Source organism: Mastacembelus armatus, chromosome 2, assembly GCF_900324485.2.
Source record: "Mastacembelus armatus chromosome 2, fMasArm1.2, whole genome shotgun sequence".
In the NCBI taxonomy this organism is placed as follows: Eukaryota; Metazoa; Chordata; class Actinopteri; order Synbranchiformes; family Mastacembelidae; genus Mastacembelus; species Mastacembelus armatus.
The window spans coordinates 8,703,218-8,758,525 of NC_046634.1; the positions used below are offsets into that span (position 1 = coordinate 8,703,218).

Here is a 55,308-nt window from a genome sequence, read left to right on the forward strand (position 1 = left end):
ACACACTTAGACATGGACACAAACCAAACAGTGCACAAATGCACTACTGTGACATGCATATCCTCTCTGCTCCTCTGCTTTTTAAGCTGCTTCTGCGTGAGTGTTTGTGTCTATCTGAGAGTGTGTATGGGCAGAATTACAGAGCTTTAGAAACATCCCATCCAAATTTTCCAATCCAGCACAAATCCAGCCTCGTGTCAGATGGACAGTTGTACAGAGCTTAATCTGACATTATTAGGGTTGGATGGCGGTAGCAGCAAAACATTGAAGGGAGCTGCCAGGGAAAAGCAAAGGGTGGGGTTATGTTGTTTGGATTAGGGACAGTGCAGATAATGAAGAATTTGTTGCACCTCGTTGTCAATTTCTTTTTTTTTTTAGCACAGATGCTCGCCATGCAAAATCCAGTTTTGTTCCCATGTTGAACAAAAAAATAAAGGCTTTGTAATGAGATTCCCAATAAGGTTGTAATTGTCATACCTATATGGCACCAAATGGTAACCAAGCCTTTACCTACCCTCCCAACTGTAAAATGGCCCATGGGATAAACTACAAATAGAGCATTAAATTTGCTCCACATTGGACCATAAGAGGCAAAAGAAGAGTGTGTGGGGTAAAATGGAGCAGCACGTCAGAGGAAATCTGCTTTATATTCGAACGACACGGTTGGCTCACCTTCAAAACCCCAAACCAAGAGTGGTGGCAGCTCTGGAAAAAGCTACTTTACATAACATTCTTGTATAATTGAGTAAAATCTAATCTTTGTTGGTGCTAAATGTGTTCTGTCCTCAGTCCTTTGACAAATGACATGTAATCACTCAAAAATGGTCTGATGGAGCAGCATTAATGTCTTAGTGGCCATAATAACCTGTCAAAATCATAGATAGCCCTCAACTGAATCAAATGATGGCATTTGTGAAGATCAATGTAGGAGGCTGAAACCTAAATGATGTTTGATGGAAGTGGTGAGGCGTTCTCATATAGTTCCTTTAAACACTTCTTTAGGTTAAAGGTTAATGTGCTTACCGGTTAAGTTGTGGGGAAGCTCCTGATCAGGAGAGAGGAGGTGCAGCCTGGGAGTTTAGGACCAAGATGGCAGATTTTGGGCACACTAAGGGCTGTGGCAGCTCCCATGGCCCTATAAGGTGACTAATCCCTCCCCCTCCTGCCCATGGCCTCCAGCAAGGTGATGGGCCCAGGCTGGTCTAGCAAACACAGACCCCCCCATCCATTACCACCCCCCTATCAGGGTGCCAGGGTTCTAATGGAAGCAGAAGGGCATGAAGGAGAAAGTGAGGGAGATCACTGTGACAGTCAGTCCCACTGGCTGTTGACAGACACAGGACAGTGGCAACTACCCGATAACAGAATTCAACTTTTGCATGTTAGTTTATTAAATTAGTGAGAGATTTATCAATCAAAAGTCTTCAGGGGAATCTGGAAAAAATCTTTTGCATCTTTTTTATAGTTCAACTTGAAGTAGAAAATGAGAAAAGAAAATGTACAAGTAGAAAGGAATAAAAATGGCAGACAAACATCAGCGTGTCATGGAAAAGTGATAGGACTGTGTGAATAAAGTAGTGACGGGTCATTGTGGCTCTGAGCTATTTCTGCTACACTTCCCTCCACGGTCGATGCTGCTTTTCCAAGAGAAACTGAAACTATTGATAGCTAGCTAACTTAGTGGGCATCAGTCCAAAACTAATTTATGGAAGTAGACACTGCTCATCATTCTCTATAGGAATGATAAATGATAGAGGTGATAAGAAAGCAGACAAACAAATCAGCTAACAGACGAGATAAGATAATCATACACGTTTACCTTTTGTTGAAAATGTCAATCTAATCTTTTATCTTCAGGTAATTTCTTCTGCGGCATGGAAGCATAAATCTGTGAAATGATGGCATTTATTTGGCTGCTGCCTCTTTGCATTGACCCTCTCAGTTTGAATATCTTGCAAATTTACAAAAAGATCAATAGAAAGTAAAAGTAAACAAAATTTCATAGCAATATTTGACACATCTGTGTTTCCTGTCATAGAGCCATAGTTAAAAACATTATAGGAGCTTTATTGTTGGTGAATGTCGAAAATGTGTCTGTATATTTTAAATTTTGGTCTGATTTCCTAAAGACTGTCTTTAAATGACAGCTGCAGTTGGAAGATAGCTTTATTTGAGAAATGTCAAAATATGAAAGTATAATCTTAAAGGTCATAAACACACAGACAGGGAGATGCACCTAAACATAAATAACCATAATCTACAAAGAATCTCAGAGGCCCTTTTGAATCTTTTTCCATTCAATAATGTGTAACCAGCCTTTTGTAAGTCGAGAGTATATACCCGATAGCCATAACTGGAGCACTCTAGTGTCTTGGGGACAATAAACCTCCTGTAAGTGTTCACCATGCTATAAAAGCCTTTGCCTATAACTCTAAAGCTGCTCCACACAAAGCAACTCCATGCTCCTAATGGAAAATATGGCCTGACCCTCTCTGCAGATGTGGTCAATGCAGCCAGTAATGGGTATTCATTGCCCCCTGGCAAAAACCAATGATGAATAGACTTTTGTTTGGTGAGGAACTTTGTGTTGGATTCCTCTGGGCTCAAACGCTGTGTTCTTCATTTGTTAGTGGACAAAAAAAGAAGACATTATCCATGTAGATACACGACACAATATATTTTAATAACTTTGTTTTCCAGGAGATTATGAGTCGGAAAACTGGTTTCTACAGAAAATGTCTCTAAAAACATCTTGAAGGCTTGTTAGTCTGACTTCATCTTTACTCAGATGCTTGGACGAGCCAAAACTCAGCCTGACAGAAAAGTACATTTCAAAAAGACTTAATGAAAATTGAGGCAAACAAAATTAGAGGAGAGCATCAATAATTTAAGGCACTCATCTTTAATATCTTACAATCTTCAGTTGCAGTCTAACTTGTCAACCAGACGTGTTCTTAGATGTGCTGTCAAACAACAAACAACCCTTATGCTCTATTGTCACCCTCTGCATCTTCTGTTATTAAAGCCATATTGCTGCTGTTCACACTGGATCAAATGATGTGTAATGTAAGAGACACTTGTAGTCCCATTTCACTCACTGACAACTAGCCCAAAACAAGCAGCAGCTTTGTAGTTGTTTGACGTACTGCGTTGGTTTAGTGGCAGACAAACAAAGGCTCAGTGTCATGGCTCTCGCAGACGCTCCAGTATTGCACCATAGTCAGTTTTCATGTTCAGCAAACACAGGAGCTTAGAGACACTTTGGATTTGCAGGTTGCTCTGAATGAACGGTTGCATTTTACAGTAAATTCTCAACTTGTTCATCACTAAGGTTGTTTTTTATTAAATTGTGTTGTTTCTTACGTTCTCGGTGTGTTTTGCCGCCGTGGAGACCCAGAGGTTTGCGTCAGTCTGTGGGTATGTTGGTGCTGATAGACCAGAACAGTAAGTGTTGAGTCATAACTGATACTGTATGAGGGAAATCTGTTTTTATTTTTTAACACAATGCACCAACACAGGCTTCACTGCAACAATCGGCTCCTCCCATCCGATGAGATATGACATGTTAAGATTGGGGCTGTGAAATCGGATGAAAATGATGAGCAGGGCAACCATGTGCAGAACTATAGCGATATTAGTAAAGGGATTAGAGGTACAAGATTATTTACCTCACAGAGGCCTGACTCTGGCACGTGTAGATGAATGAATGTGATGATACATGAATGGATAGATGAACAAATGCATGGATGGTGCATTGCAGAGGAAGAGCAAACCATTTTCTTAGCCCGTCCAAAGAGTGCAGTGATAGAAATCGGACCTGACCATGCCAGAGGCTGGAGATGAAACATACTCACACACACATGGAGGAAAATCACTAAACCTCAGAAGGACAGTTTTTGATGCAAGCAAAGTTAGAGGGCCCATAACCCACAAACACTCTGACCTCAGGGGCCTCAAGAAGCAGTAGAGTTGACTGGAACAGCAGATATTTACAGGCTGAGGATGTAGTGGTTTACAGTTTACACATTTAAATATGGTTGGAGTTTAGATCAACAGTTTAGACTGTAAGCAGTTTACATTTGGATTTTAATGACCATGCAGACACTTACTGTGTGTATGTTCTTTCTCTCTTTAAAACTCTGTGTCTCTAGTCCACACACACTGTCCTGGCTGCCTCCTAGCTGCAGCTGCCAGTGTGGCACAACCAGTTGCTTTGACAAAGGACACAAGTTCCCCTGGGTGTCAGTAGCACTGAAGCCTTGATGCCCTGAATATATTGGAAGTGTCACTGGATGCATGATGGCATTGTGTGCAGAGGGCTGGTGTGGTCTTGTTCTGAAGTTATGATGCATTCAAGCTCATGTTTTAGCTCTTTTTAGGGCTTCACACATGTCGCTCCTCAGGTAGGACTGTAGTGGCACGTTGAGGCAGAGTGGAGGATTTTTGGGCAACCTTTGATCACAGACGTAGCAGTCCTGTGCCGTGCATGTTGTCTGAACATATGCAGTGAAGTTGCATATCAGATATTTACAGATATGTCTTATTAGCAGGCATCAAACCAGCCATCGTTGACGATTGTTTTTTTCCTTTCATTCATCCAGATGGTTGAAGTCTAGTCTGTCCTGCAGGATGGATGTGGGCACACTGGATTTTCTGCTTACTAAATCTGACATTCCTCGTGGCTGCAGCACCATATGTGGAGCTGCTCATTTACTCCATGCATGGCTGCTTTTCATCATTAGCATAGAATAAAAAACAAAAAATTAAAGGCCTTGTAATTTTTAGCTTTTCTCTTCTCCCTCAAGTAAAGATGCTGCAGTTTTTATGTGGGTGGGTTGTGATCTGCCCTGCACCAAAGTGTGAAATGCAAGAAAAAGAACAAATTGTCTAATTTAATTAGATAAGTAGGGAAATATGAGCCGATTGGAGAATCCAAAGGCACGGGGACAGTCTCTGGGTTACAACACAATAAAATAAAAGATTAACATTTAATAAATGTCAAACCTCAGCAGGGAGCTCATTGCATTGTGATTTTTTTTTCCCCCTCATAATTATCGTGACGTGTGATATGCATTCACATCTCAGGGATTCTGTGAGGTAGCACAAACCATTCAGCTGTGATAAATCAGAATGAACCTCGCAGCTCAGTGCTTTTTTAAAAGACACATTTCATTTTCCTAAATGGGTTTTGAATTGGTTTGTTCTTTATATAAACATTAGGCACAAATGTGAACCCTGTCGCAATAGATTGCCGTCTGATTTAGTGCGTCTTGACAAATATTGAAGTTTACATCATGCATGTCAAAGAAAGGAATTTTGTTTAGCAGCGGTGTTTCATCCTCATCTTTCCTGTTTCAATCACTACATGATCCCTTAGATGATAAACAGCTAATTTATCCCATGAGCTGCTGTCGTGAAATGATTTGTGTGTGAGGTTTTTGTCTCCAGCTTCAGCCAGTTGACAATTGATGCTTCACAGCCTTTGTTTATATTTGACAAACCATACTGGAAATGTAGACAGTGGTTTGGCCATTTTTTTTTTTTTTTGCAAAGCGAGCTTCATTTTACTGAGCGTCTGCTGGTTCTGAGTGCCCTGCTGCAGGAAGACACGTTCTCAAGTTGGTTGACTCATAATCTTGGCATTGCCAAAGGACAAAAAACCTTCTTCAGCCTACTAGCTCCCCTTGGTGGAGAGAGTCAGAGCAGAGAAGTGTTGCTGTGTGAACTTATTTCTGGTGTATGTCTTCATGAGGATGTGGAAATAGATGAGCATGACTTTAACCAGGTGTGAAATGATTAGATACAGCCGTTAAAGTTAATCAACTAATTTATTATCACAATCATTATTGTTATAATGCTCCCACCTCTTATGACAGTAAATCAACAAAACAATCAAATCCTTTGTTACAAATGTATTAATAACCAAATTAATTACAGAGTGTGATAATTAAATACTGAAAAATATTAGCTGGAAATCAAAATTAAAAGCCTAAATTAGTCAGTGAAGTTCTCAGTGATTGTTAGCCTGCATTGTAGGATATTCAATAAATATATTTAGGCCTAAGAAAGTGAACACTGGAACTTCAGTAGATATTTTATGTTTTTGTAATCAAATGCTAATTGTGTGTAATTTAATGGACAGATAAAACAGTGATAACATTTAGTCTCTATGAGTTATGGGCTGTAAATAAGACACATTTTATCTACCTGAACAAACTCAATCAGTTTTATTTCTAGATGTGTACGTTCTGCAGCAGAGCAACCTTTGTTTCCCAGTTTGTAAGTTTCCCAGCCAGGCTGAAAACTTTAAACCATTTTTGTATTTTTGTAAACTTCACTGCTTCTTCAGAGATTGCTTTCTGTTTTCATAGTGAATGATTCAGCTTTGTTTGGGGGGGTCCTCAGGCGTTCCCAGACTAGATGGGATGTTTATACCCTCCAGAATGTGCTTGATCTCCTTCTGCTTTCCCCATTTGCTGTAGATAATTGCCACAGGTGGACGCACTGGAGGCACCAAACAGATGCTGAAACCACCTGAGCTGGTTGTTATGAACTGAGTTTAGCAGTGGTTATGTGGCATAATCCCCCTGGATAGATTGTTTTATTTCTCAGATCCATGACCCCAAAGCTTTTAAAACCAAGCTATAAACTTTCTCAGCTGTTTGGCATTATCAGAGCTTTTTTTTTGGTAGCATAGTACTTTACGTGTACAGTATACTTGGACTTGGAAGGCTTTGGTGGTCCCTAGTGGCAGCAGGAAGGAACAGCTATTTTTGTTTTTATTTTATTTTTACTCAGAGAGTAAATGTATACGTGTTTTCATAAATTGGATGAATTTAATGTGTCGTTTTTTTCAGAATAATCTTTTACACAAACCTTTTGACATTCGCTGCCATGTGATTCCAAACAGTCCTTGAATCTGTGTTTAATGTTAAACACAACAGAAATGTCAAATGGGTGACTTTGCTGTGTTTAAAATTGGTCAAATAAATCAAAGCCAAGATCAGTGATGGATGTAGACTGTACACAGGGTTCAAAGTAGGAATTTATTAAACGGGTATTTTATTTTGACACCACGCGGCACCTGGGACAAGTGCCAGTTTGCACTATAGAAAAGGCTTTGAGGAAGGTCAGGAGCCTTTGTTTTATTGAGTGGATTGTAGGAGCAAGGTCAGTCTATCATGTTTGACCTGGCAGGTTGAAATAGCCAAGATCTCTTTGTTATGTAGTGGCAGCGTGTGGAAAAGTACTTAGCATGATCATGATCATGTATAAGTGGATTTCAGGAACAACATCTGAGATCTATGTCCAGAAGCTCCCAGGCCTCAGGTGGAGGACCTGAGCTTGACGGAGAAAACTGACCAGCTGCAGGGGAGAGTGTTTTTTTTTGTTTGTTTTTTTAAATAATAGTAGATCAACCTTGTCAGTATTTGTGAATCAGCACTAAAAACAAAGCACAGCTGAGGTTGGAACATCATTAATGTTTCAACCTGATGATGCTGCTGAAAGAAAAATCTCAGGATTCATCTGTTCAGCTGTTGCTCCAGGATCTGGGGTCTTAATTTATTAAAGCTCAGTAATTATCGTTTCACAGTGATAATGTGTTAAACACTCTTCATCCTCCTCCTCATCCTCCTTTCCCTGTGTAGTCGCAGGTTTCATAACATCAGTCAGGTGCTGAGAGAAGCGCCGTGTGTGTGTGTGTGTGTGTGTGTGTGTGTGTGTGTGTGTGTGTGTGTGTGTGTGTGTGTGTGTGTTTCATTGGAGGAGTTACCACCGAAGCTCCTGCACAGACATTTTCTGATCCTGCGGGTTTCCCATAATCTGTCAGATTAAAGCAGCCTGCAGACCTCTGGGGAGGAGACAGACCTTTGCGCTCCTGCATTTCAAGCCTCCTTGTCTCCCTGATTGTTTAAACATCGTCCTGTTGTCTTCGTCTTTCTATTTGTTTACGTCTTGAAATCACGCAGATGTTCTTTGTCTTCATCGTTGCTGAAATGACAGGCGGGCTGCCTGAACGCTGAAACCCCAGCGACCTTCCACCTGTCGCGGAGGGAGGAGGATTTCTCTGCATCTCCAGCCGACATTTGACGCAAAGCGGAGCGGAGGGCAGGTGGCGGAGAGGGGCGAACTACCTGTTTGCGTCCCCGGGCTGCGGGATCTGCTGCGCGTCCGCTGCCCAGGAGAAAGGACTGATGACGTTTCATTTTCATTCAGCAAAGGTTTCGATCTGATCCCCCAGCTGACCCACCGCCTGACCTACTTTGTGCAAGTTGTAAATAAAACCAGCGCGGTGCAAGGTTTCAAAAGTGCGCCTGCATTACAGGCGGATGAAGATGAAGTGTGATGTGCCAACAGTGGCGACCCTGTGGGGAAACCTCCAGTAAGACGCAGGAGAGTTAAGACGAAGACCAGAAGGTGCTGAAGAGCCAGAGGTGTGTGCGTGAGTGTGCGCGGAGCCAGAGAAGGTTATGACCGCGTCTCTCCACCTGGACCCCGGGCTGATGCTGCTGCTGCTGCTGCTGCTGGTCTGCCTGCAAGCACCGGGGCTGGTCAGAGCAAGTGAGCCTGTTTGCGTTTTCTGTCCTAATAATCCTGCATGAAAAAGTCTTTCCTTAGAAAATGTCATCATGCTTCTTCGCATCCCTATAATCTCTACCAGGGTATGTGTTGGAACATGTGGTTCTCACTCTTTCTGTCGAAGTGGAGCTAATTATATTATATTCGCTTTCTCAGCATCAAATGCAGAAAATCTGTTTCCTGAAGCGAATTTGACAAACAGAAAATAACCTGATCGAAGAGACATGCAGGAATACCAATATATCAATAAACCAGATTATCAACCAGCAAATCTGTTGGATCTGCTCCGTCTTTCCAAACACCTCATTCTAAACAAACTAAGAAATATAAAACATTTAAAGATAAGAAGCCTGAGAAAGTGGACTGATCATTTTAATGCAATAGAACAGATTGATCACATCATAATAACCATACAAATGCAGTGAAAAAGCCTCGTTGGGACTTGAATCACTCTGGTTCATCCAGGTGTGTTTAAGGCGAGCACATCTGTACTGCACGTCCATCTGTGTTTTTGATTTACAAGAATTGTTCCTCAGGTTTAGAATAGATATAAAAGCACATCACAGCTTTCACAAACTGCTTGGTCTGTTTTTTCTTTGTTTTGTTGTGAGCAAAGGGCTGAGGGGGTGCAGGGTTGCAGTACAGTATTTCTGCCTTATTTTTCAACTAGACAAACAGCTGTTGTAAAACTGTCAGAGCCTTAATTGAATGTCTATCAGGGGATTAGAATTTCAAAGCAATCTTCCTCTCACTCTCTGGCCTGTTTAATTAGCTGTAGTGGGAATGCACCCAGAGCTTAAATCACCCAAAGCACCGGTCAGATACCTGCCCTCTGTACCTTCACATGAGCTTCTATGTAAAGCAGCTTTTTTGCACACGGAGCCCGATCAACATGCTTTTACTCAGCTGAATATACCGGAGGTGGCAAGTCTGCGTATTGATTTAGCCAGTGATGTGTGCCCATTCATCTCCACATGGCCTTTACCTTCTGTGCTCGTGACATGAACCTCTCAGCTTTACAGGTGCTCATCATCCCCGTGACGTGCTGCCTCTTTGTCCTTTGCACTGGGTTAAATAAGATTTTCACTACAATATGTTGCCACAGTAACTGCCTGACTAACACATTTAAAAAGAGTTACCCACCCTCCTTTTGCAGACCCACATTAAACTAGCTGTTGTTTTAAGGCTTATGTTGATGAGCTTGGCGTCATTGGAAAGGAAACACTTTCTATAGTTCATTGTGACTATTGTGGAAACACCGTTTCTACAGGGTAGGTATGGCGTTAGGACAGAGGAGATGAAGATGGAGTCGCATGTGATTTTAAAGAATTGGCTCATCTATTATGCAACAGGTGGCATTATAACATTATTCATGTTCAGGTTTGAGTTCCTATAAACTTCGTTTTGGAACCAGTTATTACGTGGAATTTGTCTTTTTCTAGCGAGACCTCGAGGTCATGTACAACGAGCTGTACTTCCCAACACGACTGCAGAAAACTGAAGCTCCTATGATTTGATGTGTGCTAATTAAATTTCTATAGTGTTAGAGAATGATTTGGCAGCTTGCGTTTTATGGTGCGCTGTGTAGAATCTTTATATGTTCAGCTGCAAGAAGGTTTAATGAGAAATTCACAGCATAAAGCCCACTGCCCTTCCTACATCGACTATGGATGCCCTGGTTAGACACAGTGTGTTTTCCCATAGTGGAACCAAAGTGTGTATTTGTAAGACTTGCAAAAACCCTAATTATAACCAAAGGAGGTTGCAGTGTAGTGCAATCAGGCAATCCTGAGTTATAGCCTGAGTTACCTATAGACTGCAATTACATGATTATATCCAACGTTTGCATGTGACAAATGTTGATTTGTTTCTGCCATAGCAATTTACTCAATTATGAATAAAACAAGCTCTTAGATGGAGGGAGCTCTGAGCCATTACCCAGCTGGTCTCAGAAGCTAAATATTTAATTGTTTAAAAAAAGCTAAATGCACTTTAAAGTTGTCTGTCTGTATATGTATTTCATATGCCTGACATTCTCCTCATCTATATTTGAAAACTAGACAGTGATTACAGACATGGGCCACGTTTAAAATAAAGTGATCCCATTTGTAATCATTTTCCCGAGTCAGTGTATTCGTCCCACGCTGCAGCGTAGACTCTATACCATCCATTCATTTTAATCAGTTTAAATACTCCTAATGAGCCAATATAACCCTAAAATGAAGTCCTCTCTTTGCCATAACGTGATTACAGCTAATAGCTTTTTACTGAAAGCGGTCTTCTGCCTCAGATTATATCACATCTACGCTGACTCAATAGGATGATTGCAGAGAGGGTCGTTTTCTTCATTTTACTGAGCTGACAGGGGTCATCACTGTGTGGGATTGAAATGTATTGTGCATGAGAAACATCAGGCACAAATATGTGAAATACATCCAAGAGTTATGAGAAACAGTGATGCGTCTGTAACAGGCAGCACCACGGCACAAACACAAGAAGAGATAAAAACCACTGCAAAGAAACACAAAATTAATGAAAGATTTGAAACGATAAACCAAATATCAACAAAACGAACCACCAGCAGATGTAGAAGAGTGTGTTGTTGTGTGTCTCTTTGTGTCTCTTTGTGCCAGGGTTGAAGCCTTTTTCCATGTCTGTGCCCAGGGGCAAACTGTCATAATCCATCGATGATCAGACCGTTTCTTACTTAATCAGCATGCACAGGTTGTAGCACAGCAGCATGTGAGTGTGCGTGTGCGCACGTGTGCATGTGCAGCATCACTCATCCCTCACAGAGAGCGGCAGAGAGCCATTAGCCAGATTAGGCTGTCTGAGTCTATCAGCAAACTGTTACCGCGCTGTGATTTACAGTCGGCCGTCTGACTCGAGCTGTACATCAGACTACTCCAGGAGAAACCACGTAAACAGCGGCTGTCACGAGGCGTATTGTTGTGACGCTGGCGGGGGCGGGCACCATCACTGTAGTGATGCTGGGGCTGCAGAGAAACACGGGGTTGAATTTCACATGAAATGTGCACTTTGTGGAAGGTTTTATCTGTCTCTTGATACAAGAGAAGAACAGAGCTGTGTGTGTGTGTGTGTGTGTGTGTGTGTGTGTGTGTGTGTGTGTGTGTGTGTGTGTATACTCCTGACAGCTGGGTATGGACAAACATAGGACTTGGCAGTTGCTCTCCTCTACTTAGAATGATAACTTGAGCTTTGTGCTAAAACCAGGATTAGGATGAAAGTTTCAGTTTAATATTCAGTCCTGAATGTTCTGCCTCTGGAGCCAGATCAGTCCATCTGTTCCCAGCGCAGGTTCTTTGTGTAGAAAACAAATGGTGAGCAGTGGTGTAACAGGGAAGCCCAGGGAAGAGATTTAATGTTGGTGTTACTGTGTTTCATTTTGTTTAGTGAGGAGTGCTACTCTTTTTGCTGCGTACGTCAACAATATTAACGCTGCATTATCAAGATGAACCTGTAAAATAAGAGAGTGGACAGAAATATCAGAAATTAGCTTTGATCAGTTATTGATCTGAAAAGTGACTAAATGCATCTTTAAATATTAAAAAAAATGTTTGACTTGCAGAAACGCATCTAAAACATGAAGGACAAACAAGGACATATAGGTGTGTGTGTGTGTGTGTGTGTGTGTGTGTGTGCGTGTGTGCATAACATCCAGCTGAACTAGTACATTTCATCATTTAATCAATATCCACATTCTACTCCCCTGTTTTCTCTCCACCTCTTGCAATTTTTGCCACTCTCTCCATCATTGATCTTCTTCCCTCCTTCTCTGACCATCCGTCTCTTTGCCCTTAGTTCGTCTTTTTTTTCTCAGAGGAAGAGATTGAAAATCCACTCGCCATCTCTTGATATCTGCCTGAGATAATTGCTTTCTCTTTTCATTTTCTTCGTCTTTTTTCCCTCTGACTCCTTCATCCCTCGTGCTGTCATAATCCTGTCATTTTTCATCCTCCTCTCTCTCTCCACTGTCTTTCTCTCTCCTCTCCATGTCTTTTCCTCTGTCTTCCCGACTCCATCCCCTCTCCTGCTGTGCATAATGTAATTGCAGACGTCTATTTGCTGTGTGCCGCTCCATGGCAGCCCTGGCAGATGAAACCGGTTGGGATTTAGCAGCCGTAACGTGATGGGAGGTTGGGGAGCGCTTTGGCAAAGACATGGGAACATGGTTTTCAATGGGCTTTTTTTCTCTCTCTGTTGAGTTTGTGTGTGTCCCGAGAGAGAGCTGGGATAGGCTCCAGCAGATCCCCGTGACCCTGATTCAGGAAAAAGCGGGTATAGAAAATGGATGGAAGGATGGAGTTTGTGTGTGTAGGTGGAGAATGGGATTCCTTTTTGTTTTTCAAATACAGATGTTCTCTTTGCTTACATCCTTAAAGGAAAAGTCCTCATTATACACACAGCTAAGAGGGTTCTGATGAGTTTTAATGAGTTTATATGAAGCCTGGTGATTTCGTGAGTAGGATTTGAACAACACTTGCTGGATCATCTTTTGTTGTTGGTCGAGGTTGTGATTTGTTCAAATGAGGGGGACAGTGTTTTTCGTGCAGGGCCAAAGTCAGTCTGAATGCAGACTTATTCACAGAACCTTGACCGCTGGACCCTCAGTCCAATCTGTGTTTATTTGCCTCAGACTGTGCAGATGTTAGCTGTAGTTAGCTACCAGTACTGTCTCTACTGTGCATTAATGAAGTAGATTTCTTAGTTCAACCAGAAAATGTCTTTGCCTCAATGTGGCTGCCCAGATCCTTGTTGCCCCCTTTGAAGATGATGATGATGAAGATGATGCAGTTCTAAGCATCAGGTTTTCAGTCAGCTTGTCAGAAAGGAAGACCATCTCTCTGCAGCTCAGACCTTCAGTAATTACACTGGGAGGAATTTATAACAGAACAGTCACAGTGGCCAATTTTTACACCCACAGTATTAGGAAATGGACCAGAATGCATTGCAGCCACAAGGCAGGTTGGGTTGACACACAAATGCTGCTTTTTCTGCACTGAAAATAAAAAGAGCTCCCATCTTCTTGAGCTCGCTGTGTGCCTTCCTTCACGCCACCCACACATGCTTAATGCAACTGCTTTATAATCTTTCTCTGTGCGCTGTCAAAGGGCATTGTGGGAAATGTAGGAAGTCACAAGCAAAGCAGAGTGATGGAGCTTTATGCACTCTATCACAAGTTGATGATCCTTCTGCATAACAGTGTTAAAATATGTGAGTTTTTCCTTTAATGACTGAAGCAGTTTTGGCAGCCAGGCCAGTGTTTCCTGCAGCGAGTGGGGGAAGACTGGCCTGAATAATAAGCTGTGGTTAGCTTGTTAGTTTGAGATAGAGCTCGACAGTCATGGCCATACTCCACAGAGTCTGACTGGATGCCTTCAGGTTGCAATTTGACTAAATTATTTCTTTAGTCTGTCGCTGAATATGTGGAGAGCTGGTGTCAGAAATGAGCTGTTGTCTTTGTTTTTACAGCAAATGAATCTTGAAGCTGTTATTTTGTTGATGTTGCTGTTGATCCAGACACAGTGACACTGGATTTACAAGCATGTCATGTTCAATAAGTAGAACAAAAACATTGCTGCTTCAGGAAAATGTTCCCCAGAGGTTTGAAGATCTGGTTGTGTCTCATTAATCTGATCAGAAATTGTTTTTGTCCTCTTTTTAAAAATGTGTACAATGTTTGCAAAATCATTCTAGTATTTATTTTCTCTCACGAAGAGACTGTAACATGTAGTTTGATTTTAATGACACAAGACTAAAATCTGTTTATTTCATTTCTCTGGATTTTTCTGTTTTGTCTCCCATCGTTCTTTGTAACTTTAATCCTTTCCTGTATTTATTGTCGTTCTGTCTCATTTACTTTCTTTCTTGCCTTCTTCTTCTATTTTTGTCCTTTTTGAGTGTAATCACCTTTAAAGGCCCAGCCAGACACAGCAGCACGTAGGCAGAGAGTTAGTGACGGCTTGTACCATCTAATGACACGTCACTACACTTTTCTATTGTTTTATTTCCTTCTGTTTTTCATCTTTGTTACTTCTTCATCTGGTCTTTTCATTTTTTATAGTTCATGTTTGTTGTCTTCCTGCTTTGATGAAATAATGTTTCCTCTTTCCTTCTGTCTTGTATTTTTAAACACATTGTTTTATTCTTTCACCACTTTCTTTCTTTGCTTCCTTCCTTCTTTCTCTTTCCACTGATCATTTTGTGTAATGAAGAATCTCACAGCCTCATGACACACTTCTGATTTTCTACCATTTTTAACCTGCCCCCAGAGAATCCCGAATTGCACATGATCATACTTTTAGGTTTTAGCCATTTAGCTGACAGAAGAGATGGGACACTCCTCCTCCTCCACACGGTCTCGCTCAAGGACAATTGGATGGAAACACAGGGGGTCACGATGGAGCATCAGAGCGTTTGTTGTGTTTGTGCAGAAAATCCAGCAACACATTTGTGTTTGTGTGTTTGACAGCTGTGCCAGCAGCCCCGGTCAACATATCGGTGACCCAGCTGAGGGCCCACTCGGCCATGGTGACCTGGAACATCCCTCAGGGAGACACCGTCATTGGATACTCCATCTCACAGCAGGTACAGTACAGGAGCCATGTGTTATCACTGTATCCGTGAGAGTGTGAGCTCAAGGATCAGTTTTTCTTAATTTGTTTAATCCTCAAAACTTCAAATATAATTTTTTAGCCTTCCCATTAGACTCAGTCGGTTGTTCTCGTGTCAAATCAAACCCCGTCTCCCCTGTGCTCTCATTTGGTTGGCGGCCAATTGATTTAGCAGGGATGCAAATTGAGGGGATATAAATTAGTAATTGAATGGCCAGAAAACCTGGATTTCTGCCATGCTTGGGGTTAAAAAACAGCCATTTCAAAATTGAATGATGTATCTTATTGTTGTTGCTGTCTCATGAGGAGCAGAATCTTGGCTTTTTTTTTTTTTTCTTTTAAATGCTGCGTCAGGCAGACAGTCAGCATTTTGCTTAAAGAGCCGTCGTCTCTGTAGAACATTTTGGCTGTGCCAGAGGAGCCAGGCTCATAAACATTTAAGCTGTTGAAAAGCTTATGAATGTCAAGGCTGGTTTGACGTAGGTACTTCAAGTAATAATGAAAACCTAATCTCCTGATTACTAAACTTTCCAGCCAAAAGCAGCCCTGGAGATTTAGTTTTATAATGTCTGTCCGTGTCACTTCTGGCAACCGGAGGCGTAGCAGAGTGAAGTTATCATTGCTGGGAAATGTTAGACATGTAACATTAATGCTGCTCATGCATCAACATCTTTTGTTCGTCTCTCTCATCTCGTGAAACACAGGCTGCAAACTCCGCTCGGCTAATCAGCTTCACCACCCACGGTTTGGCAAAAGGAGAGTCAGACATTAGCAGCGCGCTGAGTGGGAGTCATCTCCATTAGTAGAAATTTTTGGCTGCAAGTCTTTTTTTTTTTTTTTTCCCCATCCATCAACCTGATTTCTGTGAAACCTGAAGTATTAACAGGTGAAGCATTAAGAGTTGAGGTGATGGGAGCAGGTAGCTGCAGCGTGTATTCATGCACAAGGTTTTATCTACTGAGCTTCTTTTTTTTTTTTTCCTGTTCTGTTAGTCATCGATTTACAAAATGGCTAAAAATATTACAAGAAATGTGCTTATATAAACAGCTGCTACACTCTTTTGTCAATCAAGCAAATCTTAGGGATTTTTCTTGCAAGCCACGTGTTCTTCTGAATCTAACTACACACTGGCTGCTTTAGGAGATTATGGCGTCTGCAGTGTCTTTCAGTAACAAGCTGAGCCTCCTGTTTGTGAAGGAGAAGCAGGACGAGATAAAGAGTCGCTTCACTGCTCTCAAGTTGTTCCAAATCCCAGCTGCTGAGATTCACACTTTACGTAACAGCGCACACACACACACACACACACACACACACACACACACAGTCCTAATTAAAGCCTGTATGTCTAAGACTCCCAATAATCCATTTTCTGATTCATAAATCCCACTCTCTCTCAAGTTAATTGATGATAAATGCGTGTGTTGTGAGTGGGCATTGATCAAACTAATCCATGCTGCAGATAGTGTCTGCTTTTGGTTTTGATGTTTATGATGCGTGAAGTGTATTCACTCAGGTTAACTAACTTGTGACCAACAGAAGTGAATTTTTATTTATTTTCTTTGCTGCTAGCTTCTTTCTTGAGCTAAAATGAGCTATAGAACCAAAGTGTCCTTTGACCTTTCAACTCCAGGGTCAGTCAGCTCTTTGGGGCTTTAAAGCTTCTTTTTGCTTCTCAGGAAATACAGACAATATAGTGGCCTTACTGCCAGGCTGATGCTTTTAAGTCTGTGTTTAGCCTGAGAGAGTTATTGCAGGCACTATGTAATAACTGACACAAAGCCAGTTACTTCAGCAGCATTTTGAAGTTTGGTGGATATGGAGTTTTTGTTCCAAAATCGTAGCTGAGTCACAGATATTGATTTACAATCCTTTTAAGCCCCATAAAGATATTGCATATTATGGTCTGTAGTGCTATGGCGCAATAAAGTGTGCCAGCCTGCGTGGCCTGTGAGGCCTTTATTTATTGACCTCCTCAGCTTTTAGTGCTTTACAGCTACATTTCCTCAGTGAAGAAACTTGTCTCATTCAAAACTGGACTTTAATGCTCATTGTTGGCTGGATGGTCGACTCTAATCCAATGGGGGGGGGGACTGTTTATGGGGATTAATGGAGCTCCTTACCAAGCAGCAACAGCCTTCTCACATGTAAGTGTAATCAAAGCAAAACACATGGGTTTGATGATATGTGGTCATTTTCAAATAATGAGCTGTAACCTTTGCCATGATGATCCTTCATTTGAGAACTTGTTTTGCTCTGGTACCTTGTGGTACAATATCCAAACTGGTCCATGGTTTAAAATCATTGTAAATAGTCCTGAACATTGTCTGTACAATGACTGTAAAATGCTGTTAGGATAAACTGTTTACCTGTGACACTACTTTTTGCACTAGCGGAGAATCTGTGCCTGTATGTTTCCTCCAAATGATGATTTCTGGCATTACCTTGCCTGCAGACCTAATTTGCCCCTGCAGGACAGTAAGTGTTTGAGCTGAATTTATGAGGTGAAGCTGCTTGTTATTGCAGGAATTTTATTTGTAGCTTCTCACTTGAAACACTTTGAAACTGTGAGCTGATTATTAAATTCTCTAAATGAAGTTGTGTTCTTTGTCTTTGCGTGTGCATGTTGTTTCCAGAGGCAGGACGGCCTGATGCAGCGCTCCATCCGAGAGGTGAACACGTCCAGTCGCTGGTGTGTGCTGTGGGACCTGGATGAGGACACACACTACAGTGTCCAGGTGAGACCGTAGCACTGAGAGAGCCCTGTGGATGTAGTTGTGCCTGTGATGGATGTTTGTCCTGATAAAAAATGTCTCATGTATTGTCTGAGTAAAGAACAGGCCATTCATATTCATTTTGTTCTCTGGTGATGATGCAGGATCCTGGCCAACCATTTGCTCACTTAAATGCACCCTCACCAGTTTCTTCTCATTATGTGATGTCATTATGTGGCACCATTTTTGCTCGCAGTATTTTTTTTTATTTTTTTATATGAGGATGTTTCTCTGATTTGGATGCAGGTGCAGTCTGTTGGGCTCCACGGGGACAGCCAACCCAGCCGTGCTGTGCACTTCAGGACTTTGGAGAGGAGTGACCATTATCCAGCTGGAGTCCTGGACCACCGTAAAGAAGCTTTTCTATTGGTTATCTCAGCTGAAGCAGAACAGATAGTGTGACACTATAGGTCACAGTTTGTCAAAACAGAAAGGCACTCAAAGTAATGGCATGTGGAAAAATCTGAATTTATACACGAGTTAAACCATGTTTACCATGAATAATGTTTGCCTTGACAGATGAGCCAGCGATGGAAGGTCTGGGTATGACCCCTCACTTACAGACAGGAGAGCTGCTTATCATCACCACTGTGCTGCTGCTGTGGGCAGGTCAGCCTGGATGTGTGTGTGTGTGTGTGTGTGTGTCTGCTATCGGCTGGTGTGAATAAGTGTGTGTGTTACGCTGTTGCTGTCCTGACTGTCCTGCTCTCTACCCCAGCCGTCATCGCCCTCTTCTGCCGACAATACGACATCATCAAAGACAATGACTCCAATGGCACCAAAGAAAAAGCCAAGAGGCCGCTGGTTCGGGCAACTTCCTCCTACTACAACGCGTCAGCCGGCAGCTCGCCCATCTACCACAACGGAGCCGTACGCAGCAGCAGGGTGACTCATTTCTCCTCCAACCACTGAACTTCATTTAGAAAATTTGTTCATTTTGTCGCAGCACTTCTCTATAATGCATGATCATTCTTGGCTGCCAGAAATATTTTGTTTCCCCTGGAAAAGCTTTTGTAGTTGCACCAGAGATCTCCTAGCAACCAGAGCTGCTGCCATCACAGCTAAATATAAAACAGAGAGGTAGCTGCAAACCCTGGATGGCTTGTTGCTGTGCATCTGTTCAGTCATCCTCAGTAAAAGTGAGCAGTGTCACAAGTGAAGGTTTTTGTAGGTTGCAGAGCTACAGTGCAGCAGACTGACATTCGAAGTAATAATTATGATTCAGCTCTGGTGAGGTGGCTTCAGGTTTTTAAAAATAAAACCAACTTCTGGATAAAATTTAATGCAGGAACTTCTAAAAGTGAGTGTATCCTCACCGTAACATTTATTTGTAATTTCTGACATTTTCAGCCAAGCAGACCAGACCTAAGTGTGAAATGTCACTGATCGGTAGATAAAGAGTCTGACCCTCCATCCCACTGTTTTCTGTTTTATTTTTTCAGCTTCACAGAGCCTCCTCCTCCATCAGCATCATCAGAGTGTGAGTCTGGATGTTGGTCACTTAATGTCTAGCGACTGATGATGGTGCAGCAGCAGTGAACATTTGCCTGACGGACTTCAGTGGGACTATTGTGACAAATGGAGCATTTATAGACCGGAGAGTTGGATTTAATGTAAAATATGGGCAAGTTGAGAGGCTCTCTCAATGTGAATGAGCTCACACTGTCACACTGCCCTCTAGTGGCAGAAGACTGTACTCTTAAAGAATTGTGGATTTTTAGGGCTTTCTCAGATGCCTGTGGAGAAGTGGATATGAAGATGTGTGTTGAACAAATTTCCTGTTGTACCTTTCTGGTGTTAGAGTCATTGTAAACATAAGGCAGCATGTCGTCCAATCCTGTCCACCTACAATTCCGATTTTTTTTCAATTGGTTTGGGGAAAATAATATGTATATACTGTAAAGGGAGAAGAGTTTAATATAAAAAATATGGGAATGTATGCGATGATGGTGTTGGAGGTTAAACACTTAATTTACAAAATGAGCTGACTCCATGTCGTTATTTTCATTTAAATGTGACCTATGTGCTAAACTCACTTCTTGGATCCAGATCATGTTTCATGGATCCATAGAAAAAAGCTTAAATCCCTGTGTAATTATGAAATTATAACAAAATGTTACCACGAGGTTATTAATTAGGCCAAACTCAGTGTTATCAGTTGCAGTTATTGCATTTATTAGTGTTAATGATCTGGCTTCCTCCATAGTTATGTGTTTTAAATGAGTTTGCAGTGAGTTACAGCTGCCTCTGGTAGCGTGTATGTGTTTACAATGTGAGGATGGCCTGATTTTCCACCAGTGCCTGTGATTCTGATGGATGTTTATTTGTAATGGAAATCATCCCTGGTAAGTGACATCTTGAAATATATATTCTCAAAGATAAAGCTGATTTGGAGGAGATTGTTGACAGTCTTTTGTTTATATTTGCCTGTTGTTAGCATTAAAGATATTGTTTTGAAGTCATAAATCCAAAATTAGATGTGTTCTGGATAAATATGTGTTGTTTTAAACCCCAGGGCCGTGGCAGCCAATGGAATTTGAACCAGGATGTCCAGTATTTCTTACAAGGGCCTTGTGGACCCTGCAGATTGTGTGGAGAAACAGGGGAAGGTCACTTCACTGCCCAGGTACATGTGCAGCAAAGATCACAACGTGCTTGAATGTATGGCCCTGGTTTAATGGACTCATCATCGTCACTGGGATTAAGTTCATTTTCAAATGATCAGTGATCAAAGTTCCTGTGGTTTCTCTCCACAGCTCATAACTGATTCAACTGGCTGGACCTGCCACTCTACCCGTCCTCCACCACGCTGTATAAGCAGATGCCGACCACTGTGGAGGAGACCAGCACCTTTGGAGTGAAATGAGGACCTCACCTGTCCACCTGTCTGCATCTGAGTGACCTTCAGTGTTCTCCTGAAGGACAGCCAGAGGTGGTGAAAAGACAAAAGCTTAAAAAGTGGACTGAAACGCCATGTGTGTGTAATTAATAGTGGGCTTTGTTAACTGCAGGATTTGACCTGTGTCCTTTTTGTTTGTGAGATTAAGAAAAACAAAAGTGAAGCGGATTTGACATATTTTATTTTACTTTGGAAAGGTGTGTAAGGTGGAGCCTGTCCAGACATGTGAGCTTCATCAAAGTAGTGGCTGCATTATTTGCCTCTTGTTACACAACTGCATGTGTGACCTCTCACTCTTAATGGTGAGTAAGATCTGTGAGGAAATGTGATTGAAAGCTACAAAACCAGCAGAGGGCAGTAGTGTAGAAGAAGAAACAGGATTTTCTTTCTTTTTTCTGTGGGTTATATACTGGTTTTGTTTTCCATTGTGCAAGTCATTTGCATTTACTGGGAAACACTTTCTACATTGTACTCTATAATAAAGTGTTCAGTGTAAATACTAATGTTGTGTTTTTAAATGTGGTTTTACCTTCATGCATCTTTCATCTGTATGTTCCCCTCAAGACTTTGTATAATCTGAGTGTAATGAGAATGGCTGACCTAAACAGAAAATGCAATATGTTAATGTAATGTAATAAAAGAGAGAGAAGCTTTTAGACAAACGTGTGAAGTCTTTGTCGAAGCAGCTCAGACTGTTGGGAAAGTGCTGGGTGGTTGGTTTGAGCCTTGTGATGATCAGAGCCTTTTAAAAGTTCATGTTGAACCACCTGACATGACAGAGTGAAGTTGTCTGTTCTTCCTGTGGGGTAGAGGAAATGTTATATATCTTATCATGTGAAGTTATTGAAGAACTGCTTTTATCTTTTGACTGTTTAGTCCAAGTACAACAGAGAAAAGCTCAGACGTCCATAATGTTGGCGTAGCTGCCTGTAGCTCGTGGTCTTAAGAGTGTTGTTAGAAAGGTCAGAGGTTATGAGTTGCAGGACAAGAAGGCTGAGGTAGAGATAGAGAGGGTTTGTTTATATTAGTGTGTGGACAAGACAAAGTGCTGCTTCTAAAATCATCATCATTAAATCAACGCCTCTTTAAAACAGTTTCAGCAAACACTCAACATTAAAACATGTTTATATATGTCCCCCGATGCAACTCCGGTCCAGTGGGTGGCGGTAGTGAGGCATTACGATGTTTCAAGAAGGGCCGGGGGAAGGTAAGAAGAAGAGTGACGTCACTGTGACGTAGGTCGTACACAACGTGCCTGGGTTAGCACCTGAGGCTGTAGCTCTTAGCTCGGGGTTTTATCGGCACCTTGACTTGACGTAAACCGCCGTACAGCCCAGGAGAACTAGTCGGCGTCTGTTAGAGACTCGTCTCTCCAACATGTGCTCCAACTACCCCACGCCGATTTACGGTCACGCTGGAAAAGGGGACTTCGGAGACGTGTACGAGCCGGCGGAGGACTCTTTCCTCCTGATGGACGCGCTGGAGAAGGACGCGGAGATGCTGCGGCGGACCGGGTGAGATACGGTGGTCGTCGGTGTCCGCATCACGTGTCAGTAAGGTGGTTGTTGTTGTTGTTTACACGGGAGTGTTTTTCCTCTGTTTCCAGCCCCTGTGTGTGCGTGGAGGTCGGCAGCGGCTCCGGAGCGGTGTCCGCGTTTCTGGCGTCCTTGGTCGGACCCTCAGCCCTGTACCTGTGAGTGGTTTTCACACGTAAAAACAAAAACCGGCTCCGCAGCGCCACCCTGAGGTGTTATCGACATCGAGTTTGAGTTTTAGGGCCGCAACAAACAGCTGGTTTAACGATCGACTAGTCGATCGATTATGTTTTCGATTAATTAAAGATTCTATATTATTATTATTTGATAACAATATATATATTATGAAACTATGTACCTGGAACAAGGAGTTTGCTGCACCTGTGATGAAATGAAAGTTGATCTTTTTATGTGTATGACATTTAAACAGATGTTAAATGTTTTGACGTTTTAAAAAGTCACGTGTTTATGAGAATTTAACCCTTAAACTGAAAGATGCTCCATCACTAAATTACTAATTGGATAAATACATTCTTTGACAGACACGTAATAATCGAATGTTATGTAATATCAGTTAGTTGTTGTAGTCCTGTTCAGTGTGGTCCCCTGTAGTTGTGCCCCTAACCCTTCACCTGCTAGGGGCCCCTGCCTGGAGGGGGCTAAACTGGATGCGGTCTGCAGGCTGCAGCTGGGTAATACTGGGACAGATACGTGTTGATATAATTCCTTTAGGATTGTACAGAAGTCTCCGCATTTACAATAGATAAAAGTTGACACTAATGATTACTTTTCCACAAAAATCAGTATTAACTTTGAAATATTTAATGTCATAAATCACATGCTCCTCTTTCAGTTGCACTGACGTGAATCCGGCAGCAGCACGCTGCACAGCAAAGACGGCTTCTCACAATAATGTTTCTCTGCAGCCCGTGATCACCGACCTGGTGAGATTTCAGATTTACACGTCAGGTATTCGGGGCCAGAGAAGTAAGATGATGATGTTTTAAAAACCTTTTCCCTTTCCTGTCTTCAGGTGGAGTGTCTTCTGCCCCGGCTGTGTGGAAAAGCGGACGTGCTCGTGTTTAACCCTCCCTACGTGGCGACGCCTTCAGAAGAGGTGCTTCAACCGTGAGGTTAACTAAAGGTCAGATGTGAAACACGTCCACATGTGTTCAGTGGGGGGTTTTTTTGCCTTTTTCCCAGGTGGGCGGTAGAGGCATAGAGGCCGCCTGGGCCGGCGGGAAGCGGGGACGGGAGGTGACCGACAGACTTCTGCCCGCGGCGTCCAAGTTACTGTCCAGTAAAGGACTGTTTTACCTCGTGACCGTAGCAGAGAACGATCCAGGTGGGTTTAACGTCCGTAACGCGTCGAAGTGCAAGAGACGGTCTCAGCCCATAACGACTTTGAATATTTTTGTGTTTTTACCAGCGGAGATCACGCGGTTACTGGGTGAACAAGGGTTGGAGGGAGAGTCCCGCTCGTCTGCCAGAGCCGGGAATGAGAGACTGTCCGTCCTGCGCTTCCACAAAAGGCAGTGAACACGAAGGCAGACAGACCCAGGCGGGCGGAGACGTTCGGATCTTTATCGGCGCAGAAGGAGCCCGGAGCGAAGGCGTAGGACGTAATATAGGAACGTTCCAAAAGGACGTCTGAGCATTTTAAGAACACCGCACGGATCAGAGTGGAGCTCTTCCGCTTCCTACTGCAGCAGAAAGCGTGACTTTCCGGTCTCAAGGAAGGAGATATTCATCAGCATCCTCAGTGTGGCGGCCTCGTAATATATCATTCAATGTTCCCGTCCAACACCTTCTATGTTCTATATATTCGTTCCAATCTGTGACGTCAGTGACAACATTGAACTAGTGTGGAGACAGTGATGGCGTAGTGGTACAGTCAGCAGTTTCTATCTCACAGGTTGTTGGTTCAATCCTCACTCATGTCTTTTTATGGTAACCCATAAAGAGAAATGTTAAATACGACTGACAACAACATACTAATGTAGATGAAAAGGTGGCTTAGAGGTAGAGTGTTGGGTTGGGGGCCAGTTGGTTGTGGGTTCAAACCCTACTTCTAATTTCTTGTGGTGACCATGAATTCGATACATGTTAAATATGACCGACAACAACTACTAATGTGGTGAAAGTGATGGCTCAGTGGCAGAGGTGAGGGCTGAGAATCGTAAGGTTAAGGGTTCAGGACCTGGTGGAGGGAATGATGGAAGCAAAACTAGGGGAGAAAGTTGCAGTAAAAAGCAAAAAAAGTGCTTTTTTTTTTTTTTAAAAAAAAAGGGTTTTCCTATTACCTCCCACTCTTCCTTCAACTTTCCCTGCCTGCACACCACTGCACCTGCCTCAACTGCCACTGTCCCTTCCTGCACACCACTGTCCCTGCCTCAACTGACACTTTCCCTGCCTGAACCGCCAATGTCCCTGCCTCGACCGACACTTCCCCTGCCTGCACACCACTGTCCCAACCGGGCCTCGAACCCACGACCACAATGCACAACCACCAACTGCTTCAACAGCACATCAACCCACAAAGTCACAGGGCGAGAGCTGGAATGATTGGTGTTCTTACAGGTTTTCTGTGCATTTTAGTTGGACTAAAGACTAATAAAGTTATTTTCACCTGGAATTGAACCCCTGACCTTCAAGTACGGAAACCACTTTGTAAGCGACCAAGCTACTTTTCCAGATGGGAAGCAACCAAACAAAATGCAGTATCTTAGTGGGGACCTAAACCACAACCTCAAACTTTAAACCCACACAAACCATGAGCTATTCTGTTAAACACCTAACACTTTCTAATCCAATTGGTCATAAATGCTGCACTTTGTCGTGATGTATTATTTATTTAGTCCACACTCTGATATACACAGGACGGGGCAACAGACAAACATCTATTTTAGTTGCACTAAACACAAATAAAATTGCTGTTTCCCCCAAGGGTCAAACCTATGTTCTTTAAGTTTGAAGGCAGGTCTTCAACCAACTAAGCTATTATTATACTGAAGGATGTGCTCTAATCCAATCAATCTTCCTTCATAAATGCTGCATTTTCTCTTGATGTTTCCTATTATTTAGTCTGTATAAACACCATTGAATGTCACTGACTTCATGCTCTCTTCGAGTCTCATTTCTACCACATACTACAGTATATGTAGTTTCAGGGTGTGAAAAATCAAGTTGTGATTATTAAGGGTGTGACTATTCAGGGTGTGAAAAATCAGGATATGAAAAAAATCGGTGTGATCATTCAGGGTGTGAAAAAAAATCACGGTGTGATTATTTAGGGTGTGAAAAATCAGGGCGTGAAACAAAAACGGGGTGTGATTATTCAGGGTGTGAAAAATCAGGATGTGAATAATCACAAAAAAAGAAAAGATTTATCAGGGTGTGAAAAATCAGGGTGCGATTCTGCTGGAGGTTTTTTTCTTCCATTAAAGGGAGTGTTTCCACTGTCACCAAGTGCTTGGTCATAAGGGATTTGTTGGGGGGGTTTTGTAAAGTGCCTTGAGATGATTTGTATTGTGATTTGGCGCTATACAAATAAATACAAGTAAATACAATAAATACATACCTTCAAGTATGAAAACCGCTTTGTAACCAACCAAGACCTGATATAATAGGCCGTCCCAAGGCAATATCCAATGAGGGTAGGAAGCGTAGTGATGTGTCGTTCGTGAACGATTCCGTCAATATGAACTAATCTTTTATATGACTCAGGAGTAATGAGTCAGTGAGCGATTCGTTCATTGTCATGCAGTACCTTCTCTCGCCACATGGCGGCAGCTGCATAAGCTCAGTCAGCAGGACAGGAAACAGAAATGATGAGTTCACGACTCACTCAACTGCGCGTCCGTCCTCAGGTCTTCTTCTTTTGTCACGTGACAGCTGTAGTTCAGCTACGGGGCTGTGGACTGAGAAACAAGGAAATGGATGATGTCTGATATCTGACGTTCATGTATTTGTCACCTGACACCCGACACACATTATTTATTCATGGGATCATAATTAATTAGTGGTCTTTGATTCTTGTAGATGTGTGTAGTGTTATTGTGTATATCATGTGAAGTATGTTTGTAAATAAATACTTTCGAAAATTATATCAACATGTTGATTTTGTGTTATACTCTGCCACAAATCGTTCATCGTTCACAGCTCAGGCTGTGTGGCGAGCTGTACACTCGTTCTCGGATCGGTCTCTCGTTCATTTGTCACGTGACAGCTACCTTTCACTGTCGCGCTGTTAAACAACAATGGCAGGGAGGATGCAGGACACGAGTCACTTTATTGTGGTGTGTATTTGCTTTCCTAGGTTTTCACATGGTCTGAATTGCTTGTGGCATTTTGTGTATTATAATATGTCAGCTGAAGAAAACCATGTTGTCTTCACTATATAGTGTTTGAGCACCGCGGCCATTTTTACAACGCCCACAAGAGGGCTACAGCGCCACCTGCTGAAAAATGAACGGAATGACTCAAAATGATTCGTTCAATTTACTGTTCGAGAGTTAAAGGTCTGAGTCAGTTTTTGTGCATTGTCAGGTGATGGGTGTGGTTGGACCGTCCAGTGTGGCAGACGGCTTAAATCCTAAATAATATGTTCCATACGCCCACTATCAGGGCTAACTTCTGTTTCCTCCTTTTCCACCATCCTAGGCCTTAAAGGATGATTTCCCTCTCAGTCATGTGATCTCACCTTTCACCAATCAGGAGAGGCGTGAGGGGATGCTGCTCAACCTGCTCATTCCCTTTGTATTGACAGTGGGGTCTGGAAGCAAAGGTACAGACTTTTTTCTGATTTGAGGCAGTTCATGAAAAGTTTTTATGAAATCAATTTGGATGGTATCTAAGATGCATCGTATCTAACTGATATTTGCGTTTTGTCAAGATTAATTTATTCACATGAAGTTTAATAAGTAAATATGTACCAACCTAGGACTGAATACAGGATAGAGAGCAAGGCTAACCTGTCCATCTATAGGAGAGAGACATGGGTGGGGCATGGTCCCCTGCATCTTTAAAAGGAATGAGGAGAAAATAGTATACAGACATGTCTAAAAAAGGGAAACTAATAATGGGAAAACCTGTGTAACCTTAAAATGAATGAAGATGGTCTAAGGGGGTGGAATCCATCCCTCTGACTAAAAGTATAAAGGTAGAGAGTTTAGGAGAACACGGGTAGTATACCCTGGGGTAGCTCATTGTCTGTACTATGGTTTGTGAATAAACACCTGTGAACTTGGATCCAGTTGTGTCTCTGCAGTTTGTGATCCTATAGAAGACCATTGCCAGCTATACTTAGGAAAATTGACTCAGTTATAGTATAGTCAGATTGAAATTTTCACGGAAAGTATCAAGGTCGTCAACACACGACAGGATAATATGGTTGATTTATAGATGTATCATGGTCATCAAGAAAGTGCAAAGGCTTTGGAATAATTGTGTTTGTGTAAAAGTGGTAGTGTGGAAACAATTCTCTATACCTAGTTGCTGTTACTTGCGAGTTCTCTGCAGATAGGACGCCCCCTGCTGCCGATTCCAAAGAATGAACCACGAGGTCGAGCTTTCCACAACCCGCAGGACCATCCAGCCCAAAAACAAACCACTGGGTAACAACCTTCACATGTGTCTGAGAGTTAGCGACAGTAAGGATCGGTGAAAATCTGAAACGATTTTGTTTTACATTTTAAAAAGGGATGAGGCTACACTTATCCCACACTTCAGATCGAGCACACAGGCCAAATGTGGACTGATAAAAATTGATATTTAGTGTCTGTGTGCAGATTTGAACTGACCTGCTTCACCCCTCCACAACCTCTGTGTTTGTTCCTGTGCTGTTTGTTGTATCACCTGTCTTCAAAGTGACTCTTCTCACTCTGTTCTGTCTCATGCCCTGTTTCGAAGAAAAGAAACTTTATTGGACTGTGAAGGTGAGACACAATCCTTAGCTTTCCTCTCAACCCTGCAACGGTCCACCCCTTTTATCTGCAACCTCACCCAATAAGGCGCTCTGCATGTCTGTCTTGCATCCCCTGCTAGTCCCTGCCTAGCCCTCCTGTCCCATCCCCGCCTCCATTCTCTTTGGTGGTGCTGATGTGTTAACGACTTGTGCAATGACGCTGTCATCTCTGTTTTGACCTCACGTGCACGTGTGCCCACAGCGCACGGAGACCGGAAGAGGTCGGTGACCTTTACGGAGAATCAAGCCTAGCAGGCGTCCATGGGGGAGGGCAAGCCCCTGACTCCCAGCGTCGCGGCCCCTCCGGCCCCTTCAAAGTCCCTCACGCCGGAGGTCACGTCCACTCCCACAGTCAGCACCGACCTCCACAGCCCTGCAAACAAGCAGGTAGGAGACAATATAAGGGGTACGCGCACTTGAATTTCATGCATTTTCATGCATTTTGCTCATGCATATGGAGACTCCTGAAAAAATGTAAATCTTTAGATGAATAACTAAAGACAATATGCAGTGCGATCCATTGACACTATTTTCTTCAAACAAACTGAACAAGGAACAGGAGAAGAGAGAGCAGTGGGGCCTCCGCAGCAGCCTCTCCCCTCCACCCTCCATCTCCCGGCCCTCCACCCCAACACCCCTATCTAGGACGTGCTCCCTGCTGCCTCTTTCCCGAACCTGCTCCCCTGTCCCTTTATCCTGCACCTCCACCCCTCTCCCTCCACCGCTCCCGGTGCTGGGTACTACGCCCGCCCCGGGCCCTCCGCCACCACCAGCGCTGCCGTCGACCCCGCTTCTTCCTCCGCCTCCTCCGGGGCCATTCAGGATCAGAGAAATCCATGGGGATGAGGACACAGCGGCACTCCTTCCACGCAGTGACGCCCTGCTGCGGTTCAGCGAGGACGACGGCACAGAGAATTCCCTCCTCACCCCCCTGTTGACCTGGACCTGGATGAGTCCCATGTTTGATGAGGCGACAGGTAGATTGATTCTCTATCTATTCTATTCTCAGGCAATGACCTGAATATAACATAGTTTATTTTTCTGTTATGTTATGTCATCAGTGGTGTTAATGATGACATCAATAAAGATCAGAAGTTAAACATATGTATAGTGAGAGTAGAGTATATACATCTATGAAGAAGATGCAAAGTTTATTATATGATATACATGTAGTGTATATTGTATACATTATATACAACAGTCTGGAGATTAGTCATCCAAAGAATGGATTTTTATAAGAAAATATAAGATTTAATTATCGATAATCAAATCAATCAGTATTAATTAAAGTGGCTCATTATTAAAGTTTATTGTACTTGAATTTAAGTACTATATTAAAGTTTGTATTAGTGATGTTGTCTTATTCCTTATAACTCATTTGACCGGTGAAGCAATGTGTCATCATTAGCTGTGTTTAACATTGTGTGTCCAAGTTTGTGAAGATACAATCATATCTTGTGTGTAGTCTTTACAATAGTAAAGTGAACTTATGCATATAGGTTGAGATTTTCACGCTTTTTTGAAGAAGCGTTACTGTTCCCTTTAAATGTGCCATTTCTGTGTCTAATTATGTAACTGTGTTTGTGTGTAGCTACAGGAATATATGATATACAATAAACGTGATATTTACGATATCAGCGTTGGGTGCATTTTTTGTCATTTTTTAAAATCATAACTTCAATAACTAAACCATGAATGTTTTTTGCCAGATCATTTATAGCTTCTCAAAGTGTCCAAATTGATCCAAACAGAGGTGTTTGATTTGACAGCCAAACAAAGTCTTGGTATTGTCTCTGCCATAGATATTAAATGTTGTTTGGAAAGTTCCAATATCGCATAGACCTGTAATCTTAGACGCCGACCAGCAGATGTCGCCGTAGTTGTTTTGTCCAGCAGATGGTGCCGTTGTTGACCGGCCAACGCTTGGAAACCGTGAACTTATTGTCTCTGCCATAGATATTAAATCTTGTTTGGAAAGTTCCAATATGGCATAGACGTGTAATCTTAGATGTTGACCAGCAGATGTCGCCATAGTTGATTTGTCCAGCAGATGGCGCCCTTGTTGACCGGCCAACGCTTGAAAACCGTGAACTTCTTTGTATCCTTAAAAAGGAGAGGCCGTTCCTTAAAAAAGAATTTAATATTATTAACCATGAATGTTTTTTGCCAGATCATTTATAGCTTCTCAAAGTGTCGAAATTGATCCAAACAGAGGTGTTTGATTTGACAGCCAAACAAAGTCTTGGTATTGTCTCTGCCATAGACATTAAATGTTTGGAAAGTTCCAATATCGCATAGACGTGTAATCTTAGACGTCGACCAGCAGATGTCGCCATAGTTGATTTGTCCAGCAGATGGCGCCCTTGTTGACCGGCCAACGCTTGGAAACCGTGAACTTCTTTGTATCCTTAAAAAAAAGTTTCATTTTATCGTAATTCTTGTACATAGAGAGAGCTTAGTGAACCGGAGTCAAATCTCAATCTTGGTCCATAAAGCGGAATGTGATAATAACAGGCTACGGACAGGACCATTGGATCTTTAGTATGAATGGAGTCTGGAAATGTATGTTAGTCGGATAAAAGGAGAGACGGAGGGAGTGACAGCCAGTGACATGGAAGGTGTTTTAGACAAAGAGTGAACACAGCGAGTCATAATAAATATTAGAAATCGGATCTAAATACAGATAATAAGAATAATGTTGAATGAAGTTCACACCGCGGGTCAGTAGGCGGCGGTAAAGCAACTTTGGCGAGGCTGCAAGCTGCCAGGAGAAAATGGCTGAGGAAGAGAGGATCCACTTCCTCCCATAAATCCCTTCGGAAAACGTCGCTTCCTCTTTGACATTCGGCGGAGCCAGGCGGAAGAGCCGCAGCGACCCGCGTTTGGCTCAGTAACGGCGGAGATTCGGTGTCGGCGGCGGCTCGTCGTGTGGCGGAGACAGAGGAGACACACTCGGCTTTAGTTGGACGGTCGGACCGCGTAGATGGACGTTTGGGGACAAGGTCGTGGCGGCGGAGGATGGCGGCTAGCTAACCAGCTAACCGGCTAACCAGCTAACCGGCTGGGCAGTTGGCAGACGGACGCCACGTGTGAGAGTCGCGGTCACGTCAGGGCGAATTGTCCAACATGTATATGAAAGAAAACGACTCTCTGTACCTTTGTCGTTGTCACGACAATAACAAGAAAGGTCTAGAGAGGCCGGGGGGGAAGACACGGGGTTCATAGTCAGGTGCAGTAATTGTTTTCGTGTTTTTCATGTTTTGATGAAGGTACGGAGCACGGGGGACGGAGGGACACCCGGGGCCCGATCCAGACGGAGTCGTCGACCTCCAGGAAAGGACGTCGCTGAGCGGTGAGTGTTAGAGTAAAGGACAGCGTATATCGTAAGGTGTGGGTTTGTAGTTCTGAATGTGTTTGTTCAAACTAGTTTAGGTCAATGCATTGGAATATTTGAGTAGCACATACATGTTATACCTTTATCTGCAGTCATCTCCTAGCGTTAGTCATGTCAGTAGCCCAGTCAGTTAACTATGTCAGTGTTTAGAGTCAGTGGTTGTTTCTTTCCAAATCATATGCAGTCAATGTATTTCAGTAGATGTAGATGTGATAGATGAGCAAAGGTTTAGAAAAGTGTTAAGACTCCAGGGAAAGAACAGTGTAGGAGAGGGTGTGAATAGATGTGCTACTTGTGATGTTTGTTCTTTCTAATAAAGTGACATGTAAAATCTGACTCTTTTGTCCTGATCATTGTAACTAACTGTAGCATGAGACAGCAATGTGAGTATGAAAGAGTAAAGGGCTAATTATGTGGGAAAGAAGGGAGTTTAGGTGTCAAAGGTTATGTAGTGGTGGTAGAGAACAGAAATGTGTTATTGAGCACATAGTGTGTTTCATTGTTTGTGAGCATCATGTGCCCCTCATATTTATATCACACAAAAAAAAAATAAACCCTTAATTTGAAGAAGCAGTAATTAGATAAGCAGATGGGATAACTGTAAATCATCTTTATTGGTGGAACAAATGTTAACAGTTTGTGTTGTCATTGCAGGATCCATTCAGAGGAAAAAAGCATCAAGGTATCCTGAATATGGAACATTGAAAAAAGAACTTTAATAAAAACTGAAGTGTCTAAAAATGGAAGTGTTTTTTTTTTGTGTTTAGACAAAAATGAAGTTAAATGTTAAACTTAATAAAGTTTTAAGTAAACGTAAAATTAAAGTTTAACATTTACTTAAAACTTTATTAACTTAAAAAGTGCTTTTTGAAGTGTCACATTCAAGTCAAATCACTTCACAACAACACACAGACCTTTAAGGCCAAAAGTTGCAAAGTCATTTCACTTCAATGCACAAAGCTGCTTCATCCAAATCAAACTCATCTTTGCTCTGGACTGCAACACTGACAAAGTAGCAAACATCCAAGTCAAGTCACTTTGCAACCACAGGTACACTTCCTGGTCTTTGTGTTGCAAAAATGACTTCACTTCGATGGCTGTTCCTTTGTCATCCAAAGCAAACTTTTTTTTTTGTGTAAGGCAGGAATGAAGAGTCCAGGAAACCTGAAATGAAAAGAAAGAAAGTTCAATTTTACTATGGATTGAGGTTGATAAGAGAAATGTTTACTTTTTCTGTGATACTGACTATCTCCACATGTAATAAAATACAAAACATTTCTAAACACTGCTCGTCTTGTACTCACTTTAATAAAAGTTACCTTGCAAACAAGCAGTTCACAAGGTAGCCAACAGCTTCTCCAGGCCTCGTTATTTCACCTGAAAAACAAAAACAGTATTTCCGGAAGCGGAAGCCTCAGCTACAATCCTGAGACAAAGGAAACGGGGAGGAAAAAAACTAAACTGCTCCGTCGCACGTCTCTGAAATTAAAAACAATTAAATGAACATTATTAAGCTGCTCCAAACACTCGTCTTTCTTTGCCCACGGCTGCGGAACCTGCGACCTTCCGCCACCTCCTGTAGAGAGGACACCAACACTTCACACACACCGATCTCCGTTTTCCGACACCACCTGTCAAAACACCTGCACAGTTCGTGAGGCTGCTGTCGGAAGTTCAGACTACATTCATTCCTTCCGCCCGTGACGGACACATCCGGTGCCATGTCACGTTCCCGACACAAACCCCGCCCTCCTCTACAGCAAAAAAGAAAAACCACGTTATTTCTGCTTCTCTTGTCTGTAAAACAAACAAAGATCTTCGTCCACAACCGCCATTAAAAACATGCGGGGACTCCGGGTCTGCTGCGCGACTCCAACCCGCTTCAGCACCTGAAACAAACTCCGTTAACACCTGCTACAAACATTTAGCTCCGACGATAAACACACACTCTGCCTTCTCCGCCGACCTGTAGGAAACAAACACATTAAACAAAGAAACACTCCCCACAAACCGCCAGCCCCGGACTCCAAAACTGACGCTGTTTGCCGTCGTCCCGCAGTCACACCTGCAAACCAAAAACCAAACCAAACTTTCATGCCGGTTTCGTCCTCAGCGGAACGAACAGCCCGAACTCTGCAAACAAAACACAACATGTCAGAAACAAGTTCAACTGAGCGTCGACTCGTCAAACGATCGACCAGCTCACGCCGAACGTACCGCAACCGTCTGAACCTGGACCTTAAATGAGGCCCGGCCCCGCCCGCAGACGCTTAAATACACGCTCAGCCACGTGACTGAGCCGCCGTCCAATCGCACGTGAATCCTTTCTACGCATGCGCCGTAGTGATGTGTCGGTCGTGAACGAAACGGCTCTGAGAGTAGGCTGTTTGACGTGAACGACGGGAGCCGGCTATGTCAATGACCAAACTAAGGCAGAACGTAGAGTCTGCAAGATTAAAGTCTCATATAGATCTGGCTTGTAAATAGTGAAACGTTTGTTTTTGCACTTTCTAATTGATTTCTTTATCACTCTGTAGAGTGTGTAAATAAAGGTGGACTTATATAATAAACAGTTCATATAGTGCATGTTTTTTCACATTAGTTGCGCATAGTTTTACATTATTGTTGGTGATAAATGAATTTAAACACCAAAAAATCTGAAGAGCCACGGAAAGAACCGTCTGTCTTAGTGAGCCGAGCCAAAAGAGCCGGAAATCACATGACTAATGCGCCGCACGTTTTCCACATTACTGATTATCTCTCGGCCACGCCCCGACTCCTGATTGGGAGCCGTTTTGTCTCTTCTCTCTCTCTCTCTCTCTCTCTCTCTCTCTCTCTCTCTCTCTCTCTGTACCTTCTGCAGGTGTCCCTGGTCCTGGAGCTGTATATTGCTGATGTGCAGTTACTGGCCCCACCAACCTGCAGTGTCTATTTGTTGTTTATTGTTGCTGTTCTCTTCTCTCTCCTCTATCCACTCAGCCCAACCGGTCGAGGCAGACTGAGCCCGGTTCTGCTGGAGGTTTCTGCTGTCGCCAAGTGCTTGCTCATAAGGGATTTGTTGGTTTTTTAGTTTTTGTAAAGTGCCTTGAGATGATTTGTATTGTGATTTGGTGCTATAAAAATAAAGCTGAATTGAATTGAATATGTCATTTCAATGAAATATTCCTCTTTTGTGCTATGACCGCCTTCCTTCACCTTACAGGATTTTTACGGTCACACTGGGGGCCAAGACTATAGAGAGAAGAGAGAGGGTAAAGTAGGTATATTATAAGAAGAGGTATGTCAGAGGTTTGTCATTGCAAACACATTGCAAGTACAATAACTTGTGTGTTTTGTGTTAGTCATACAGGCTTTTATTTCCTTAAGACAAGGTGGTGTGTTTCATCAGGTTTGCAGTAACATTAACTAATACGGTGCTTCACAGTAACATCGGCAAAGGTGAGAATGTGTAAGGTCAAGGAAGTCGGTGTAACACTCAAAGTGCATACAGTTGTGTGGCGACACCACAAGGTGGCTCTATATATATTTTTTATAAGCCTGAAGAAGACTGTATTCAACAGTATGTCTACTGCGTCCCTTACTCTCAGTGTTGATTTTTATGTTTTCTCCCTGTCGGGTTTACTTTTGTTTTGGTGAGATTGTTATGTTTGGCCGTGTCGACCAGGCTAAATATGGTCACCGAGGAGAAGTGAAAAATAAATATTTTGTTAAAAACTCCAGTTCCGTAGATTCCATGTTACATCGGTCATAGCACAGAAGAGGAATATTTCATTGAAATGACATATTCAATTCAATTCAGTTTTCCTTCACCTTACACATTCTCACCTTTGCCGATGTTACTGTGAAGCACCGTATTAGTTAATGTTACTGCAAACCTGATGAAACACACCACCTTGTCTTAAGGAAATAAAAGCCTGTATGACTAACACAAAACACACAAATTATTGTACTTTGCAATGACAAACCTCTGACATACCTCTTCTTATAATATACCTACTTTACCCTCTCTCTTCTCTCTATAGTCTTGGCCCCCAGTGTGACCGTAAAAATCCTGTAAGGTGAAGGAAGTCGGTCGTAGCACAAAAGAGGAATATTTCATTGAAATGACATATTCAATTCAATTCAGCTTTATTTTTATAGCACCAAATCACAATACAAATCATCTCAAGGCACTTTACAAAAACTAAAAAACCAACAAATCCCTTATGAGCAAGCACTTGGCGACAGCAGAAACCTCCAGCAGAACCGGGCTCAGTCTGCCTCGACCGGTTGGGCTGAGTGGATAGAGGAGAGAGAAGAGAACAGCAACAATAAACAACAAATAGACACTGCAGGTTGGTGGGGCCAGTAACTGCACATCAGCAATATACAGCTCCAGGACCAGGGACACCTGCAGAAGGTACAGAGAGAGAGAGAGAGAGAGAGAGAGAGAGAGAGAGAGAGAGAGAGAAGAGACAAAACGGCTCCCAATCAGGAGTCGGGGCGTGGCCGAGAGATAATCAGTAATGTGGAAAACGTGTGGCGCATTAGTCATGTGATTTCCGGCTCTTTTGGCTCGGCTCACTAAACAGACGGTTCTTACCGTGGCTCTTCAGATTTTTTGGTGTTTAAATTCATTTATCACCAGCAATAATGTAAAACTATGCGCAACTAATGTGAAAAAACATGCACTATATGAGCTGTTTATTATATAAGTCCACCTTTATTTATACACTCTACAGAGTGATAAAGAAATCAATTAGAAAGTGCAAAAACAAACGTTTCACTATTTACAAGCCAGATCTATATGAGACTTTAGTCTTGCAGACTCTACGTTCTGCCTTAGTTTGGTCATTGACATAGCCGGCTCCCGTCGTTCACGTCAAACAGCCTGCTCTCAGAACCGTTTCGTTCACGAACGACACATCACTACGGCGCATGCGTAGAAAGGATTCACGTGCGATTGGACGGCGGCTCAGTCACGTGGCTGAGCGTGTATTTAAGCGTCTGCGGGCGGGGCCGGGCCTCATTTAAGGTCCAGGTTCAGACGGTTGCGGTACGTTCGGCGTGAGCTGGTCGATCGTTGGACGAGTCGACGCTCAGTTGAACTTGTTTCTGACATGTTGTGTTTTGTTTGCAGAGTTCGGGCTGTTCGTTCCGCTGAGGACGAAACCGGCATGAAAGTTTGGTTTGGTTTTTGGTTTGCAGGTGTGACTGCGGGACGACGGCAAACAGCGTCAGTTTTGGAGTCCGGGGCTGGCGGTTTGTGGGGAGTGTTTCTTTGTTTAATGTGTTTGTTTCCTACAGGTCGGCGGAGAAGGCAGAGTGTGTGTTTATCGTCGGAGCTAAATGTTTGTAGCAGGTGTTAACGGAGTTTGTTTCAGGTGCTGAAGCGGGTTGGAGTCGCGCAGCAGACCCGGAGTCCCCGCATGTTTTTAATGGCGGTTGTGGACGAAGATCTTTGTTTGTTTTACAGACAAGAGAAGCAGAAATAACGTGGTTTTTCTTTTTTGCTGTAGAGGAGGGCGGGGTTTGTGTCGGGAACGTGACATGGCACCGGATGTGTCCGTCACGGGCGGAAGGAATGAATGTAGTCTGAACTTCCGACAGCAGCCTCACGAACTGTGCAGGTGTTTTGACAGGTGGTGTCGGAAAACGGAGATCGGTGTGTGTAAAGTGTTGGTGTCCTCTCTACAGGAGGTGGCGGAAGGTCGCAGGTTCCGCAGCCGTGGGCAAAGAAAGACGAGTGTTTGGAGCAGCTTAATAATGTTCATTTAATTGTTTTTAATTTCAGAGACGTGCGACGGAGCAGTTTAGTTTTTTTCCTCCCCGTTTCCTTTGTCTCAGGATTGTAGCTGAGGCTTCCGCTTCCGGAAATACTGTTTTTGTTTTTCAGGTGAAATAACGAGGCCTGGAGAAGCTGTTGGCTACCTTGTGAACTGCTTGTTTGCAAGGTAACTTTTATTAAAGTGAATACAAGACGAGCAGTGTTTAGAAACATGTTTTGTATTTTATTACATGTGGAGATAGTCAGTATCACAGAAAAAGTAAACATTTCTCTTATCAACCTCAATCCATAGTAAAATTGAACTTTCTTTCTTTTCATTTCAGGTTTCCTGGACTCTTCATTCCTGCCTTACACAAAAAAAAAAGTTTGCTTTGGATGACAAAGGAACAGCCATCGAAGTGAAGTCATTTTTGCGACACAAAGACCAGGAAGTGTACCTGTGGTTGCAAAGTGACTTGACTTGGATGTTTGCTACTTTGTCAGTGTTGCAGTCCAGAGCAAAGATGAGTTTGATTTGGATGAAGCAGCTTTGTGCATTGAAGTGAAATGACTTTGCAACTTTTGGCCTTAAAGGTCTGCGTGTTGTTGTGAAGTGATTTGACTTGAATGTGACACTTCAAAAAGCACTTTTTAAGTTAATAAAGTTTCAAGTCAATGTTGAACTTTAGTTTTACATTTACTTTATTAACATTTAACTTCATTTTTCTTGTTCAAACACAAAAAAACAAACTTCTTCCATTTTTAGACACTTCAGTTTTTATTAAAGTTCTTTTCCTTTTTTCTGTATGTTCCATATTCAGGATACTTTGATGCTTTTTTTCCCTCTGGGGCAGCAGCAGGAACCAAAAGGCCTCTGAATGGATCCTGCAATGACAACACAAACTGTTAACATTTGTTCCACCAATAAAGATGATTTACACTTATCCTATCTTCTTATCTAATTACTGCTTCTTCAAATTAAGGTTTTTATTTTTTTTTTGTGTGATATAAATATGAGGGGCACATGATGCTCACAAACAATGAAACACACTATGTGCTCAATAACACATTTCTGTTCTCTACCACCACTACATAACCTTTGACACCTAAACTCCCTTCTTTCCCACATAATTAGACAATTAGCCCTTTACTCTTTCATACTCACATTGCTGTCTCATGCTACAGTTAGTTACAATGATCAGGACAAAAGAGTCAGATTTTACATGTCACTTTATTAGAAAGAACAAACATCACAAGTAGCACATCTATTCACACCCTCTCCTACACTGTTCTTTCCCTGGAGTCTTAACACTTTTCTAAACCTTTGCTCATCTATCACATCTACTGAAATACATTGACTGCATATGATTTGGAAAGAAACAACCACTGACTCTAAACACTGACATAGTTAACTGACTGGGCTACTGACATGACTAACGCTAGGAGATGACTGCAGATAAAGGTATGACATGTATGTGCTACTCAAATATTCCAATGCATTGACCTAAACTAGTTTGAACAAAAACATTCAGAACTACAAACCCACACCTTACGATATACGCTGTCCTTTATTCTAACACTCACCGCTCAGCGACGTCCTTTCCTGGAGGTCGACGACTCCGTCTGGATCGGGCCCCGGGTGTCCCTCCGTCCCCCGTGCTCCGTACCTTCATCAAAACATGAAAAACACGAAAACAATTACTGCACCTGACTATGAACCCCGTGTCTTCCCCCCCGGCCTCTCTAGACCTTTCTTGTTATTGTCGTGACAACGACAAAGGTACAGAGAGTCGTTTTCTTTCATATACATGTTGGACAATTCGCCCTGACGTGACCGCGACTCTCACACGTGGCGTCCGTCTGCCAACTGCCCAGCCGGTTAGCCGGTTAGCTGGTTAGCTAGCCGCCATCCTCCGCCGCCACGACCTTGTCCCCAAACGTCCATCTACGCGGTCCGACCGTCCAACTAAAGCCGAGTGTGTCTCCTCTGTCTCCGCCACACGACGAGCCGCCGCCGACACCGAATCTCCGCCGTTACTGAGCCAAACGCGGGTCGCTGCGGCTCTTCCGCCTGGCTCCGCCGAATGTCAAAGAGGAAGCGACGCTTTCCGAAGGGATTTATGGGAGGAAGTGGATCCTCTCTTCCTCAGCCATTTTCTCCTGGCAGCTTGCAGCCTCGCCAAAGTTGCTTTACCGCCGCCTACTGACCGGCGGTGTGAACTTCATTCAACATTATTCTTATTATCTGTATTTAGATCCGATTTCTAATATTTATTATGACTCGCTGTGTTCACTCTTTGTCTAAAACACCTTCCATGTCACTGGCTGTCACTCCCTCCGTCTCTCCTTTTATCCGACTAACATACATTTCCAGACTCCATTCATACTAAAGATCCAATGGTCCTGTCCGTAGCCTGTTATTATCACATTCCGCTTTATGGACCAAGATTGAGATTTGACTCCGGTTCACTAAGCTCTCTCTATGTACAAGAATTACAATAAAATGAAACTTTTTTTTAAGGATACAAAGAAGTTCACGGTTTCCAAGCGTTGGCCGGTCAACAAGGGCGCCATCTGCTGGACAAATCAACTATGGCGACATCTGCTGGTCAACATCTAAGATTACACGTCTATGCCATATTGGAACTTTCCAAACAAGATTTAATATCTATGGCAGAGACAATAAGTTCACAGTTTCCAAGCGTTGGCCGGTCAACAAGGGCGCCATCTGCTGGACAAATCAACTATGGCGACATCTGCTGGTCGACGTCTAAGATTACACGTCTATGCGATATTGGAACTTTCCAAACATTTAATGTCTATGGCAGAGACAATACCAAGACTTTGTTTGGCTGTCAAATCAAACACCTCTGTTTGGATCAATTTGGACACTTTGAGAAGCTATAAATGATCTGGCAAAAAACATTCATGGTTTAATTATTGAAGTTATGATTTTAAAAAAATGACAAAAAAATGCACCCAATGCTGATATCGTAAATATCACGTTTATTGTATATCATATATTCCTGTAGCTACACACAAACACAGTTACATAATTAGACACAGAAATGGCACATTTAAAGGGAACAGTAATGCTTCATCAATAAAGTGTGAAAAACTCAACCCATATGCATAAGTTCACTTTACTATTGTAAAGACTACACACAAGATATGATTGTATCTTCACAAACTTGGACACATAATGTTAAACACAGCTAATGATGACACATTGCTTCACCGGTCAAATGACTTATAAGGAATAAGACAACATCACTAATACAAACTTTAATATAGTACTTAAATTCAAGTACAATAAACTTTAATAATGAGCCACTTTAATTAATACTGATTGATTTGATTATCGATAATTAAATCTTATATTTTCTTATAAAAATCCATTCTTTGGATGACTAATCTCCAGACTGTTGTATATAATGTATACAATATACACTACATGTATATCATATAATAAACTTTGCATCTTCTTCTTAGATGTATATACTCTACTCTCACTATACATATGTTTAACTTCTGATCTTTATTGATGTCATCATTAACACCACTGATGACATAACATAACAGAAAAATAAACTATGTTATACATTCAGGTCATTGCCTGAGAAAAGAATAGATAGAGAATCAATCTACCTGTCGCCTCATCAAACATGGGACTCATCCAGGTCCAGGTCAACAGGGGGGTGAGGAGGGAATTCTCTGTGCCGTCATCCTCGCTGAAGCGCAGCAGGGCGTCACTGCGTGGAAGGAGTGCCGCCGTGTCCTCGTCCCCGGGGCTTTCTCTGATCCTGGATGGCCCCGGAGGAGGCGGAGGAAGAAACGGGGTCGACGGCAGCGCTGGTGGTGGCAGAGGGCCGGGAGATGGAGGGGAGAGGGGAGAGGCTGCTGCGGAGGCCCCACTGCTCTCTCTTCTCCTGTTCCTTGTTCAGTTTGTTTAAAGAAAATAGTGTCAATGGATCGCACTGCATATTGTCTGTAGTTATCCAACTAAAGATTTACATTTTTTCATGAGTCTCCAATATCTTAAACCTGTTAATAACAGGTTTAAGATATTGAAATACTGCATGAAATTCAAGTGAGCAGATCCCTTATATTGTCTCCTACCTGCTTGTTTGCAGGGCCATGGAGGTCGTGACCTCCGGCATGGGGGACTTTCAAGGGGCCGGAGGGGCCGCGACGCTGGGAGTCGCTTGCCCTCCCCTGCAGACGCCTGCTAGGCTTGATTCTCTGTAATACTCAAACACAATTATTCCAAAGCCTTTGCACTTGCTCGATGACCATGATACATCTATAAATCAACCCTATTATTCTCAATGCATGTATGAGTGTTTGTGCGTGTATAAAAGATGACAAACGATGATGGGGTCTCACCTGTCTGAGGCCACGCTTTCTTCCTAATGGAGGTTGTATCACGAGGTTCTGCGGGCCCGGTTCGCTCTGCACGCTGGCCACCCTGGTTCAATCACAGAGATGGACACAAACGCAAAGACGCAGAAATACGTAACGGCGAAGGAACCAAAAGGCCACCGCATCCCCAGCTCTGCCTATTGAAGACATTTAACTTCAACGTATACCCATACACAACACAAACACTACGCTACAAGATGCCCGGTCGGGGCAGGTTGCCATGATTCATACACTGAAAACACAACAGGGGACAGTAGGGGCTGGAGTAGCAACGCAGAGAAAATAAACTTTTGTACTAATAACTGGAGGTGTCTAGTTTTTTAAATCTCCCCTTCATTCCTTTTGAAGTGTGTAGGATAGGGGTTAAACAGATTTGACATCCATTTCTCAAAAGTACAATTTCATAGAACAGGACCAAAAAGAAATACAACAAAAGTGTCATTATGGTTGCCAACCCAGTTCCCCCTTGTGCCTACAGATTGGTATCCACAGTAGGACGCCCAATTTGATTAGCGAGAAGCCTGAGAGACACGTAAACAGTATGAAACACTATGGGAGAGAGGCTGACTTTGGTGAAGGCACATCAACTGTAAAGACTCACAGCTAACACAGAAGAAGAGACAGAGCTCCCTGGCCCTGGGGCTGAAGGGCCCTCTTTAGATTTTTAGGAAGGGGGCTGGTTAGATAGCACAGCAGATGAGCTGAGACGATGAGGGTCAGTGCTCAAAAGGAAGTGGAAAGTGAGAAAGTGAAAGTGAAAAGACCTACTGTGGGATCAACAATGTTATTTTATGGAGGAACAACCTGCACGGATCAAAGTCATTGATTTTACAACATAGTTTCATTATACGGTAGGTGAACGGACGTGTTTATACTAGATCGTCCCTAAGATTTCTAATCTGTTTACAAGGTAACCAGCAATAACAGTGCAGACCAGAAACAGAACACTTAAAAGACTTCATGCTGCCTCAGGACCAGAAATAAACTTCATGTGAATAAATAAATCTTGACAAAATGCAAATATCAGTTAGATACGATGCATCTTAGATACCATCCAAATTGATTTCATAAAAACTATTCATGAACTGCCTCAAATCAGAAAAAAGTCTGTACCTTTGCTTCCAGACCCCACTGTCAATACAAAGGGAATGAGCAGGTTGAGCAGCATCCCCTCACGCCTCTCCTGATTGGTGAAAGGTGAGATCACATGACTGAGAGGGAAATCATCCTTTAAGGCCTAGGATGGTGGAAAAGGAGGAAACAGAAGTTAGCCCTGATAGTGGGCGTATGGAACATATTATTTAGGATTTAAGCCGTCTGCCACACTGGACGGTCCAACCACACCCATCACCTGACAATGCACAAAAACTGACTCAGACCTTTAACTCTCGAACAGTAAATTGAACGAATCATTTTGAGTCATTTCGTTCATTTTTCAGCAGGTGGCGCTGTAGCCCTCTTGTGGGCGTTGTAAAAATGGCCGCGGTGCTCAAACACTATATAGTGAAGACAACATGGTTTGCTTCAGCTGACATATTATAATACACAAAATGCCACAAGCAATTCAGACCATGTGAAAACCTAGGAAAGCAAATACACACCACAATAAAGTGACTCGTGTCCTGCATCCTCCCTGCCATTGTTGTTTAACAGCGCGACAGTGACTTGGTAGCTGTCACGTGACAAATGAACGAGAGACCGATCCGAGAACGAGTGTACAGCTCGCCACACAGCCTGAGCTGTGAACGATGAACGATTTGTGGCAGAGTATAACACAAAATCAACATGTTGATATAATTTTCGAAAGTATTTATTTACAAACACACTTCACATGATATACACAATAACACTACACACATCTACAAGAATCAAAGACCACTAATTAATTATGATCCCATGAATAAATAATGTATGTCGGGTGTCAGGTGACAAATACATGAACGTCAGATATCAGACATCATCCATTTCCTTGTTTCTCAGTCCACAGCCCCGTAGCTGAGCTACAGCTGTCACGTGACTAAAGAAGAGGACCTGAGGACGGACGCGCAGTTGAGTGAGTCGTGAACTCATCATTTCTGTTTCCTGTCCTGCTGACTGAGCTTATGCAGCTGCCGCCATGTGGCGAGAGAAGGTACTGCATGACAATGAACGAATCGCTCACTGACTCATTACTCCTGAGTCATATAAAAGATTAGTTCATATTGAACGAATCGCTCACGAACGACACATCACTACCTCCCAGTCCACCTGTCTCCTGGAGAGCACACACCATACACCACCACCACATTAAAAGCACATTTCTATGAATTTCTGAAAGACTAAAACACAAATGTCACAGTCATATCACTCTATAAACATGTCCTCCCAAATAATTACTACCCCCTCTGTGGCTGTAACAAAGGCTGTACTGACAACAACAAATACCACAAAGCTCACAAACAGCCAACTCAGCACCACAGCAACAGATTGTGGTGCGATCACACCGGTGTTCCCTCAATCAGCCGAGTCCTTCTTATGTCATAAAAGAGGAGCGATGTTTGCATGTTATGATTGTTTTTCTTACCATGGTTTGACATTTTTTGCACTGCATTGTTGACTGTTGTCGGGATTTCCTGACACTTTTTTGCTAAGGCTTTTAAGTCCATTAGGACTGAGGCGGTGCAGCGGTAACATTCGTCTGATATTAAAATCTGCATCATCTCAGAAAGACTGGACACCGCCAGGGATCTTTCATTACTACACATGTCCTCCTTCTAATTTCAGCGTGGGTCAGAGGCAGCAGGTGCCAGAGCCATCCTGAGGAAGAACCGCATTCTCATCATCGATGAGGCGACAGCTAACGTGGATCCCAGGTACGATATGTAGTCCTGTATAAACACCAGGGCTCATGACATATCCATGCAGTGTTGTAACTTGTCAGTTGATGGAATGATTGTGATCAAAAAGCACGTAAATGCTGATGTCCCTTAAACAAGTCTACAACTACAAAAGTCTACAAGTCTACAAACTACAAAACTAATCTGATGTTTCCTTGTACAAAAGAAGAGTTCAGTGTTTGTGGACTTCAACGGAGAACTGAACAAGTCCAGGTGAAACTCCAGGTGCCTTCATTCTGGATTCACTGTTTGTACGGATCAGGATGGAGTCAGGTTCTTAAAGGCTCAGAAAGACACTGTGTCTTTAAGCACAACTAATATTTTGTGGTGTTTTAGGATTGATGTCAGTTTTATTTGACTCCGGGTCACTGTTTGGGAGCATGTCGCACAGGCAATGTGGTGACATCTGCTGGTCAGAGACTAGAGTCAGAGGTTAGAAACTTGCACATGGTAGGTTCAAGTCCTGTCCAAAGCTAAGCTGAATAAAGTGCACTAACAGATCTTGGTCACATTAGCGTTGTTGATCAGAAAAGGTAAATATAGCAGAAATATGATGTTTGTTGACCGTTCCTGTCAGAACTGTGGCTGCAGCATTTTGGATGAAGCAGAACCTTTGTACGGGGGTCAAGACTATAGAGAGAAGAGAGAGGGTAAAGTAGGTATATTATAAGAAGAGGTATGTCAGAGGTTTGTCATTGCAAAGTACAATAACTTGTGTGTTTTGTGTTAGTCATACAGGCTTTTATTTCCTTAAGACAAGGTGGTGTGTTTCATCAGGTTTGTAGTAACATTAACTAATACGGTGCTTCACAGTAACATCGGCAAAGGTGAGAATGTGTAAGGTGAAGGAAGTCGGTCGTAGCACAGGAGGAATATTTAGAGGAATAAATAGACACTGCAGGTTGGTGGGGCCAGTAACTGCACATCAGCAATATACAGCTCCAGGACCAGGGACACCTGCAGAAGGTACAGAGAGAGAGAGAGAGAGAGAGAGAGAGAGAGAGAGAGAGCAAGAGAGAGAGAGAGACAAAGCGGCTCCCAATCAGGATTCGGGGCGTGGCCGAGAGATAATCAGTAATGTGGAAAACGTGCTGCCCATTAGTGATGGGAATTCCGGCTCTTTTGGCTCAACTATCTAATCTAAATCAGATCTAAATGGACAATAATCTAATCTAAATCATGTCACTAACAGTAACTAACTATATCCATATAACTGTAATATACGAGATAATATAATATAAAAGATAATATACTGAGCCCATATAACTCTAATATACCAACTATATCCACTAACTAAATCATGTCACTAACTTTGTTCTCTCTCTCTCTCTCTCTCTCTCTCTCTCTCTTTGTCGCTTTTCTCTTCAATCCGCATTTGATTGATTTGATTGACATGTGTGGGCGGATTTACACACACAGCAAACACACGAACAGGAGGGAGGGACCGAAACACAAACGGACTGGAAAGGTAGAAAAAGTTGAGAAAATGAGTGACAACAGAAAACGCAGCAAAATCTGGACACATTTCAATTATATTGACCAAACTAAGGCAGGACGTAGAGTCTGCAAGACTAAAATCTCATATAAAAAAAAGAGCCGGAATTCCCATCACTAATGGGCAGCACGTTTTCCACATTACTGATTATCTCTCGGCCACGCCCCGAATCCTGATTGGTAGCCGTTTGTCTCTCTCTCTCTCTCTCTCTCTCTCTCTCTCTCTCTCTCTCTCTCTCTCTCTCTCTCTCTCTCTCTCTCTCTCTCTCTCTCTCTCTCTCTCTCTCTCTCTCTCTCTCTCTCTCTCTCTCTCTCTGTACCTTCTGCAGGTGTCCCTGGTCCTGGAGCTGGATATTACTGATGTGCAGTTACTGGCCCCACCAACCTGCAGTGTCTATTTATTCCTCTAAATATTCCTCTTCTGTGCTACCACCGACTTCCTTGACCTTACACATTCTCACCTTTGCCGATGTTACTGTGAAGCACCGTATTAGTTAATGTTACTACAAACCTGATGAAACACACCACCTTGTCTTAAGGAAATAAAAGCCTGTATGACTAACACAAAACACACAAGTTATTGTACTTTGCAATGACAAACCTCTGACATACCTCTTCTTATAATATACCTACTTTACCCTCTCTCTTCTCTCTATAGTCTTGACCCCCGTACAAAGGTTCTGCTTCATCCAAAATGCTGCAGCCACAGTTCTGACAGGAACGGTCAACAAACATCATATTTCTGCTATATTTACCTTTTCTGATCAACAAAGCTAATGTGACCAAGATCTGTTAGTGTACTTCATTCAGCTTAGCTTTGGACAGGACTTGAACCTACCACGTGCAAGTTTCTAACCCCTGACTCTAGTCTCTGACCAGCAGATGTCACCACATTGCCTGTGCGACATGCTCCCAAACAGTGACCCGGAGTCAAATAAAACTGACATCAATCCTAAAACACCACAAAATATTAGTTGTGTTTAAAGACACAGTGTCTTTCTGAGCCTTTAAGAACCTGACTCCATCCCGGTCCGTACAAACAGTGAATCCAGAATGAAGGCACCTGGAGTTTCAACTGGACTTGCTCAGTTCTCCGTTGAAGTCCACAGACACTGAACTCTTCTTTTGTACAAGGAAACATCAGATTAGTTTTGTAGTTTGTAGACTTGTAGACTTTTGTAGTTGTAGACTTGTTTAAGGGACATCAGCATTTACGTGCTTTTTGATCACAATCATTCCATCAACTGACAAGTTACAACACTGCATGGATATGTCATGAGCCCTGGTGTTTATACAGGACTACATATCGTACCTGGGATCCACGTTAGCTGTCGCCTCATCGATGTTGAGAATGCGGTTCTTCCTCAGGATGGCTCTGGCACCTGCTGCCTCTGACCCACGCTGAAATTAGAAGGAGGACATGTGTAGTAATGAAAGATCCCTGGCGGTGTCCAGTCTTTCTGAGATGATGCAGATTTTAATATCAGACGAATGTTTCCGCTGCACCGCCTCAGTCCTAATGGACTTAAAAGCCTTAGCAAAAAAGTGTCAGGAAATCCCGACAACAGTCAACAATGCAGTACAAAAAATGTCAAACCATGGTAAGAAAAAAAATCATAACATGCAAACATCGCTCCTCTTTTATGACATAAGAAGGACTCGGCTGATTGAGGGAACACCGGTGTGATCGCACCACAATCTGTTGCTGTGGTGCTGAGTTGGCTGTTTGTGAGCTTTGTGGTATTTGTTGTTGTCAGTACAGCCTTTGTTACAGCCACAGAGGGGGTAGTAATTATTTGGGAGGACATGTTTATAGAGTGATATGACTGTGACATTTGTGTTTTAGTCTTTCAGAAATTCATATAAATGTGCTTTTAATGTGGTGGTGGTGTATGGTGTGTCCTCTCCAGGAGACAGGTGGACTGGGAGGTAGTGATGTGTCGTTCGTGAGCGATTCGTTCATTGTCATGCAGTACCTTCTCTCGCCACATGGCGGCAGCTGCATAAGCTCAGTCAGCAGGACAGGAAACAGAAATGATGAGTTCACGACTCACTCAACTGCGCGTCCGTCCTCAGGTCCTCTTCTTTTGTCACGTGACAGCTGTAGCTCAGCTACGGGGCTGTGGACTGAGAAACAAGGAAATGGATGATGTCTGATATCTGACGTTCATGTATTTGTCACCTGACACCCGACATACATTATTTATTCATGGGATCATAATTAATTAGTGGTCTTTGATTCTTGTAGATGTGTGTAGTGTTATTGTGTATATCATGTGAAGTGTGTTTGTAAATAAATACTTTCTAAAATTATATCAACATGTTGATTTTGTGTTATACTCTGCCACAAATCGTTCATCGTTCACAGCTCAGGCTGTGTGGCGAGCTGTACACTCGTTCTCGGATCGGTCTCTCGTTCATTTGTCACGTGACAGCTACCAAGTCACTGTCGCGCTGTTAAACAACAATGGCAGGGAGGATGCAGGACACGAGTCACTTTATTGTGGTGTGTATTTGCTTTCCTAGGTTTTCACATGGTCTGAATTGCTTGTGGCATTTTGTGTATTATAATATGTCAGCTGAAGCAAACCATGGTGTCTTCACTATATAGTGTTTGAGCACCGCGGCCATTTTTACAACGCCCACAAGAGGGCTACAGCGCCACCTGCTGTAAAATGAACGAAATGACTCAAAATGATTCGTTCAATTTACTGTTCGAGAGTTAAAGGTCTGAGTCAGTTAAAAGAATCGAATTTCCCATCTCTAGTGGGAGGCAGCCAGCAGCCTGATCGAGGGGATCTGCCTGACCCTGCAGCGACAGCCAATCATCTCCTTCCTTTCACACCTTCGATCATTGATCAACGTCTGCGTCAACCTGGTAAGGAAAAAGGATTTTTAGCTTTTATTTTTGTGCATTGTCAGGTGATGGGTGTGGTTGGACCGTCCAGTGTGGCAGACGGCTTACCTCTGCTGCACCTCAGCCCACACCTTTCTCCTCCATTGCCCTTCAGCACAGCAGTGGTGCGGCTGGTGGCCCTGCAGATCCAGGTAGACTTCAATTACACTCATTTGACTTCATCAAAACTGTGTTCCTAAATAATATGTTCCATACGCCCACTATCAGGGCTAACTTCTGTTTCCTCCTTTTCCACCATCCTAGGCCTTAAAGGATGATTTCCCTCTCAGCCATGTGATCTCACCTTTCACCAATCAGGAGAGGCGTGAGGGGATGCTGCTCAACCTGCTCATTCCCTTTGTATTGACAGTGGGGTCTGGAAGCAAAGGTACAGACTTTTTTCTGATTTGAGGCAGTTCATAAACAGTTTTTATGAAATCAATTTGGATGGTATCTAAGATCCATCGTATCTAACTTATATTTGCATTTTGTCAAGATTTATTTATTCACATGAAGTTTAATAAGTAAATATGTACCAAAACTAGGACTGAATACAGGATAGAGAGCAAGGCTAACCTGTCCATCTATAGGAGAGAGACATGGGTGGGGCATGGTCCCCTGCATCTTTAAAAGGAATGAGGAGAAAATAGTATACAGACATGTCTAAAAAAGGGAAACTAATAATGGGAAAACCTGTGTAACCTTAAAATGAAGGAAGATGGTCTAAGGGGGTGGAATCCATCCCTCTGACTAAAAGTATAAAGGTAGAGAGTTTAGGAGAACACGGGTAGTATACCCTGGGGTAGCTCATTGTCTGTACTATGGTTTGTGAATAAACACCTGTGAACTTGGATCCAGTTGTGTCTCTGCTGTTTGTGATCCTATAGAAGAGCATTGCCAGCTATACTTAGGAAAATTGACTCAGTTATAGTATAGTCAGATTGAAATTTTCACGGAAAGCATCAAGGTCGTCAACACACGACAGGATAATATGGTTGATTTATAGATGTATCATGGTCATCAAGAAAGTGCAAAGGCTTTGGAATAATTGTGTTTGTGTAAAAGTGGTAGTGTGGAAACAATTCTCTATACCTAGTTGCTGTTACCTCTCTGCAGATAGGACGCCCCCTGCTGCCGATTCCAAAGAATGAACCACGAGGTCGATCTGGAGCGAGGCTTTCCACAACCCACAGGAGCATCCAGCCCAAAAACAAACCACTGGGTAACAACCTTCACATGTGTCTGAGAGTTAGCGACAGTAAGGATCAGTGAAAATCTGAAACGATTTTGTTTTACATTTTAAAAAGGGATGAGGCTACACTTATCCCACACTTCAGATCGAGCACACAGGCCAAATGTGGACTGATAGAAATTGATATTTAGTGTCTGTGTGCAGATTTGAACTGACCTGCTTCACCCCTCCACAAGCCCCTGACTCCCAGCGTCGCGGCCCCTCCGGCCCCTTCAAAGTCCCCTACGCCGGAGGTCACGTCCACTCCCACGGTCAGCGCCGACCTCCACGGCCCTGCAAACAAGCAGGTAGGAGACAATATAAGGGGGACGCTCACTTGAATTTCATGCATTTTCATGCATTTTGTTCATGCATATGGAGACTCATGAAAAAATGTAAATCTTTAGTTGGATAACTACAGACAATATGCAGTGCGATCCATTGACACTATTTTCTTCAAACAAACTGAACAAGGAACAGGAGAAGAGAGAGCAGTGGGGCCTCCGCAGCAGCCTCTCCCCTCCACCCTCCATCTCCCGGCCCTCTGCCACCACCAGCGCTGCCGTCGACCCCGTTTCTTCCTCCGCCTCCTCCGGGGCCATCCAGGATCAGAGAAAGCCCCGGGGACGAGGACACGGTGGCACTCCTTCCACGCAGTGACGCCCTGCTGCGCTTCAGCGAGGATGACGGCACAGAGAATCCCCTCCTCACCCCCCTGTTGACCTGGACCTGGATGAGTCCCATGTTTGATGAGGCGACAGGTAGATTGATTCTCTATCTATTCTATTCTCAGGCAATGACCTGAATATAACATAGTTTATTTTTCTGTTATGTTATGTCATCAGTGGTGTTAATGATGACATCAATAAAGATCAGAAGTTAAACATATGTATAGTGAGAGTAGAGTATATACATCTATGAAGAAGATGCAAAGTTTATTATATGATATACATGTAGTGTATATTGTATACATTATATACAACAGTCTGGAGATTAGTCATCCAAAGAATGGATTTTTATAAGAAAATATAAGATTTAATTATCGATAATCAAATCAATCAGTATTAATTAAAGTGGCTCATTATTAAAGTTTAGTGTACTTGAATTTAAGTACTATATTAAAGTTTGTATTAGTGATGTTGTCTTATTCCTTATAAGTCATTTGACCGGTGAAGCAATGTGTCATCATTAGCTGTGTTTAACATTATGTGTCCAAGTTTGTGAAGATACAATCATATCTTGTGTGTAGTCTTTACAATAGTAAAGTGAACTTATGCATATGCGTTGAGTTTTTCACGCTTTTTTGAAGAAGCGTTACTGTTCCCTTTAAAGGTGCCATTTCTGTGTCTAATTATGTAACTGTGTTTGTGTGTAGCTACAGGAATATATGATATACAATAAACGTGATATTTACGATATCAGCGTTGGGTGCATTTTTTGTCATTTTTTAAAATCATAACTTCAGTAACTAAATCATGAATGTTTTTTGCCAGATCATTTATAGCTTCTCAAAGTGTCCAAATTGATCCAAACAGAGGTGTTTGATTTGACAGCCAAACAAAGTCTTGGTATTGTCTCTGCCATAGACATTAAATGTTGTTTGGAAAGTTCCAATATCGCATAGACGTGTAATCTTAGACGCCGACCAGCAGATGTCGCCATAGTTGATTTGTCCAGCAGATGGCGCCCTTGTTGACCGGCCAACGCTTGGAAACCGTGAACTTCTTTGTATCCTTAAAAAGGAGAGGCCCTTCCTTAAAAAAGAATTTAATTTTATTAACCATGAATGTTTTTTTGCCAGATCATTTATAGCTTTTCAAAGTGTCCAAATTGATCCAAACAGAGGTGTTTGATTTGACAGCCAAACAAAGTCTTGGTATTGACTCTGCCATAGATATTAAATGTTTGGAACGTTCCAATATCGCATAGACGTGTAATCTTAGACGCCGACCAGCAGATGTCGCCATAGTTGATTTGTCCAGCAGATGGTGCCGTTGTTGACCGGCCAACGCTTGGAAACCGTGAACTTCTTTGTATCTTTAAAAACAAGTTTCATTTTATCGTAATTCTTGTACATAGAGAGAGCTTAGTGAACCGGAGTCAAATCTCAATTTTGGCCCATAAAGCGGAATGTGATAATAACAGGCTACGGACAGGACCATTGGATCTTTAGTATGAATGGCGTCTGGAAATGTATGTTAGTCGGATAAAAGGAGAGACGGAGGGAGTGACAGCCAGTGACATGGAAGGTGTTTTAGACAAAGAGTGAACACAGCGAGTCATAGTAAATATTAGAAATCGGATCTAAATATAGATAATAAGAATAATGTTGAATGAAGTTCACACCGCGGGTCAGTAGGCGGCGGTAAAGCAACTTTGGCGAGGCTGCAAGCTGCCATGAGAAAATGGCTGAGGAAGAGAGGATCCACTTCCTCCCATAAATCCCTTCGGAAAACGTCGCTTCCTCTTTGACATTCGGCGGAGCCAGGCGGAAGAGCCGCAGCGACCCGCGTTTGGCTCAGTAACGGCGGAGATTCGGTGTCGGCGGCGGCTCGTCGTGTGGCGGAGACAGAGGAGACACACTCGGCTTTAGTTGGACGGTCGGACCGCGTAGATGGACGTTTGGGGACAAGGTCGTGGCGGCGGAGGATGGCGGCTAGCTAACCAGCTAACCGGCTAACCGGCTGGGCAGTTGGCAGACGGACGCCACGTGTGAGAGTCGCGGTCACGTCAGGGCGAATTGTCCAACATGTATATGAAAGAAAACGACTCTCTGTACCTTTGTCGTTGTCACGACAATAACAAGAAAGGTCTAGAGAGGCCGGGGGGGAAGACACGGGGTTCATAGTCAGGTGCAGTAATTGTTTTCGTGTTTTTCATGTTTTGATGAAGGTACGGAGGACGGGGGACGGAGGGACACCCGGGGCCCGATCCAGACGGAGTCGTCGACCTCCAGGAAAGGACGTCGCTGAGCGGTGAGTGTTAGAATAAAGGACAGCGTATATCGTAAGGTGTGGGTTTGTAGTTCTGAAAGTTTTTGTTCAGACAAACTAGTTACCGAGAAGCCGTTTAGGTCAATGCATTGGAATATTTGAGTAGCACATACATGTCATACCTTTATCTGCAGTCATCTCCTAGCGTTAGTCATGTCAGTAGCCCAGTCAGTTAACTATGTCAGTGTTTAGAGTCAGTGGTTGTTTCTTTCCAAATCATATGCAGTCAATGTATTTCAGTAGATGTAGATGTGATAGATGAGCAAAGGTTTAGAAAAGTGTTAAGACTCCAGGGAAAGAACAGTGTAGGAGAGGGTGTGAATAGATGTGCTACTTGTGATGTTTGTTCTTTCTAATAAAGTGACATGTAAAATCTGACTCTTTTGTCCTGATCATTGTAACTAACTGTAGCATGAGACAGCAATGTGATAATGAAAGGGTAAAGGGCTAATTGTCTAATTATGTGGGAAAGAAGGGAGTTTAGGTGTCAAAGGTTATGTAGTGGTGGTAGAGAACAGAAATGTGTTATTGAGCACATAGTGTGTTTCATTGTTTGTGAGCATCATGTGCCCCTCATATTTATATCACACAAAAAAAAATAAAAACCTTAATTTGAAGAAGCAGTAATTAGATAAGCAGATAGGATAAGTGTAAATCATCTTTATTGGTGGAACAAATGTTAACAGTTTGTGTTGTCATTGCAGGATCCATTCAGAGGCCTTTTGGTTCCTGCTGCTGCCCCAGAGGAAAAAAGGTATCCTGAATATGGAACATAAAAAAGGTAAAAGAGCTTTAATAAAACTGAAGTGTCTAAAAACGGAGAAAATGTTTGTGTTTGTTTGGACAAGAAAAATGAAGTTAAACGTTAAACTTACAAAGTTTTAAGTAAATGTAAAACTAAAGTTCAACATTGACTTAAAACTTTATTAACTTAAAAAGTGCTTTTTGAAGTGTCACATTCAAGTCAAATCACTTCACAACAACACGCAGACCTTTAAGGCCAAAAGTTGCAAAGTCATTTCACTTCAATGCACAAAGCTGCTTCATCCAAATCAAACTCATCTTTGCTCTGGACTGCAACACTGACAAAGTAGCAAACATCCAAGTCAAGTCACTTTGCAACCACAGGTACACTTCCTGGTCTTTGTGTTGCAAAAATGACTTCACTTCGATGGCTGTTCCTTTGTCATCCAAAGCAAACTTTTTTTTTTTGTAAGGCAGGAATGAAGAGTCCAGGAAACCTGAAATGAAAAGAAAGAAAGTTCAATTTTACTATGGATTGAGGTTGATAAGAGAAATGTTTACTTTTTCTGTGATACTGACCATCTCCACATGTAATAAAATACAAAACATGTTTCTAAACACTGCTCGTCTTGTACTCACTTTAATAAAAGTTACCTTGCAAACAAGCAGTTCACAAGGTAGCCAACAGCTTCTCCAGGCCTCGTTATTTCACCTGAAAAACAAAAACAGTATTTCCGGAAGCGGAAGCCTCAGCTACAATCCTGAGACAAAGGAAACGGGGAGGAAAAAAACTAAACTGCTCCGTCGCACGTCTCTGAAATTAAAAACAATTAAATGAACATTATTAAGCTGCTCCAAACACTCGTCTTTCTTTGCCCACGGCTGCGGAACCTGCGACCTTCCGCCACCTCCTGTAGAGAGGACACCAACACTTTACACACACCGATCTCCGTTTTCCGACACCACCTGTCAAAACACCTGCACAGTTCGTGAGGCTGCTGTCGGAAGTTCAGACTACATTCATTCCTTCCGCCCGTGACGGACACATCCGGTGCCATGTCACGTTCCCGACACAAACCCCGCCCTCCTCTACAGCAAAAAAGAAAAACCACGTTATTTCTGCTTCT

The 55,308-nt window shown here is 42.7% G+C and overlaps 2 protein-coding genes and 3 long non-coding RNA genes across 5 annotated transcripts; 4 read left to right on the top strand and 1 right to left on the bottom strand.

Annotated features, from left to right (window-relative positions):
* The first annotated feature begins 8,471 nt into the window (after positions 1-8,471).
* On the top strand, positions 8,472-19,884 carry LOC113127605 (fibronectin type III domain-containing protein 4-like). Its single transcript, XM_026302307.1, has 7 exons — positions 8,472-8,552; positions 14,929-15,189; positions 17,849-17,950; positions 18,233-18,335; positions 18,506-18,595; positions 18,705-18,871; positions 19,429-19,884. Exons 1-7 carry the CDS (start codon positions 8,472-8,474, stop codon positions 19,468-19,470), a joined length of 846 nt encoding a protein of 281 aa, XP_026158092.1. The 3' UTR covers positions 19,471-19,884.
* A 2,235-nt stretch (positions 19,885-22,119) lies between these two features.
* hemk2 (HemK methyltransferase 2, ETF1 glutamine and histone H4 lysine) lies at positions 22,120-25,874 on the top strand. Its single transcript, XM_026302073.1, has 6 exons — positions 22,120-22,399; positions 22,492-22,578; positions 23,274-23,364; positions 23,454-23,537; positions 23,624-23,765; positions 23,850-25,874. The coding sequence occupies exons 1-6, from the start codon at positions 22,263-22,265 to the stop codon at positions 23,957-23,959; spliced, it is 651 nt and encodes a 216-aa protein (XP_026157858.1). The 5' UTR covers positions 22,120-22,262; the 3' UTR covers positions 23,960-25,874.
* Positions 25,875-36,804: 10,930 nt separating this feature from the next.
* Positions 36,805-38,469, top strand: LOC113127468 (uncharacterized). The gene is made up of 2 exons (XR_003295428.1): positions 36,805-37,712; positions 37,870-38,469. It is a non-coding gene; the product is annotated as an uncharacterized LOC113127468 (long non-coding RNA).
* Positions 38,370-39,629, bottom strand: LOC113127467 (uncharacterized). The gene is made up of 2 exons (XR_003295427.1): positions 39,110-39,629; positions 38,370-38,410 (listed from the first exon to the last, which is right to left on the bottom strand). It is a non-coding gene; the product is annotated as an uncharacterized LOC113127467 (long non-coding RNA).
* Positions 39,630-53,346: 13,717 nt separating this feature from the next.
* LOC113127469 (uncharacterized) lies at positions 53,347-54,184 on the top strand. Its single transcript, XR_003295429.1, has 2 exons — positions 53,347-53,419; positions 54,142-54,184. It is a non-coding gene; the product is annotated as an uncharacterized LOC113127469 (long non-coding RNA).
* Positions 54,185-55,308: the final 1,124 nt, after the last annotated feature.

Excerpts from the sequence above, each read along its gene's own strand:
- hemk2 (XM_026302073.1), top strand. The coding sequence starts at position 22,263 with ATGTGCTCCAACTACCCCACGCCGATTTACGGTCACGCTGGAAAAGGG. Across the intron at positions 22,579-23,273 it reads GGACCCTCAGCCCTGTACCT|TTGCACTGACGTGAATCCGG; the intron begins GTGAGTGGTTTT and ends CTCCTCTTTCAG. Across the intron at positions 23,365-23,453 it reads AGCCCGTGATCACCGACCTG|GTGGAGTGTCTTCTGCCCCG; the intron begins GTGAGATTTCAG and ends TCCTGTCTTCAG.
- LOC113127605 (XM_026302307.1), top strand. The coding sequence starts at position 8,472 with ATGACCGCGTCTCTCCACCTGGACCCCGGGCTGATGCTGCTGCTGCTG. Across the intron at positions 15,190-17,848 it reads GATACTCCATCTCACAGCAG|AGGCAGGACGGCCTGATGCA; the intron begins GTACAGTACAGG and ends TGTTGTTTCCAG. Across the intron at positions 18,596-18,704 it reads TGTGCTGCTGCTGTGGGCAG|CCGTCATCGCCCTCTTCTGC; the intron begins GTCAGCCTGGAT and ends TCTCTACCCCAG.